The sequence below is a fragment of the Cotesia glomerata genome, linkage group LG1 (genome assembly GCF_020080835.1).
Source record: "Cotesia glomerata isolate CgM1 linkage group LG1, MPM_Cglom_v2.3, whole genome shotgun sequence".
Lineage (NCBI taxonomy): Eukaryota > Metazoa > Arthropoda > Insecta > Hymenoptera > Braconidae > Cotesia > Cotesia glomerata.
In genome coordinates, this window is record NC_058158.1 from 24,945,907 (window position 1) to 25,000,026 (window position 54,120).

A 54,120-nucleotide genomic window follows, 5' to 3' on the forward strand; every position below is an offset into this window, starting at 1 on the left:
AGTATCTTGAGGCAAGAGGTCGCTCATCATCGGCGTAGCGTCGCGGTATGGTATAGGGCTCTCGTGCGTCGGGTCCAGTGTTCGAGTCTCGCGTTCGACATGTAAAATTTTTAATAATTAATAATTATTAATTATAATTATTCTTAAGGCGAGTGTGAGGTAAATTTAAGTGTTGTGTATGACTAATGTATCTAACTCCATCATCTCCTCCCCCCTTGACCCATAAAATCGACCAATCAAAAAAAACTTCTTCATAGTAAGAAAAACCCTAAAAAGCGAAAAAAATGACCGAAAATATAAAAAAAAATAATACTAAATAAAAAAAAAAAAATTTTTTTTGTTTACTTAATATTTAAAAAATTTTGTCCTAAAGTCGATATTTATATTTAAAATTTAAAAAGTAAATTAAAAAAAATAAGCATTAATTATTATTAATTTTTGCTTTATAATAAAAATAGCTAAAAACAAAAAAAGGATTCAATTTGGATTCTTCCGTGCGAATTTAGTTCCTGAATTGCTGCCTAGTTAGGTAGCCAAATTCGGGACGAATGAAGCTTAGATAGTCACCAGCAAGTGTGGTTTCCAAACCACCGCCTAAGTCGGAAGCCAAGTTAGGCCCAAACTCGCGACTGCGTTACTTCCGGGACGTGGGCCAACTTTGGCTTCCTGGTTCGGCGCGAACTTGGAATTCGGCATGCCTAATTCGAAACGAACCACCGCCGAACTTAAATTTCTGGTCGGGTTGATGGTGTGATTGTCGTTGTTCTAATCTCATGACTTCATTGCGTTCAGCTCGTGTATCGTCTGATTGTTCTTGACGCAATTGCGCCATTCTCACACGCGCTCCAGTATTTTCTTCCTGAACTTGTTCTTCGGTTCTTTGGGCTCTTCTATTCCGAATGCTTCTAGATTTATTTGTATCACGGCTCAAATTGGCCCCTTTGCGTTTTGTTGGCATTGTTCACTGTACAATACAAAACACACATGAATAGAACTGATTGAATTATTTAATTATTATATTAATCATTTATTTTATCTTTGATTACATTAAATATACATGTAAAAATTAGATAGTTTCACGAAAGCGAAAAATTTTATGTTTCTTAATTATATCGAAAATACATATTGTTAGAAATAGTGAAAAAAAATTCTGTCGAAGTTAGAGCTCTTATAAGTAAACACAAAAAAAAATTTCCCAATTGTAATAAAAATCTAACTTTCACCGAATTCGTTTTTCACCATTCCCAACAATATTTTCGTTATAAATAAGAAAGAATAATTTTTGATTTTATAATAAACGTAAAAAATAATTTATACTTACAACTCAATAGCCATTGTTTGCGGGAACTCGTGACACGTGTTGAGTATTTTAGAGGTTATATAAGTCACTTAATTAACTGATCGTGCGATTTACACTAAAAATTAATAATTTTATTAGTTATTAATAATTAATCATATTCAATAATATTAGTTATTAATAAATAAATAATAAAGTTACTCGAGAATATATTTGATACGGGAGTTACACTGAGATAGTAAAAATGTTTAACTACTACGCTTGAAGCATAAACACTAATAATAGCCGAAAACTGTAGAGGTAACATCCCTACTCCGTGCTGTTTACAGGGTGAGAAGTGACACCGGTAGACACATGGAGGGGATAAATTACCAAGTGATAATAATTGATGTTATCGAGCGGGATAGAAAATGATAAAATTATGAAAATGACTATTAAAAAGCAAGGGTTGGTTATAAAAAAGTGCAAATTTAGAGTTGTATGTATTTTTTGATGCCACATAATAAAAAAATTAAAAAAAAAAAAAAAATTTATCGAAAAAATAAAAAAAAAATTTTTGGGGTGAACACCCCTTATCACTTAGAGGTTCGAAAAATAGATAGTAGCCGATTCTCAGGCTTACTGAATATGCATAAAAAATTTCATGAGAATCGGTCAAGCTGTTTCGGAGGAGTATGGGAACAAACATTGTGACACGAGAATTTTATATATTAGATATATATAAATATATGTGTGTGTTCTACATTACATAAGTTTGACACTTTTAGAACAAATTCAAACAATAAGATTGCTATGAAAGAATTCATTAACAATAATTTATGAAAAATGTGATGGAATAAACTTATAAAACCAACAAACTATTCAAAACTGCTCCAAAACCTTACAAAAAATACATTATCACCAAAAAATTTATAAAATTGTAAAACGGCACCAAATTTAACTGCGAAAATCCCTTTTAAAATAAATACATACCCATCACAAAATTTTACTTATTCTCTTAATTACATAGATTATTACTGTCAAAAATTCGGTGAGTATTATTTTATTACGTGAAACAAAGATGATAAGTGAACAAACATTGAAATATTTTATATCATCTCCATAATATGAAAAGTTGTAGAGAAAATCTGGGAAGATATGCAAATTGTTTATCAGGGTGTATATTATAGCATGTCTTGAAAACTATTATGTAAATTCCATGAAAATTCTTTAGAACTTATCTCTTAATATACTATTGATTTCCTTACTAGAGGTATGTCAGCTTAAATATTTCTCTTCAACACACGACATAACTTTGGTCGTTATAACTTGTATATGAAGTATACGTATTCTTGGCTTTATGTTAATTGTAAAACGCTTGAAAAGCTTTTTATAGAAGCTTAGTTATACAAAAATTTCTTATTAGTCTAGACAAGCAAAACTAACTGGAACAGATATCTCAATAACAACTATCTTTAACAAATGTGTGATCCTTACTATATATCTTCTCTCATTATTGAGTTTCAAACACATATTTGACTCGTAAATAATAAACTCATTAATTTCATATCTTTTGGTTGTTGTACTTTAGGAAATAAGATTTAATTAGAATCAGTTCTTCTTGAGATTCTGCCATTTCTTTCATAAATAATTTTTCTGGTATAATCTTACAAAAATTAAATCAAGAAAAATTGTTTCTTTGAAATGGGTCTTTAACCACATTATAAAAAGTATTTTCCGAGCGTATTCGTTGAATGCTTTTTTAGAATTTTATCTGGGCAGTATAAAATTTTTCAAGTAAACTGGCTAATTTGAGATCTATGAGCATGGTACCAGAATGGGAATATACATTGGTTGCGATAAGTTACTGTCTATATCAGGTCGCATAATATTGAGCGATACACTAGACCGTGCCAAATAAATCGAAGATTTTTTTTTAAAGTGAAACTTTTATTGCATCGTCTCAAACTTTTTCGTCTGTGTGTTGCATGTCGCGTGACGGTCGGCTGCCGAGTAGGGATAAAGTGAAAGGCGCTCGTCAGAACAGCCAAGGCCAATATGGCGGTGCCTATATTTCGCTGCAGCTGACCGTGTAGTTTATAGACTATTACGCATTTGTGCCAGTGCTCCACACTATTTAGTTTGTTTTTTATTTAAAATATATTTATCTTATAAAATAGTTCATTATTAATTATTTAACCTATTGATAATATCTTTTTAATTAATATTTTTTCAAAAATAATATTAATTACATGAATTAAAAGACTTCCAAATATTGTAGCACAAAACTAGATTTTGTTTTCAATAAAATTCCGAAAAATTATTAAAATGGTCTATAAAATAAATTTAAAAAAATATGGATAGAATTACTAGATTTGATAAACAAAATGATTAAGCCTGTATTAAAAAATTATGAACTCAATAAAAAGATACCTAAATGTAATAGGTAAGGTTAGAGCCCCAGTAGCCGCTCATGTACCAGTACATGCTCACTCCATGTATTTGTATATCTATATTTGTGAATACATGGAGTGAGCATGTACTGGTAAATGAGCAGCTACTTAGGGCTTTTACCTTACTAAAATATTTATATTTTAGTTCACGTATTTTAAATCATGAAATTGTTATTATTTTTAAAAAAATATTAATTAAAAAGAAATTATTACCAAGTTAAATAAAAAGTAAAATATTTAATTGACCATTTTTAGAATTGATTAATAATATGAATAATATATTTCATATTAAATGGTATTTCTATCGAATTTAAAAATAACAACGTTTCGATGGGTACTTTTCGACTACCCTGTATATGAGTTAACTTATAAGTTAACTATAGTTAATAAAAGAAATCTATATTTTTAATCATATTTGATGGCCGACTTTATGTCGCTTTTTTGGGACATCATGCACGCGCAGCTCAAAAATTTCACTCTCATCTAAACGCGCCAAAACAAGTATAACCAATAATATATCTTCAGAAAAATTCAAACAGCTATTATTTCTAAACTTATTGACCTACTTAGCTAATCTTAACTACCTACTTAGCTAATCTTTGAACATTTGAGATAATCGTCTGAGTAACATATGTACTAAATTTCATTTAGATCCGTTAATGACTATAAGCACAATCGCGACAACATCCCCTAGGCTGACCCTTTTCATTTACCAATTATCAAGTTAGGATTAAAAACACAATTTTATCACCCTAAATTGATTAATTTTCTGAAAATTTTTAGTTGAATGTCAACAATTCAAACAAAGTTTCACTTTCATCGTGGTTTCATAAAACCACACAATAATTTTTTTTTTTCGGTCCCATATGAAAATTTCGTTGAGAGTTACGAAAAAAAAATTGTGACAAAATTTGAGCGCTTTATCTTCACTTTTCAGTTAGCGCTCGCAAAAAAACAATTTTCGCCAAAAAAAGTTTTTTGTCACTTTTTTTTTCGGTTATAGAAAATTCAATATACTTCTTAACGAAAAGAACTGACTAATAAAATTTTTCTAGGAATATTTATGATCTAAAAAAATAGTTTTTATGCTTTAATTGATTGTAGTATGTCACTATAGAAGTTAAAAATAATTTTATTAACAAAAATAATGAAGACAAAAAGATTAATTTTTTTGTAATTTTTTATTCATAAGTCTCATTGACTTAAAAATTATTCATGCTTTAAAATTAATAAAATATATCTTTTTCTTTCATTTTTATTCGTCAACGGATTCTTCTATAGCGCCCGTAACTCAAACCAGCAGTTGTAGTCCAGTCAACGAGTGCCTTTTCGGTTAACTTTTTTCAGCAGTCTCCGACAATTATTATTGAGCTGTCATTCGATTCGGAATGGCAGCTAGATAATTTTTGAAAAAAATTAAGTTCCGCTTGTAAAAATTGCAAAAGTTATTGACAATTAACTGAAAAAAAGGGAATTTAGTTTTTTGAAAATATCTCAAAAACTAATGAAGATTTATTAAATTTAAAAAAAGATTCAAGAATAGGAGGAAATTTCCTAACAAAAAATTTCGACTCGGAACTGTAGGACCAATATTTTAAAAAATTATGTTTAAACAGCTTCTGACAACATAAAAACGGATTATTAATAATATTTTGAAGAAAAAATTTTTTTTTGACGATTAATTTAAGTTTTTAATTTTGCAACAACGAAAATTATTAACAAAAAACTGAAAAATGAAAATTTATTCATTTTTTCAACGGGGATCTATTCTGAAAACTTCCAAGAATTGCTTCAAGAGAGGAAAAAAATCTCAAATTTATAGTTAAACAATTATCACACTTGCAATGTTCATGTTCAAGCAGAAAAAAAATTATTAGTTAACTATTGCATAACTAATTGAAAAATTGTGATAAAAAATTTTTCCAGGCAAATTATTGTTTATTCATTTATCCCGTAAGCCCCTGAATATTTTCATTTCTGAAATTTTATATTTAATATGATAAAATAATTTTTATTAGTAAAGTGTCCAAAGTAGGCGTAGCTTACGTAAGCCAGATCACCCGTTTTCGACCGTATTTTTATCCTGATATATTGGTCCTACAGTTCCGGGAGTTGGGACTTTTCTTTAGCACTAGAGATCTATTATCAGAAGAGTAGAGGCATTGATACCAAATTTACCACCGTCTATGATTCGAGTTTACTACCTGACGCCGATGTTATTGCTCTTACTGATGCTGATGATGGGTGTCTAGATCTTGTCTTTTCGAATGTTACCTGTTTGGTGTCAGGATCGTCTCGGCCTCTAGTTGATCTTGACGCTCACCACCCAGCACTCAGTATACAATTAAACACAATTTAACTATCTGAACATATTAGTACGGAATTTACTGAGTTTGAATTTAGATTTAAAAAAATTAATACTGATTTACTAACTAATGAGCTCGTTAAGATTGACTGGGGTGCGATCCTGGTGCGAACTGATCCAAATATTCTTTATAACACGTTTTATGCTACAATATTATCTATATTTGAAAGCTGTATGCCAGATATTAATAATCTTCAGAAATATTTTGTACCTTTTCAGTTTATTTTTTTTTTTTTCTTATGTACTTAAATCTATACTCTAAATCTATTTCGTTTTACTATGTTACACACTATACTGTATGAATTGTTATTTTTGTATGGAACCCTGTTATTGGCAATAGCTGTTGGGTTCACAGTTTGATAAATAAAATAAAAATAAAATAAAATAACTTTTGCAATTTTTACAAGCGGAACTTCATTTTTTTTCAAAAATCATCTAGATGCCATTCCAAATCGAATGACAGCTCAATAATAATTTTCGGAGACTGCTAAAAAAAGTTAACCGAAAAGGCATTCGTTGACTGGACTACAACTGCTGTTTTGAGTTACGAGCGCAACCCTCCGGTTGAAATGTCCGCGGTTGAACTGTTACAGAAGCATTAAAATGAAGCTGTTGATTTTTTAAATTCGACAAAAAATCATCTTTGTAGAGAATATAATTTCCTACAAAACCATACCAAGGGTTTTTTCATATTTGGTATATTGAATTTTCTATAACCAAAAAATAAGTGAAACAAAACCTTTTTTGGCGAAAATTCTTCTTTTTGCGATTGCTAATTGAAAAATGAAGATAAAGCGCTCAAATTTTGGTACAATTTTTTTTTCGTAACTTTCAACGAAATTTTGATATGGGACCGAAAAAAAAAATCTTCGATTTATTTGGCACAGTCTAAAGTACACATAATATAAACTATTCTCTTTATTCATTATTATTATTTTTCAAATCAACGGATTTGTGTTCACCGCCATTAACAAATTTACTTTCAGTTTGATAGTTTTTTTTTTTTGTCTATCTATAGATTTTCCAGGTTAATATTATTATTCAAATAACATTTTTTGAAAATTCATATTTTCAAATAGATAATCATGAGCAGTGATATATTTTTCTTATTTAAATTTAATGTATTACAAGACATCTTGAATACTTTTCATTACGTTCTCTGCATTAGATGGTCTTTAAAATAGTAAATACAATGAAATCCTTTAGGAGAGCGATATGAAAAATGGATAAAAATTATAGCAGTCTATGAAAAGGCTATTGAAACCATTTTGAATGCTATCGTAATGGAATTTTGAATTACTTCCCTTTGATAGCGGAAGAAATAGCAATTATTCATTCAAATTTATGCAAAACAACTTGAATTTTTTTTTTCCAAAGCAATAAAATATTAAATTCAATGGAAGGGAATTAGTTTGTCAGCAAAAAGATATCAGTTGCCTTCTAGCCGCTTATAAAGAGGTTTATAAAGAGGTTTTATTACGCATTTTTATTGCTCTCATATAAAATTTACGAAAAAATTATAATCCATTAAAATGTTCAGTACTCATTACTCGTAAACATTACTTGATGGAGTGGTTAACCGATGATGATTTCCGCTCTTCGTTCAAGTAATTTTTTTTACTAATGCTGCAAATTTAATATAACAGTGATAATCGTTATCCCTATAGTAAAAATACATAAGAGTGTGAAGTTAGTCAATAGCCGAAACTCGCAAAAAAATAAGATCTGATTCCTTATTGGTCAAAATTAAGGCGCGCACGTAGCGCGCTATTTAAATTTTTGGTTTTTTTTTTAAATATTCACTTAACAAAATGAAACAAGATATGATGTGTCTCATTTTACAAAATACTCAATGAATAATCAGAAATACTAAGTAAATAGCGTATAAATAAGTAAGTTGTAAGTCATCACAATAATAAATCTTATCTGATTAAGTATTTTTTGGAATGAAATTTTTCCTTATAAGGAAGAAAAATATAAATATGATTGCAATGCAAGTTAAAACAAATTAATACATAACAAGTGCGAAATAATTCAGTATAATTAATAATCGCTACGGTCAAGAATAAGAAAATTAACTATATTTAAAATGTAAACTGAAATATTGTGTACATGTATCTAAAATTATTAATAAAGAAAGTATGGACGGATTGCAAATTGCTCTCTAAAAGTTGAATTAATTAATTCCTTACAATTTTGAATAGAAAATAGACCAGCGAAAAAAAATAATACCGATCCTGCCAGGATTCGAACCTGGAATCTTCTGATCCGTAGTCAGACGCGTTATCCGTTGCGCCACAGGACCATATATGCTGGTGAAAAAATATTTTACATTTTAAGAAACTAGAATTTATTAATTATTTACATTTGTATGTAATTAAACTAAATTAATCAAAAAACTGTAAAAAGATAAAAATAACTATTTAATTTAGATATGCAAAGGCTTTCTGAACTTGAAATGTACATTTAAAGGTTCACTAAACTTGGAATAGCGGTAGAAAGGACTTTTTCTTTTGCCTTAAATTCTCGTTTTTTTAACTATTATATGTCAAATAACTTCTGTTATAAAGCTGTTAGCTTTTTTGGATCAACTCCTCTAAACTTTACTATGAAAATCTTTTCGTTCTTATAAGAAAAAGGGTATGCTATACGAAACACATAATCACTAACTCAAACGATTGTACTTTATTATGTGTTATTAAAAAACTTTATTATTATATTTTATAGGATTTTTAACTTGACGCTGAAAAAATTGAGGATTTAATAAAAATAAAAAGTCTGTTGATGTTTAAAATTAGCTTTTATTGAATATCAAAAATTCTGATTTCGGATTGTTCAATTCCAAATTACGAGAAATGTTGAATTATTGTTGAATAAAGAATTTTTGAATAATAATTTATTATCAATTATAATGAATATAGTTTTACCGTTTCCAGAGTTATTTTTGTATTCACAATTAATCACAGAAATACATTCGCTATCACAACCACGTTTTTACTAATAAATGAAAATAGAGATGCAATAAAACGCATGGTTACACTAAAGTATTTCATTTTCGTAAACTAGTATCCATTCGTGTTATATCGAAAATATGTTTACTTGTTCGATCGTTAACTACGGTTTATGCGTAAATATTAAATAATATTTCTGTGAGGGTCAAGAGCCGAACTAGAAATAAATCTGATTTTACTGCCGTTGGGATGTCAACGACCAAGGCTAAGGGATATTGAACAACCTCTCGTAAAAATAAATACTCACCAATAAAACGTCGCGAGTATTGGAGAATGACCAGATGAAAACAAAAAAAGAGATACATATAGAAATACGAAAAATACGTGAACTATCGGTAACAAATTCCGGTAAAACTCAATAAAGAAAACAAGTACGAAGTCATATATTCGTATCGATATTTATATTATAATATATGCATAAGATGTACACTGAAAAAAGAGAAGTAAAAAAATTATAGTTTTTAGAGTAACAACAGGTCCCTCGTAAAAAAACTGCAAGTAACACTTTACACTGTAGTAATAGAAACTATATAATCTTTCAATAATACAATGATATGTGAAAATACTAAATACAAAAAAAAAATTAGGAAAACGGTTGACCCTGAAGGCCATCCCTGCAACTTCCCCCCATTCTATACCTAAACGCTTGACGTTGTACTCATGACGTTTTTGAGCTCTCCGAGCTCATAAATACAATTTGTGTATTATTTTGAGCTCTCCGAGCTCAAAAAATAGCTTTTGTATGATTTTGAGCTCTTCGAGCTCAAAAGTTTGATAAAACACTATTTTTTAAATTTTCAAATCGCAATAACTTTTGAATGAATGAACCGATTTTCACGCGGTTGGTGGCACTTGACGCAGTTCTTAAACTTCATTAAGAATCTTCGAGTTTAAATTAATAGAGCGAAAAATTTCGGAGTAATTCCGAAAAAACACTTTTTTCGGTTTTCTTTCGTCAACGATAACTCACGAACGAATCAACCGATTTTAACCGGACTGGCGGTAATCGACGTGGTTTTTTTATGTTAAGAGCTGATTAGTTTTTGGAATTGATCGGTGGAGCCGTTTAAAAGTTATTTCAAAAGAACCACTTTAAAAAACTTTTTTTTTTGTAGTTTTTTTGCGATTTCTCAAAATCGATCGGTCCGAATCGTTCCAAATTATCTTCAAAATCTAAGTCTGGTCAAGCCCTTTCGAATGGCACCAACCGCGATCGAATCAGTCAAGCCGTTCAAAAGTTATAAGAGGTTTACATCCACACACACACACACACACACACACACACACACACACACACACACACACACACACACACACACACACACACACACACACACACACACACACACACACGACACCATCGCGGAAATAGTCAGGGAAGCTTTCTAGGACTTTGAAACGTCGAGATTCAATGAAAACTCGATTTTCGTAAAACGGGGTGGAAACAATAACTTCCCGATTTTCAAAAATCTTCGATTTTCCTAGCGGGAAGTTAAAAATAAAAAAAAATTAGGAAAACGGTTGACCCTAAAGGCCATCCCTGCAACTTCCCGCTAATTCCATACTTAACCGCTCAAAGTTGCACATATCACGTTTTTGAGCTCTTCGAGCTCAAAATAGTATATTCCGATCCAAGGCCAGAAAGTTGGAATTCCTGGCCAAAAAAAAAAAAATAAGTTATTTTAAAGTTTACTAACAAATGCTCTGATTAAGAGATATAACTTGCACAGAACTCGTCACAAATATTTAAACCCGATTTAATAACAGAATTAATTTTTTTAAGTTGATTAAAAATTAGTTTTTAATTAGACGGCTAAGAAAGATTGAAATTAAATTATTAGAAGCTTGTAGAGTACATGGATTGTTTTATAAACATTGCTTTACTAGCTGTCAAAATATAAAAGAAAGCAAATAAAATCTACAAAACTTGTATATTTTATTTTCTAAAATTTGTATATAAATTATTTGTGCAATATTATTATTAAATAGTTCATTAACAATAATCTAGTTATAAATTAATTTTATTTATTTGACATTTTTTTGTTAGTTTATGTGCTGACTTGTTACATACAGACGTTGTTGTGACTGTTATATATATACAGTTGAAACTCACTGTATAGGCCGGTCGCGCTACGAAAATAAGAAAGAAAGCGAGGTTCTGTGCTGCCGGCCAGAAAATATACGTAGCGCGCATGCGTTAGAGCAGGCCATAAAAGTTGCTCTTCCTGGAGTAAAGTGCGTCCCGGAAGAGCGTACTTTTGGCTAGGAGAGCAAGAAAAAGTAATTAAAAAAAACCACATTTAAAAAAATTTTTTTTGGTAGTTTTTTTTAGATTTCTCAAAATCTCCTGGTTTGATTCGGTTCAAATAGTATTCAAAATCGAAATTCGACCAAGCCCTTTTACATAGTGCCAACCATGATGAAATCGGTCAAGCCGTTTAAAAGTTATGAAACGTTTACACACACATACCCACCCCCACCCCTCCCCACACACACACACACACACACACACACACACGCGCGCGCGCGCACACACACATGGACACATACATGGAAACATTCGGGCAAGCTTTCCAGGGCCTCAAAACGTTAATATCCGTTGGAAACTTGATTTTTGAAAAATGGGGTAAACCAATAACTTCCCAACTTCTGAAAATTTTCAATTTTCTTAGCGGTAAGTTATAAACTCAAAAATTGGTTCACAAAAAATGGTAAATGGTTATAATTTGTCATGAAATATGACTATAATATTACTACTTTTTTACAAATCAGAAAAACTCACAGAAATCATTTTTCAAAAGAAAAACATGAAAAAAATAGCACATTAGTGAATTTACGACTCTACAAAATCTTTTCTTACATGCCATTGATGTTACGTTTGTTGCAGTGCAACAGTGATACGAGTGAACATTACTCACACACACACATTTCTTTTCTATACTTAAACCTTTATCAATATCAAGTCGTAAAGATCTATTCGTGCAAACTTTTTAGAGTTGATGTAATATATCGTTGTTGAGACCATTCAACTTTTATAATTTTATTTTATTTTTTCTATTGCAATTACATTGGATGAATACTAGTCTGTTATAGGGGAGCCTGGGGCATGACGGCCCCTTCCCCAAAAAATCGTACAAAATATTTGTTTTTCACTGAAACAATTACCATCAAAATCTAGAGATTCTCCTCCCAGAAAACGTCGTCGAGGGATACCACGATTCTTACGAGTCTTGAGTATCGCCGAGAACTCGAAGAAAAAAATCAAAATGAAGCAAAAAAAACGACCTCAGTTAAACAAAAAAAAAAAAAAGAAAATAAAATCAAAATAAAAAAAATTGAAAAAAAAAAAAACCATTTAAAATGTAAAAATGATGATTGCCATTGTCTTTATTGCAATGGACTTTACTCAGAATTCACAGAGTCATGGATTCAATGTAAAAATTGTAATAAATATGGTCTCATGATTCTTGCGCAGGTATTGGCGAATATTATTCTGACGAATATATCTGTGATCATTGCAAATAATCATATATTCATTTAATTATTTCGATGCGATTTCCTAATTATCAAACATTTATAATAGATAATAATTAATAATATAATTAATTTCTTTTATTGCACTTAGAGGTTTTAAACCTACGTACAAGAAAAAATACAGAGATGTTATTTAGCAAAGAATTGGTTACATTAGTTTACATTGATTGAAATCACATATTGAGTTTTCAGATTGAGCTTTTAAAATACGTAATATCTTGAACCAGACCTTTTTTTTTTTATATTTTTATCAAGTCAAAATTAGAAGTCTGAATTGCGTAGAGTAAGACATCCTCGGAAGAATTCAAATAAAACTTTGAGATTGGGTTTCTGCCTGGTACAGAGGATACCGTGGTCAATAATTAATAATATAATAATGACTGTTTTAATTTAAAAAAAAACTGTGTTTTGAATTTTTTATAAGCTATATAATTCAACTTTTTGTTAAATTTTTCAGTTCCAATAAATTTTTTCTGATTCATTGTACCAAAGATCAATATCATTGACCTAAAATAATGAATTCTTTAAATTTATCACAATTCAAAAAAAAAATAATTTTTTCGTGACAATTTTTTTTTGAGTGGTCCATTATGCCCCACATATCACATATTGGCTCAAAATATCATAAAAACATTTTAGAGGTCATAACTTAACGGAAATTGAAAAAAAAAAATTTTTACCTAATTTTTGAGAGGGGCCGTCGTGCCCCAGGTTCCCCTAATATTATCAGTAAAGTGCCTAAGTTGAACATAAAATGCAATTTCTACTATTTCACGTTTGGTGTACTATAGAAATTATCATTATTAGTTTACTAGTATTTTTTAATCTGTATTTATCACTTTATTATTATCTCAAACGTAAATAAATCACGTACGAATTTTTTGGCGCACCATTTTGACCGATAGGCACTTGCTAAACTACCTGACAGTTGGAGACATGATTTTGTGTGGTTTATATTTGGCGATTACATTAGACAAGATTCCTTGGTTTTGTAAGTAAACCTTTTATCAGAAGAAGCGCGTCAGTACAAACTCTATAACCACATCACATCACTGAAGCATGCAGGAAAAAAACTATTGGATTTGTTGGAACTCTAGACGATCAACGATCATCAAACCTTGGATAAATATACTTTGGGTGAGTTTCGCAGACCAAAAGATTATTGACCGCACTTTTACTAATATCATAATTTAAGCGTATCGTATAATATTGATTTCTTCGGAAAAATTTTATGATACGGTGATATATAGTCTGATATGGCTCTGTGAATATCATAAATGATCATATCAAATTATATATAAAAAAAGAAAATATTTTATTGTATTTTCCCAATTTTTTATTTTTTCTATCTCATTCTCTTGTAAGAAGGCGTCTTAGTGATCATGCACTCTCAATCAGAAATTTTCAATACTATGTTTGGTCAAAAACATATATATAGGCATATCAAGTAATATCGAGACATATCAAGCCGTAGCAAGCCAGATGTGTCCTGATAAGGCTTGATATGTCTATATGTGGCCAATTTTTATATAAAACCATTTATGGGGATCAGGGTATTTGTTATTTATCAAGTTTATTTTTTTTTCCGGCATCCCTGAGAAGGAAATTGAATACTCTACAAAAAAGTTCTTTTATGATTTTCCGATAGATCTATTCATTCATTGAATCGATTCAATCTGCTGAGAGTTATTCTAGGTTAAAGTTAAGCTTATGATGAATTTCGATATCTTTTTATTTGATGGAAAAATTTAAATCGTTTACGTCAAAAAATATCTAATTGTACGTCTCATAAGCGAAGCGGATGAGGTTTTGCTCTACACTCTCCTTAAAAAAATCAAGCGATTTCTTCAACTAAAATTGTCTTTATTTATTTTCTATTGCAATTGTATAACAATATTTACTTATAAATGTAATAAAAAAAAAATGTTTAAAAAAATTATTCCGTGGACGTCCGGCTGTCAAATATATGTATACGGAAAAAAAAATATCACTCTCAGAGCCATACTGCAATGCTACAGTAACTATTTCTACTTAACCAACTGTTTGATTGTTACTGGAGCCATTTAGTAGATCGCTCTGACAGGAATACATTAGTTGGCTAAAATAGCTAAACCGAATCGCTGGAAGAGTCATACGGGATTTCTGTGAGCAGTAAATGCTTCGCTGTAGTTTCAGATTTCGCGCGCAGTCTTGTGTGTTGACATATTTTATAACCTCAAAAATATTTGTTTTTATTATCGTGAATTCACTGATAACTACCCAATAAAATATAATTTATATGATCTTAAAGAAACATTATTTAATTCCAAAATTATAATTTAAATATTTCATAAAAAAATAGTAGAATTAAATTTATCTAGAAAAATTATTCAAATTAAAGTGGAATATTATCAGAACTCAAAACCAATGTTAATTCAAAAACTTATTTTTTTTCACAGAGAAATAAATTAGTTTATTGATTGATACAAATTTATTTATTATATGGAGTAATAAATTAATTTTATAGTAATGAATAAGCAATAAATTAGTAGATAGCTTATTTTTTCTTTAATTTTTAAACAAATTTAAACTTAGTTAAAAAAAAATGTCACAAAAATTGTACTGAAAAAAATTTTTTTTTAAATATTTAGGCGTTTTTTTAATCGTTATTTTCGTATATTATTTATAACTTTTTAAAAATTGTCAAACTTCTGACTCTAATTATATTTAATAGTGATAAATAATATGGAACCATGTTTTTATTTAAATTATAATTTATTATGATAATTATTGACATTTTTTATATCATTTAATTTAATTTTTTTATTTCATTAAAGTACAATAAATAATTTGAAATTTATCAATTAATAAATCTAATTCTTAAAAACATTATTCATAAATATTATAATATTGAAATCATTATTTATAAATATTGTTATTCAGTTAACAGATATTGGTACGTGTGTATGTGATTATGTTAGATGGCGCCGGTGAAAAATGTAGTTAGTGATTCTAGCCAACTAAAGTATTCCTGCCACAGCCATACAGTATTGCTACTGTAGGAAGACGCTTTGCTGTCGTAGCGTTCCACGAGTAGCAATCTAGTATATAGCTCCAGTAGCAATATTTTTTTTTTCCGTTTAGATTTCTTTAGAAATCTATCTGTTGTAACCGGTTTTATGTCGTAATTTTAAGAAAATTTTGTCATACACGTAAATTACATATAATCACAGACATAGTGACAACCTCGCGAGAGTAATCAGGGAAACTTCCTGTGACCTTAATATATAAAACGTCGAGATCTGATGAAAACTCGATTTTTGCAAAACTGGGTAAAACCAATAACTTCCCAATTTTTGAAAATCTTCGATTTTCTTAGCGGGAAGTTAAAAGTATAATCAACTAGGAAAGAAACTATTTTCATGTTTTAATTCTCTATTTGTATAAGTTCTCAAATTTTACGAAAAAAACAATCAATTCTGACAGTTTAAATTTCTATAAACGAGTTGAAATATTGATTATATCAAAATATAAAATTGTTCGAGAAATATGTGTACCGAATTTCATTAGAATCTGTTGAGAATTCTTGATCAAATAGCATACATAAGTAGGTTGTATTACACATTGCCTGAAAATGGTTCAATTGAAGCCTGATATAACCCGTCCATATCAGGCCTGATATAGAAATTGGCCATATCAGACTATATATGCCTTGATATAAGTATATCAGACTATGTACCCGCCCGGGTAAAAAAAATTATATATCATTATATTACATAATTATAAATGAAAAATGGCCCTATATAATTATGTAGATTTATAAAATTATCTATGTATACATGAAATCGCAAAAATGATTCTACGATATATTGTTAAGGTACTTCGTTGCTTTAGAATTTATAATTTCTTTGAAATTAAAAAAATAATCGAGGTAAAATCAGAATTGAAAGCTTAAATTTTGATGGAATTATTTGTTTAGTATATGGAACTATATATATTGCTGGAGGGCCTGGCTAACAATTTTTGAACTTGACAAAACTAATAATTTTTGTGAAATTAAATTTTTTTTTAAGTTCCTATTATTTCATCCGAAAATTACTATATATTAAAAGATTGTTAATCATTGAAGTAACAGACTCTTAGATAGAAAAAGATAATGTTTTATGGTAATCACAAAATACCCACTGGAGTAAAAAAAATTATATAGAATTCTATATGATTCATATATAATTGTATATGAATTATATATACATCCCCGTGAAAAAATATTCTGATCAGGCTTGATATGAGCCGATAAGGCCATATAAAAATTTTTGATGTGTTCATATCTGGCCTGATATGATCTGATATGTCCATATCAAAAATCCATTTTCGAGTTTTGGACTATGACATTATTGCTGTTTCTGAATCAAGTGTTGTTGATGCTCAAGTCAACCTTCCTGAGTTCTACTTATATTTCTTACAAAATATTGTTATTATGAGTGTCTTGAATATAAATATGTTAACTAATACTAACTTGCGCATTTGAATGACTGTTGTAACTTATATAATCTATGCATTGTTCCATTTAGTGATACACATCATACTGCTAGATAAATAACTGTAATTACTAAAATATTAAAATTATGAAATGTTCAAATTCATATTCTTTCTTTTCTTTTGTTTTATGAACTAAAGTCATTAGATAGTAATTTGGATAGACTTTGTTTAGAGACAACGTTATTTTTCTTATTACTTATTTTTACTGTCTTATTATTTTATATCCATTACTGTTTAACTAATTTTATTATTACTATGTATTCATTTCTATATAAGGCCCTTAGGGAGCTAAGGCTTCAGGGTCTAAAAATTTGGTAAATAAATAAATAAATAAATAAATAAATAAATACCATTATTATATATAAACTAGCTGATACCCACCCGCTTCGCTGGGCATACAATAAAATTTTATGTTGTAACCTAGATGAAAAATATAAACAAAATGGTTAATTTCAAAAAGATAATTAATATAAATTTTGAATTAGAGAAAAGTGATTGTTTATGATAACCGGTGTTAGCGAGTATTAAATATATGAGAAAAGTATTTTATTATTAATAATCAATCAATCAATGGGTCAGTTAGTCAGTAAATCTGTCATTAGACAGATTTCCGCATCACCCATGACGTACTGTGTAGTGAGATGCGTTCCCATTATAATAATGTTATCCTAAACATTTAGTCTAGACCGGATAGGTCAAATGGTAGAGTAGCCGACATGTCACCGGAAGGTTCTGGGTTCGAATCCCTGTCCGAGCTATCTGAATTTTTTCTCGCATATTCTGTAAACTCTTATTAAGAAGGTCCTTCCTATTTCTTTCTCAATCTCTTCCTCCTCCAATTATTCTGTTACGTGAATGTTGGAACGATTCACGTAATAATTATCCGTAACTCCTATTCTTTTCCGCTTCATAGTATTATTTAATTTTAAAAATGTCAATAATTTTTTAATTTTAAAAAATGTTAATAATAAAATACTTTTCTCATATATTTCATACTCGCTAACACCGGTCATCACAAACAATCACTTTTCTCTAATTCAAAATTTATATTCATTATCTTTTTGAAATTAACCATTTTGTTTATATTTTTCATCTAGGTTACACCATAAAAATTTATTGTATTCCTATCGAAGCGGGCGGGTATCAGCTAGTTATTAATAAATTCATAACAAATTAAGTGGTATTAAAAAATATATTTATTATTACTCATTTTATTAGAAATTATCTTAAATCGACCGTTTTTATAATAATTTAACGATATCGTTGTAAAATTTTAGAGAAGACGCATCAGACACAATTTACCATTTTAATTTTAATCATTAAAATCAGTATAATCATTTAACAATATCAACTTGATAATATTTATGTTTAATTTATCTGTGTTATGATATAATCGAGTTCATCCTTCATGATTATTCCAATACATATAAGTTATTTCAGTTATTAATGATTTAGCTATTCTTTCTTAAAAACGTATGATTATGAATTCCTACTGTCCCAACAGTCAATCGATAAAATTTAAAATCAATCATTTTGACAGTTATTATAGCAACGGTAACCATGATAACGGTAACCATGGTAACGGCAACCATGGTAACGGTAACCATGGCAACGGTAACCACGGCAACGGTAACCATAGCAACGGTAACCATGGCAACGATAACCATGACAATGGTAACCATGGCAAAGGTTGATTAGCGTGGGTGGTTGTAGGGGGGTTGAGTTCGATAATTTACGGGTGCCACTGATGGTTTCTTAGATTAGAGGGTCAAAATGATATTTCGCTCCCAAAAAAAGAGAGAGATATAGGGAAGGGGAAAGATTATAGGGCACGGGAGGGGAGGAGAAGAATGAGAGGGAGGGGAGGGGAGGGCATATGTGATGGTAGACGAAAAATTCATTTTGGCTAGGAATTGCGTAAAATCCGTTCTTAGTGAGCGTCTACATCACGAATGGAGTAACTATGCTAAATTTCAAGTCAATCGGGCGAATAGTTTCGGAGATCTCGTGATGAGTGAGTGGTATTTCGCTTATATATATATAGATATTGACGGTTAATAATTAATAAATTAGATAAAAAATTTTGTTCACTACGAATCGATCATGTATACGATTTGCATTACTTGTAGTTATAATAAACTCTGTTCTCTAAGTAAGACTCTTAGGTAAACGGGTAGTGAATTAGTCTTTCAAACGGTAGGTCCACGGTTCGATTCCCACTCGCACCGATTTTTTTTTTCCTATGGAAATAATTATATATAATTATACCTAATTATACATAATTATATAAGGCCATTTTTCATTTATAATTATGTAATATAATGATATATAATTTTTTTTACCCGGGCGGGTACATAGTCTGATGTACTTATATCAACGCATATATAGTCTGATATGGCCAATTTCCATATCAGGCTTGATATGGACGGGTTATATCAGGCCTGATATAGTCTGATCAGAAAATTTTTTCACGGGTCTATATAATTATAAATGAATTACATATGCTTCTATATAATTAGATATGAATCATATATAATGATATATAGTTTTTTTTACTCGGGTATGCCTTTATATGAGTACATAAGACTACTTATGTGCTGGTAAGGGTATGAGTATATCAGACTATATGAATCCATATCAAGTTATATCAACCCTGATCACGGATTTTTTTTTCAAGTTTATCAAAGTATATATAACTTTATAAGGTTATATCAAGGCATATCAGGACCTATTAAAAAATAATGTAAAATTAGATATGAGCATATCAAGCTATATCAAGTCTGATATAGACATATCAAATTGATAAGGCTTGATCAGGCCTGATATGGCCAATTTTCATATCAGGCCATATCAGGACATATAAAAAATTAAATATGGACATATCAGATCATATCAGGCCAGATATGAACATATCAAAAATTTTTATATGGCCTTATCAACTCATATCAAGCCTGATCAGAATATTTTTTCACGGGTATATATATATATATATATATATATATATATATATATATATATATATATATATATATATTAGGGTGTGCCAAAATGAAACTTCCGTGAAAAACCTTTTAAAATTGAAATTTTGATTTCTGCTTTTAACAGGGGTTGTGTTTGGGTGTTTCCTGAGATATTTTGGGGTGAGACGATAAATTTGATTTTCATAGAATTTTTGAACAGGAGCTTAGTTTGGCCATTTCCGCTAAAAATTCAAAATTTGACCGGAAGTGCCCAATTGAATCTTCTGTTAAAAATCCTATAAATAATCAAATGAATCCTCTCACCCCGAAATATCTCAGGAAATGCCCAAACACAGCTGCTGTTAAAAGTGGAACTCAAAATTCCAATTTTAAAAGGTTCTCCATGGAAGTTACATTTTGACACACCCTACTATATATATATATATATATATATATATATATAGCAGTATATATATATATATATATATATATATATATATATATATAAACTTTCGAATCAATGCTAATTTTGAGCCTTATTCGATTAAATAAGAGATAAAATGACAAAATTCCATGTGACGGAATAAAATGACAGAATTCCATGTGACGGAATAAAATGACAGAATTCCAAAACAAGAGCCAATGCGATAGATAGATTTCTACGAAATCTACTTCAAACAAGCTTGGTAAATAACGGACACCTTCATGAGAATATTAAGACATGCAAAATTATGTATGAAAATATCAGGCCATATAAGAAAATTATGTCATGGACATACGTTCCCTGGAGAAGGACAAAAATACATAAGTATTGCAAGTTTGTAATAAGATTTTGTATTATTTTTTCAATTCCAAGGCGATGAGAATTCCATCCTAAATCGCTTAGGCAAATGTCTTTAGCTGATTTTTACAGATATGTTGTATATGTAAATGATATCTTTACACTCTCTGAACTGATTTTAGATCTATCCGTCTCGTAAATGTAAACACGCCCGAAGCCGGATCTTGTTTTACATCTACTTTTGCGCACTGTTTGCTTCCATGGCGCGTCTTCAAGAGTGTATTTTCATTACCACGAATCGTTGAATATACAAAGGGCTGAGAAAGCAAGAAGTTATCTACCATGAGATTACTCGCCTTCAATTTTGTGAAAATTAAACTCCAACTTACCTCATTTAACTTTACTTTTTTTTTGTTCGAGTTATTTTTACTTTAAATCTTAACATTTAAGGGAACTGTCGATTATTTTGTAGCATTGACATTCGAAAAGTATTTGATTCTTCGAGGATTCTTGAGAAGATTGTATTCTCTACGGAGAAAAGCAAAACCTCAATAAGACATTCTTTCTATATTTCGCGTTGCTATAAAAGCATGTCAGAGTGAGTCTTGAAGCACTCTTTCAAGTGTACTATAGTATAACAGTTCGCACAATCCATTTTTTTGTCCTTCATTCTTTTTTTCCCATGCCTCATGTTTGCTCTCAAAAGCATCGTTACGAATCAATACTCACTACATTCGGCGTTTATTGAAAGTAAAGAAGAAAGAAAATTCTTTCGAATCCCGAATGGAATCCAAATTTTAACTGAGTTTCATGTTTTTTTTTTATATACTTATAGTAATTGTAATTTCATTGCAAAAAAATTAGAAAAACGGTAGACCCTGAAAGGCCATCCGTGAAACTTCCCGCTAATTCCATACCTAGGTGCATAAAACTGCACTAATGATGTTTTTGAGCTCTCCTAGCTTAAAAATACAATTTATGTGTTATTTTAAGCTCTTCGAGCTCAAAAGTCTGACAGAAGTTTCATAGAACAATATTTTTTTAATTTTCAAACCGCACTAACTTTTGAATGAATCAACCGATTTTCACGCGGTTGGCAGCATTTGACGCAATTTTTTTAGTTTCATGAAGAATCTTCAAGTTTAAATTGATAAAACTAGGAAATTTGGAGTAATTCCAAAAAAACACTTTTTTCGGTTTTCTTTCGTTCATGATATCTCTTGAACGAATTGACCAATTTTGACCGGCTTGACGGCGATCGACATAATTTTTTTATGCTAATTGCTGATTAGTTCTTAAAATTGATCAGTGCATTCGTTTAAAAGTTATTCCAAAAAATGTCGGAGTTATGTCAAAAAAACACTTTTTTCGGTTTTCTTTCGTTCACGATATCTCTCGAACGAATTAACCGATTTTGACCGGATTAGCGACGATTGGCGTGGTTTTTCAAGCTTAAGGGCGGATTAGTTTTTGAAGTTGATCGATAATGCCGTTTAAAAGTTATTCCAAAAAAACCACTTTTAAATAAAATTTTTTTCTCATTTTTTTTGAGATTTTTAAAAATTTCTCAAAATCTATCGGTCCGAATCGGTTCAAATTCACAGGAAATCTAAGTTTGAGGGAACTCTTTAGAACGCCGTTTAGTAGATTCCGATCGGTTTAGTCGTTCAAAAGTTATAAGCGAGTCACATAGTCATACACCTAAACATAGGTCGCTCACACGCACACACACACACACACACACACGCGCGCGCGCGCACACACACACACACACACGCGCACACACACGCATACACACGCGCGTACACACACACACACACACACACACACGCACGCACACGCACACGCGTACGCACACACACACACACACAGACACACACATACAGATATAGTGACAACATCGCGGGGGTGGTCAGGGAAGCTTCCTATGACCTCAAAACGTCGAGATTTGATGAAAACTCGATTTTTGTAAAACGGGGTGAAAACAATCTTCCCGATTTTTGAAAATCTTTGATTTTCTTAGCGGGAAGTTAAAAAAATTCATTCTACTTTTACGATACTTGTTAAACAGCAGTGTATTTTGGTATTTTTTTCCACATGTTAAGTGTCTATTTTTTACGATAAATTTTTTTTATGTAACCTGCATTGAAAATGCGAGTTTCAATGCCTGTTGAGCCAACCGAAACTAGTCAATTTCGGACTAATGCGACTGTTGCCGGGCAGAAAACAATCATTTTCTTCCCGGAGGAGAGAAACTGATAAATTTCTGCCCGCGAGATGAAGTTGCAGCTTTATTTTAAATTTTATCAGAGTATCTTTTGTTTATTTTATACCTTTATAATTATCATTCTAACCGTTAACTGTACTGAAATATTATAATTCTGTTACTAAGTACAAATAAGAATGAAAGTATAACAAATGACAACATCTCTAAGCTCATTGAGGTTTTATGTCAACTTGGCTTACCTTAAGTTTTAGTTACTCTACTGGCTTCATATTTATATGACCGACGCAATAAAGTAATTTTTGGAGGTTGTTACTCCAAAATTTTCTTTTCTACCTCTGGTGTTCCACAGGGCTCTAGCCTTGGCCTATTATTATTTATTATTTTTCTTAACTCTCTTCTAGAATTACTTGGCAACTTTGAATTATCTTGATCGTTTGATGTATTTGCGGATGATATGAAATTGTACCTGGACATAAGTTCTGTGTGTGACTGTAGCAAGTTGCAGAGATTTATAAATTACTTTGTGTACTGATTATGATTTAATTTTGAATATTAACAAATGTAAAATGTCATTCTGTAGAAACAAATCATCGATTTTGTTCAATTATAAAATTAATGGCATTATAGTCTCTAGAGTCAACTTGCACACTGACTTGGGAGTTACCTTTGATACTAAAACGACTTTTCAAGCGCATATAGGCAGGGTTGTTACATCATCTTGGAAGATGTTAGGTTTTGTTACACGCTCCAGTCGTAGATTATTCTCCATCAAAGCAATAAAATCTATTTATTACTCTCTTGTCCGCTCTCGTCTTGAATATGCATCGGTAGTCGGGTCTCCAAGTCCACTCCTCCAAAATTGACAAAATCCAAAATAAATTTCTCAAATTCTTGGTGTGGAAACTTGATGGAGTTTATCCCGGTATGGGAACTGACTATCGAGATTTACGTAATAGATTTCATATTTTATCTCTTCAAGATCGTAGACGCTGTGCTGGTGCCATGCTTATTCGTAGACTAATACTTAATAAAGTTGATTGTATGCGACTAATGGAGTTAATAAATTTTAATGTACCTGTCATTAGAAGTGGTCCACGTTTTCATCTTCCAATGATATGTACTAACTTTGCCACTTCTGCGCCTATATACCGATTAATAGAATAATTAATTTTTTCTATAACTTAAATAATAATCTAAAAACATCTTCTATTGGTAATTTTCACTCTCTCTACAAATTGCTTAGTCAGATGCATGATTGACTCTTACATTCATGTTACTACTTTATATAAAATTATATGAATTATCAATACTTTTACATTTTTTCTTTTTTCTATTGTATACTACATACTATGTACACCTTTACTTGTATGAAACCCTATTATTGGTCATGCTGTTGGGTTCATTGTTTGATAAATGAATAAATAAATAAATAAATAAATAAATAAATAAATAAATGACGATATCAAACAATTTAATTTACGAATAATGTTTAATAAAAAATAAACTATTAGTTTTTTGAATTGTAGTTTTTAATTTCCTTCATAAGTTTAATAGTAAAATTGTATTTTCGCTATTCGTTTGAAATTATCTAGTTCTGGTTGGCTCCAGACGTTGAAACTAGAATTTTTAATGTAACTTATATGAAAAATATAATGTGTGACGCGGGATGAAACACGATTTCGGACCGAGTGATCCCGGCCCTCGCTTCGCTCGGGCAGGCAACTTCGCTTTGGTCTGAAATCGTTTTGTTTCATCCCTACCCGAGTTGAAAAAAGACCATTCGGCAGCCGAAATGGAAGTAGATTTCATTTTATTACTTATCAATCAAAATTAAAATTGAATTTTAACGTATGATTTTTATTGTAATCATTACAATGATAGTGTTCTAATGAAAAAAATTTTATAAAACGAATGCAATAGCAAATTTCATAATTAGCATAGCGGAATAAGATATAATTTTGGGACTACAGAAATGATATGATACTCAAATTAAAGCTTATTTAAAGAGCTTTCAGATGCAATTTACAGAGATTCAATAAGTTATCCCATTCAAAAGTTATTTGAGTAAGAATGTAAAGAAATATAAATTTTTATGATTTTGAAAATTTCGAAATCATGGTATTTCTAAATAATTTCGAGACTACACATATGATATGGTACTCAAATTGAAGCTTATTTAAAGAGCTTTCAGATGCATTTTACAGAGTTTCAATAAGTTATACCATTCAAAAGTTATTCGAGTAAGAAAGTGAAGAAATATGAGTTTTTATAATTTTCAAAATTTTGAAATCCTGGCATTTCTAAATTATTTGACCGATTAAGCTCATCTTCGAACTTGAGTTCGGTATTTATCTGTATAATAAGTATGTTGAGTTTGGTTGAGATCCGTTGTAAATTGGCGACGCTATCGTCGTGACAAGCCGCGTTATATCCGATATATATATATATATATATATATATATATATATATATATATATATATATATATATAAACTTTTGAACCATATACATTTTCTGACTCAGCTCGACGAGTTTAGTCAGAATATAGCAAAATTTTTTAAAAGTTCCGTCATGAGGACTAATGCAATAGTTAGATTTCTATGAAATCTACTAAAAATTAACTTAAATGAACTTAACTGCTATACTAAAACAATTGATGTAAGCTCATGTAAGTTCATTTTTTCGACTTGGGTAGTCACACAATATACTATCAATTATTCCACTCATTATTTTCATCATAAAATGAGAGTTTAAAGCATGCATATTTGAATTACCCAAATTTCCATTAAACCATTTTATCGGAAAAAAAATCAATCAAATGGAATATTCTTGACATTCCATAAACAAGAATATGACTTCCGTCACAAAATTTGAAACTCATTCAAAAAAAAAAATAAAATTAGATTTAGAGTTACAAATATTTGTTTACCAATACACGATTGACAAGAAGATACGAAAATAAAATAAAATTTCACAAAGTGATTCAATATTTTTCTCATTTTTCTCTGCAGACTGAGAGAAGCAAAAAATAAAATAAAAGTAAATAAAAAATCTTGACATCGAAATTCGTTTCTCCGTTGTAAGATTCCCGTGGAGTCTGAATACAAATTTACGTATAGCATGGTCAAGGAAAAGTGGATGTAGAAGTAAAAACGTCGCCCACCAAGTCGATTGCGCATGTAAAGTATTATTGGTAATAAAAACTTTTGTTATTATTTATGACTATGCCGGTTGGAGCCAATCTGGTAAATATTACAAGCATAAAAGCGCCTTCGATATTGTTTGCAAGCCATGGTCTTAATGAAATAAAAATTCCTTCATTCTCATTTTGCTGTCCGCGGTACAAATTATTATTGTGATTATTATTGTGTTTTCATAATTCGTCTTTTTTTCATATCCAACTTATTCAACAGTCAGTTATATTCAATACTGGACATTTTATACGTTAGCTATGACGAACCCTCATGCTCATGCAATTGCAAACGTACGAATGCGAATGCTCTTATATTGTTCACGTTAGCAAAGCATGGTTCAACCTATGCTTCTCTCTTTTTCTCTTTATCTGTATTCTGCTCTTGTAATTCTCTCGTTTACTTGGTTGTTCTCTGAGCTATAAATCATAGCGCGGATGCCATGAGAATTTGTGGTCACACCTTGTCGTCGACTAAGACGGCTAACCGTCCTATGCATAGAAAAGGTAAGAAGATAAAAAAATATGCGGTGCTTTTGACGTGTACTTAGAAAGTGTCCTCGTCATACTTCGGCAATTATTGAGGAACAATAAAGACCAGCATTGTAAAATTGAATATAAAATCTGCATGATCATAAAAAATTTAGTATTAAAGTTTATTATAATCGATTACTCAGTACAAGAGTAATAAATGATTGGTTGATTCGAGTCGTATTGGATTTAACAGGCTGTGTAATAAAATAAATAAATAAATTTTTTTTAAGACAAAAACAGTTTGAAAAATCCAAAAAGAATACGTCTTATAACGTTCACTCAGTTTTTAATAGGAAAAATGAATTGTTTTATGGATTTTTTAATTAAAATTAAAAAAAAAAAACTTTGAAAAATGATACAAAAGATGATTCAATACAGATATTTTAAGCATTTACACACATGAGTGTTATGAAACTGATGACTCGAATTTAATGTTAAATATTTTGTGGAGTTCTTTATTTAGATAAAAAACATAACGCTCATACGCGGTTCAAGATGAAATTAGGAAAATAGTTTGACCTTTACGTTATGGGGCATACAATTCACAATTTGAATTTCCGCAAGTGAAATTACCTTGGATTGCTTTCACGTTGACACTAATTCATCCGGCACCTAATTCATCGTTACCACAGATTGATCAGATAACATGATACTGTCTCCGTACTATTTCGTTGTTTGACATCTACAAATGGCTGAACATATATCCTATCGTCTGTGACGCTTAGCTACACTTACATGAAACAGTAAATTCGAGGATTTTATTCGTTTGATGTCATTTGTCAGTCATATTGGCTACTCGCATGTCCATCAAACGTATTGCTACCACTTTTGCTTACATAATCAGCTAAACAGACTGATTGCAATATTGCTAAAGACCTATAATTTAATTTCTGGTTTCTCCTTGATAAAGGATAACGCTATCACTGCGGTGATTACATAGTTTAACTCGATAGAATCATTTATGCTCATTTTGGTTTACACCAAAACAAATTATCAATTTACATCATATACCATATAAATTTACCCGTTAATTACCATAACAAAAAAAAACAAATGAATAATAGCTATTATAAATTTCTTTAAAAAAATTTATGCATCAGAAGGGGTTATGTATATGATGTAAAATAAGCGTATAACCACGCAGATCGATTCGGTTGCTTTAAATTTATCGACTGTCGATGCTAATAAATTGTTTTGCGGCACGTCGTGGTCTGTAGCAATGGACGTTATTGAGCCATTAAATCGTGATTACTTTTGTATGTTATTGGATGCGTTGACACTTCTTGTATTGGATTCTATTCGTTTAGTATATTCATTACATTCATTATATTTTTCCGTCTTTTTTTCTCCTTATTATTGTTTTATCCACTATACTCACTACTCTTTGAAACCATTCATCATACGTGCATCCAAATAAAAATGCATTGTCAATAGTGTGATTGTAACATCAGGCATGTACCAGCGTGGGTACGTGGGCGAAATCATGTTTACCTTACCCATCATATGTGTTAAAATCGTTTGCATTTGAATATTACTTTAAAAATACTTTTTTCTTTCACAGCTCTTTCTTCTTTATTATGGATAACACACCAGACAAATCTTTTTTCTCATTCAATGTAGGAAGTGCAAATGCGTATTGTTTGCACGGTTGGATTTGTAAATCCGCCTCGGCTTAAAAAAAAGCTCCAACACAAATGAAATAAAATGCAAAGTCATACAATAATCGTCTCAGATAAACTTTAGCAGTCTTTAAAACGATACAATATTCTATAAATTAAAATTACCCCGTTATCCACATGACAATCTGTTTATTGGCGTGGCCGTAATCCTGGGGGTTTTGGTTGTTTTTATACATAAATTCGAACATATTGTATTCTTTTGTTAATATATCGACAAAAATAACCAAAAAAAGTCGGAATATGACCCGTGACAAAATTTTCTGATGACTTGTTCATTATAATTTTTTACTTTTTCTAGTAATGTGTATATCTATTAACATCAATTAATCAAAGATTAGTTTAGTAGTTGATTAAATTAATAACCAATGACAGATAAGTTCCTTAAAAGGATTAAAAGAATAATTTTTATTTTAAGAATTAATACCTCAAAACTGTCTCTTGTAAGGAGACAATTTAATGATCATGCACCTTTTGTCAGAGGTTTTTAATACTACCTTTTGATCGAAAAATTATGTGGGGATATACATGACATACTAGGTCACACATGAGCATATCAAATAATTTTTTACGGGAATTCGGTTATTTTTTTCAAATTAAGTAGATAATACGGTGCGTGTTAAAAGTGTTATGTAAATTTTTTTTTTTAACTTCTCGCTAAGAAAATTGAAAATTAAGTAATGACAAAAAACATTAGTGAAAAATGACTTATTTTGAACAGAAAAATTTTAGAGTAACTCAATTACAGAATTTGAATATTGAGATAAAATGGATAGACAAATTTTAAAACTGCTTTTTTTAAAAAAATTTTCAGATAAAAAAAATTGAATATTAAGAGCGGTTGATAGTTGATTTTCAAACGAGTTTTGCTCATGAATAAGATAAAATTTTGAAAAAAACGCTTCGCTCTTCGATAGATAATTAAATTATCCATCGCAGAGCGAAGCGCTTTTTTGGAAAATTTTCATTTATTTATGCATAAAATCCGTTTTAAGATTCCATAAGTTGTACAAGTATGACAGAGATACTCTCGTTTGTCCAATAGAGAGCGAGAGAGATAAAAAATATAAACCCTTCTTAAATAACAAATGAATTTTACGAATATTAAACAATTTAAAGAATATAACTAGATAATTCCACAATTTAAAATAAACAAATATTAAACAATTGAATTCTAAAAGAATACAACAAAATAATAAAAATTATTATTACTATTTGTGAGTTATATGAAATTGTAAATTATTTAATTATTCTGAACGTGTTATATGAAATTACATTCTTGAACCTCTGATTTTTTTACAATAAAATATTCTCTTGGATATTTTATCTTTGATTTTATAACATATATTCATTAACATTTTACTCATTGTTTAACAACAATACCTATCATCCTAAATAAAATTAATCTCAGGAGTTCTCGGTCTATTAGTGTAACAACTAGGGTCGAATATTCATTTTAAAATAAAAATTATTTCTTACAATTTATAAAAAAAGCAATTAATTGGAAGTATTAAAATTTGCAAAATATATTTGGACAATATATGGAGCATGTATTACAACTAAAGAGATGCGAGGGATTTCATGTATGTATAGCTGTACAGTTATGTTACATATTCAACAATTAAGTGTGATGTACGAGTTTTGAGTGTCGCGGCATATCAAATAGGCGTAATCGTATAGGTCCGACAATAAATTACGTGTAATTAACCAACCATAGAGCGAGCGAGAGAATACCTGTATCGCGTGTACGATTCATATATGCCCAGCATTCCGAGAATGTAAATCGATATGTATAACATACAAGAGTATATATGTCCATAGCACGCCAGTTAGTACAGAGAATGCTGTTCAGGTGTATAATACTGTACAGCATCGAGACTAAACTCACTGTAACCATAGTCACTGCTGTTATTATTATTATATCTGATATTGATACGCTCTGATACAAACAAGATTGCTAAATACGTAAATTAATAGATTTATAAAATAATAATGTCAGATTATATTTAGAGAAGCATATTAGAAGTAACATAAAGCTTCTTTAATTTTTAATTAGCCTATAATTTTGTAACGATGAAAGAGCAGGTTTATTTTTATAAAACAAAAATAGTCGTAAAACTTTTAGATTCATTCTAACTATTTAATATTACATATTCGTTATGTGGTGTATAAACTTTAGATCTAAAGGAAAAGGATGCACGCATTCATTCATGGATCGGTATGAGTTACTGTATCATAACACGCGAATTCTCAAGTGGCCAAGAAACTCACGACCACTTGTGTCCTCATGCGATACCACAAATTTCAAGATAATAAATTTATTCTTCTTCGCTTTGCTAAGTTTCGTTTCGGATAGATTTCATGATACATTGCGATAATACTGACACTGTGAATCTAATTATCTTTGATAATAATAATAGATATTCGATTCGATGATAGTTTTTTTTTGCTGCAAATGAATAATATTGAATCTTTACTGATAATATTTGAGAGTTTATTATTGAATAGCATTTGTAGTGCGGCCACCCAGGTAGTCACCACATTCGACGTTGATTGTTCATCGTTTTCAACCGTATCCGTTTATTTTCTTTCCTACTCCGATGCAACCAACTCTTTTGCCGCCCTTTATGGCTCACTGATTCTTTGTTCTTGTCTGCCGCAGTTGTTACCGCGTAACGGCTGAACGACTCAGTCTTGGTCTCGATTGCAAGACCACGAATTGCAACCCGGAGCCAGAGTTCGTCGTTAATTATCTGATTTTTTAGTTCTTTGACCTTACATTTCTTTTTCAGTATAGTCGCTTTTTAGCAGTGGTGCTTTTAATGATCATTGAATCTATCGATCGACAGTAACATGATCGAAAAAAAACTTTCTTTAGAATTGTACTCTGATCTCAAAATTGGTAGCACTTTAATATCAAGAAATCAATGGGCCGATGAATGATAATACAGTAAAAAGTTTTTCATTCAAAAAAATTTTTTTTTTAAATTTTCATTTTCATGCTAGATAAATATTTATTTGCCCGAATAAAAATATTTTCTTAGACAACTAATCGGTTATATTGGCTTCAGACAATATCATTTTCAAATTATGACCTATTTGATGTACAAAAAGAAAACTAACAAAGAAGAAAACTAAAACTGTCTACCCACATGGCAATATTTACTAATGCGCTATCTGAGACCTAAATGTTTAGAAAATGGTTTAGGTTGATTAAAAAACATATAATTTTGAGTTTTTAAGTTAATTTTGTGATAATTTTTTCCGCAAAAAAATAACATCATGTTGTTATTTATTGCAACCATTGTTTGAATATTCACTTCATGACCTCTTTTTTTTAAACTATTAATTTAGTTGATCTTATGGAATTCTATTCTCTATTCAAGTTATAGAGTTATAAGAGGTGTCAAAGTAGAATTTCTATACTCATAACAAATAATATATATGGCGCTTGATTTTCCAAAAAACTTCGAAAATCCCTTTTTTTGCTGCTTTTTCAAGTTCATGCAATAATTGAAAAAAAATTTTTTTAACTTCCCGCTAAGAAAATTGAAAATTTTCAAAAATCGGGAAGTTATTGGTTTTACCCCGTTTTTCGAAAATCGAGTTTTTAACGGATGTTGACGCTTTGAGGTCCTAGGAAGCCTCCCCGTATGTTTCCGCGGTGATTTGAACGGCTTGACCGATTTCATCGCGGTTGGTGCCATTCGAAAGGGTTTGACCAAACTTAGATTTTGAATACAATTTGGACCGATTCGAACTGGTAGATTTTGACAGATCTCAAAAAAACTACAAAAAAAATTTTTTTCGAATGTGGTCTTTTTGGAATAACTTTTAAGGAGAGGAGGAAGCTGCCCCTCTTTATAGACTATCGCTCACTTACTTCCACTCACGTAAAATATCGTAAGTCGCTAACTTCAAATATTTTTTTATAAAAAAATGAAAACCGCTCGTTTATGTTATTTTTGATAGAAAATACTTGTTATAACTTCAATTAAATGTTCTCAGTTTTTCAAAAAAAATTTTAAGAAAAGTTTGGTTGTTATTCAATAAAATGTTCGCTCTAACTACGGTCAGGAAAGGGAATACATGTTAGATGTACGATTTTTAATTGCTAATATTTCGAAAATTATCACCGCAAGAACTATTAAAAAAAATTTATTCGTATAGAGATCACTTAGAAGTACACGTATTCAAAAATTGAGGAATATTGTAAGAAAAGTGATTTTTCACAATACCTCCTTAAACGGCTTTACTGATTAATTCCAAAAACTAATCAACTCTTAACATCAAAAAACCACGTCGATCGCCGCTTGCCCGATCAAAATCGGTTGATTCGTTCGCGAGTATATCGTTGTCGAAAAAAAAACCGAAAAAAATGTCTTTTCGGAATTACATCGAAATTCCTTTTTTGATCGATTAAAACTTAAAGATTCCTTATGAGGCCTGAAAAACTGCGTCGAATGCAACGAACCGCGTGAAAATCGGTTTATTCACTCAAAAGTTATTGCGGTTTTAAAATTTAAGAAATAGTGTTTTGTTAAACTTTAACCAGATTTTTGAGCTCGGAGAGCTCAAAATGACACGAAAATTATATTTTTGAGCTCGAAGAGCTAAAAAACGTAGTAAGAGTAATTTTGAGCGCTTAAATATGAAATTAGCGGGAAGTTGCAGGGATGGCCTTTAGGGTCAACCGTTTTTCTAATTTTTTTTTTTTTCAAATCAATAGCCAATCCTTGTAGAGAATTTATTCAAATTTTCGATACTCACCTTGAATTATCTATGCAATTATTGGCTGCTGAGATATTGATAATAAAAGACCAAATATATCTCAAAGATATCTCAGCGAGAAATTAGTCTACTGTCCCTAGTACGAAACTTTTCTGGAAGTAATTGCCAGTCTTTTTTTTTTAAATGCAAGAAAATTCAAGGAATTCAATGGTGCAATTTGCACGCAAAATTTTGTGGCCGATTTTTTTTTATTTATAAAATGCTGTTGCAAAAAATGTTTCAGCTGACTTTAATCAATATGTACGGAAATACTTTTTCCGTGGAGTTGTTTAAACGTTATAAATATAAAAAATATAAATGTAAAAAAGTTCAATGTTTTCTGAATCCATTAGTCACAAATTTTTTATGAAAATATTCATTTTTAATAACAAAATAATAAAATTAGATAAAAAAATACTTGCCTAACAGCTGAGCTTGTTACCGACACAGTCTGCGCAGCTCTTGAGTGGGGAAAGTTGCGCGCGTCGCTGGGTCCGTTTTAATTGCCACGGCGTATGACAAATAAAATTTTCAAGAAATTTTTTTATTTAATTATTTAAATAATAGTGTTTTTCAAAAATTATTATATAAATAATAAAAAATAAGGGCGACTGTGTGGCCGAGCGGTTTGTCTTAAACTGCCCGTACAACAGTCGTTCAGGCGTAGGTTCGAGCCCTGGCAGTCGCAATTTTTCTGCGATTTCCAAGGCTTGCTCCCGTGCTGACTGTACCCTGGCCCGGTTTCTGTGGTTTCCTTGGTCACTGTGCTAAGGGTGGGGAACAGGCAAATGCGGGTACAGACTGTAAGTCGGCCACAGCCGCGGAAAAAGGATAAATAGTAGGGCTTGATAGATTGTTATAGAATATATATTCTCACACAATTACTTAAAAAAAAAAAAAAAAAAAAAAAAATAAAAAATATAAATGTATATTATATGGGGGAATCTGGGGCACGAAGGCCCCCCTGGGGCACGACGGCCCCTCTCAAAAATTAAGTAAAAATTTTTTTTTTCATTTTTCCTCAAGTTATGACCTCTATAATGTTTTTATGATATTTTGAGCCAATATGTGATATGTGGGGCATAATGGACCACTCGAAAAAAAAAATTGTAACGAAAAAAAATTTTTTTTTTCAAATTGTGATAAATTCGTGGTAAAATGAATTAGAAAAAATTTAATTGAACTGAAAAATTTTACAAACAATTGAATTATACAGGGGAGAGTGGTACACGACGGTCCCTGGCATAACGGCCCCTCTCATAAATTAGGTAAAATTTTTTTTTTCCATTTTCCGTCATGACCTCTATGATGTTTTTATGATATTTCGGGCCAATATGTGATACGTGGGGCATAATAGATCACTCGAAAAAAAATGATAAATTGAAAGAATTCATTATTTTAGGCTTTTTCAAGTTAATGAATCAGAATTAATTTAATTAAACTGAAAAATTTAATGAAAAGTTGAATTATATAGCTTATAAAAAATTGAAAACAAAGTTTTTTGAAATAAAAACAGTAATAACTATATTATAAATTATTGATCACGGTATCCTCTGCACCAGACAGAAACCTAATCTCAAAAATTTATTTGAATTCCTTCAAGGATGTCTTACTTTGCGCAATTCATATTTCTAATTTTGACTTGATAAAAATATAAAAAAAAAGGTCTGGTTCAAGATATTACGTATTTTAAAAGCTCAATCTGAAAACTCAACCTGTGATTTCAATCAATGTAAACTAATGTAACCAATTCATTGTTAAATAACATCTCTATATTTTTTCTTGTACGTAGATTTAAAACCGCCGAGTGTAATAAAAGAAATTAATTATATTTTATAACTAGTATCTATTTAAAACTAATTAACAGCTAAACAATAAAATTTATAATAATTTTTTAAGACGTTAATAAAAATTAAGCTTTGAATAAAACATGAAATCTAAATGTTCGATGATTAGGAAATCACATTGAGAGATTTTAATGAATATACGATTATTCGTAATGATCACAGACATATTCGTCAGAATAATTTTCGCCAATACCTGTGTAAGAATCATCAGACCATTTATTACAATTTTTACATTGAATCCATGACTCTGAGGACTCTGAGGAAAGTCTATAGCAATAATGATAATGGCAATCATCATTTTTATATTTTAAATGTTTTTTCTTTTCAAATTTTTTGGTTTTGATTTTGTTTTATTTTTTTTTTTTTTTTTTGTTTAACTGAGGTCTTTTTTTTTGCTTCATGTTGATTTTTTTTTTCTGTGAGTTCTCGGCGATACTCAAGACTCGTAAGAATCGTGGTTTTCCCTCGACGACGTTTTTTGGGAGGCGAATCTCTAGATTTTTATGGTAATAGATTTAGTAAAAAAAAAAAAAATTTTTTTATATGATTTTTTGGGGAGGGAGCCGTCGTGCCCCAGAAAAAAAAAATTTTTTTTTTCGATTTTTTGCAAAATTTCGATTGATTTGTTCGAAATAGATGGAAAATAAATGAATTTGATGGTTAAAAGCCACAAAAAGAAAAAATCGGCTTAAGGGGGCCGTCGTGCCCCAGGCTCCCCTAATGTTGACTTTTTTTTTTTTTAATTTCGAAGAATTTCTTTGTTATTATTTTTATTTTACTTTAATTATAAACTTCAATTACCCAAAAAATTATTAGTCAAGGTTAAGAATGGATATGATTATAATATATATTTGTTATTTCATTTTTAAATTAACATATCCGTTTTGCCCGTCCTTCCCCTAGTCAAAAAGCATATTTTATTAATTTTTTCATTATTTAGTAAACAAATACGTAAGCTATTGTAATACTTTTTGCCCATTTTGTGCTTTTATTAAACACCACACAGTAAAAAATTTTTCGTCAAATTTAACACAAAAATTTGTGTTGATGACTTTTTTTTTACACAATCTGTGTTAAATCAACACTCTATTGTGTTGAATCAACATACTAAAATGTTAAATTCTACACACTAAAATGTTAAATTCTACACACTAAAATGTTAAATTCTACACAAACATTTTTACACTTTACACAATGACGAAAAATTTTTTACTGTGCAGGGCGCGCCACTTCCGACTGATGTGCTGCTTCTACAGTTAGTGCTCGGTCACTATACTCGTATCGAAGTCTTTAAAAAAAAAAATTGTAGTTGAATAAACAAGTTATCCGGTCCATATAGAGGTTAAGTCGACAAAATTTTTTCCAAGTCCGTAGACTAAAAAAAAAAACCAAAAAAATTTTGAAATTTTTTTTCTTGGTGGTTTTCTTGAGATTACTCGAAAAAAAAATTTGGAACTCAGGTCTAAAAAACTAAAAAACTAGACACTTGGAGCTACAATTTTTAACTTCTCGCTAAGAAAATCGAAGATTTTCAAAAATCGGGAAGTTATTGTTTTCACCCCGTTTTACGAAAATCGAGTTTTCATCGAATCTCGACGTTTCGAGGTCCTAGGAAGCTTCCCTGACTATTCCCGCGATGGTGTCTGTATGTATGCATGTGTGTGTGTGGATGTATGTAAACCTCTCATAACTTTTGAACGGCTTGACCGATTTGATTGCGGTTGTTGCCATTCGAAAGGGCTTGACCAAACTTAGATTTTAAATATACTTTGGAACGATTCGGACTGGTAGATTTTGAGAAATTTCAAAAAAGTATAAAAACTTTTTCAAATGGGGTTTTTTTTGGAATAACTTTTAAACGGCTTTACCGATCAATTCCAAAAACTAATCAGCTCTTAACATTAAAAAATCACGTTGATCGCCGCCAGTCCGGTCAAAATCGGTTGATTCGTTCGTGAGTTATCGTTGACGAAAGAAAACTGAAAAAAGGGTTTTTTCGGAATTACTCCGAAATTTTTTGTTCTATCAATTTAAACTTGAAGATTCTTTATGGAGCTCAAAAAACTGCGTCGAATGCCATCAACCGCGTGAAAATCGGTTCATTCATTCAAAAGTTATTGCGATTTGAAAACTCAAAAAATAGTATTTTATCAAACTTCTATCAAACTTTTGAGCTCGAAGAGCTCAAAAGCATACAAAAGCAATTTTTTTGATCTCGGAGAGCTCAAAATAACACACAAATTGTATTTATGAGCTCGAAGAGCTCCAAAACGTCATAAGTGCAATTTCAAGCGTTTAGGTATAGAATTGGCGGGAAGTTGCAGGGATGGCCTTCAGGATCAACCGTTTTCCAAATTTTTAACTTCCCGTTAAGAAAATCGAAGATTTTCAAAAATCGGGAAGTTACACAGTAAAAAAATTTTCATAAAATTTAAGATAAAATTTTGTGTAGATGATTTTTTTACATAAAATTTATGTTAATTTTACACTAACTGTTTGTATTGATCAATCCATCCATTTTTTAACACTCTCAAGTGTTAATTCAAAGTAAAACTACACTTTTTTAATGTTACTGGCCAACCAACACAAAATTTATGTTAAAGAATACTCCCAGTCGGTTAGTAGTATAAATAACACTTTTTAAATGTCAATTCAATATAAAGGCTGTGTTGATGTTTTCTATAGTAATACAAATAATATGTTGAATTTACACAAAGATATGTTAAATTATGACGCCACTCCGCTTTATTTTGCGCGGGATCTCGGGAGTACGAGCATAGTCACGTATGCCACACAAGATATTTAGACATGTGAATGTAACAGCCTCAACGTCATTTTAATTTGGTGGATTTTGATTTGTGTCATTACGTGAAATACTTAAATGCAGCGTGAAAAAAAAATTATTTTCCATTAATATATAATTAACGAGTTTATTAATAATTAATAATAAAAAATCAATACATCACTAATCCTATAATCATCTATTGCCACTGACTTGTAGTAAAGTAGCAACTATTGATTAAAATTAATTAATCACTATTTAAAAATTTTGAATACTTTATTGAGTTCTTTAACTTTGTATTTATGGGAAACAATTTATTTCTTATTCATAAATTAAAATCTATTTAAAAATATATTTAAATTATTAATAAAACTCACAAATTTGACAGCTGATCTGAGTAACACAAAGAAAATGTTAAAATCAACACTTTATTTGTGTTATGGATAACATTTAAGTGTGTAGAAATCCGAGAATCAGCCGATGAAAGTTTTAACATATTTTTGTGTTCCTTTTAACACAGAATTATGTTGATTTTATCAATACAAACAGTATGTGTAGAATTAACATAAATTTTGTGTAAAAAAATCATCTACACAAAATTTTATGTTAAATTTTACGAAAATTTTTTTACTGTGTAGTGTAGCTTTCCAACAATGAAAGAATTTTTCAAATCGGTTCAGTAGTTTTGGAGCCTATCCAATGCAAACAAACAAACAAACAATCAAATTTTTCCTCTTTATAATATTAGTATAGATTTAACAAAACTTTTACATGTTCATTACACAACCATAGATTTATATATCTACGTATAGATTGAAAACTCTTAACTAATAATTAGATTACTACAACTAAATCTTAAACTAATTTATCTATGGCTGAATTTCACTATAGAGAAATTGAGGCTGAATGCTATTAACATATACATGCTATAAACAGAGTATAAATTTGTACGCGCGGTCGTTAACAATCTAGGTGATCTAAAGTGACCATAAATGAATAATTAAAAAAAAATAACATTTGTTTACATATAATACATACAATAGTAATATAAAAGAGAGTAACACAAGTCATAGTCGTTTGGGTCATACAAGCAATTATACCTTTGCTTTCTCAGATTCGAAACTATAGAGTATAAATTTACTTTACCTCTCTTTGAAATAGATGAAATACCTATATTGACAGCGCAAAACACCATGGATCGCTGCAATCCGTCACTACAGTGAACTACTATAGGACTCTTATAGCCTTTTAGAGCCTCTGGCGTTACTACCGATTTGTTATAAAGACGCGCCATGAAGATTAGATCTAGCACGTCATATTCTGAGGGCGAGAAATCTTGTCGCTGCCAGTTCTTGAATAAAAAGTAGTTCACATACAACGTAGCTCCATTTTCATGTGTTATAAGTATTCTGAAGATCTCAAAACTTGAATGGTTCTGATAAGCTCTGAATTTCTTGATGCTCAGCTTTCCAAATTGGAGCAATGACTCTTCATCTGAATTCAAAAACAAAGCGGAAAACTGATTTTCGCTATGGTAATCAAGCATGACGATGACTTCGGTTCGGTGCTGCCATATCACCCTCCAAAAATTGTAAGCTGAGGTTTCCGAATTGGGAGTCCTTGTTACGATGTAAGCTTGATCATCCTTAAAGCCGTCGATGTAGCTTGCGTTAGTAGGGATATATAAGCCCATTCCATTGGACAAATTAACGCGGCTGTGTTCGAAGAGCTCTTCTTTTTCTTCACATTGGCTTTCTTGGTAGATTTCAATAGATGCAGAAAGACGTAGAAATCTACTCAGATCCATGCCCATTATTTTTCGGTATTCACCGTAAATAATTGTAGCTGCGATATTCTTCTCAAATAATTTTATTAAGCTTTTACGGCTTAGATTTTTCGAATTAAAACAACCCATTTTAATACAGGATCAATTATTGATTTATGCAAAGTTTGGATTGATTTGCGGACGTTTTGCAGTCGACTGACAAATCGTTTTACATGATTTGGTATTTATAGGATCCTTTTCCTATAAATATTAATCATTGATCAACGCAATTTACCTACATTAGATATTTGTTTCAAATTAAAATATATTTTTAGGGGAAGGACGGGCAAAACGGATATGTTAATTTGAAAATGAAATAACAAATATATATTACAATCATATCCATTCTTAACTTTGGCTAATAATTTTTTGGGTAATTGAAGTTTATAATTAAAGTAAAATAAAAATAATAACAAAGAAATTTTTCTTCGAAATTAAAAAAGTCAACATTATCCGTTTTGCCCTACCAGGGCGGGCAAAATGAATACTCAGGTCGCGTAAAACGAATACTGATTGGAAAATACATTTCAATCAAAACAATCGTCGCAAAAATATCAACCGCGTCCTGAATATGAAGAAAAAAAATCAAATCTGCATCGTCCTTAACAACATTAAACTAAGTACTGTATACTTACGATTAAAAATTTTTTTTTTTTCCTAAATTTCAATATTTATAAAAAAAATTCCCACAAGTATGCAAAACCAATGCTTTATCGATAACGGTATGTGTAGCTACATAATAGATTGATAGATTGCTGTCTAAAATGTTTCTATCGACCGACCAGCGATTTAAAACGATTATTCATTTTACCCGCCCTCTCCGTCTTGCCCGTCCGTCCCCTAGTAAATTACTCATAGTTAGTTGCCATGTTATTATTTCAGAATAACGTTACTGGAAAACCATATATTGATTCGGTTAAAATTAATTTACCTACACGGAAAAAAGTAAACTGTAATAAATAATAGTCGATTTATAATAAATAATGATCAACTACTAAAAATTACCATTTAAAACAGTAAAATCGTGATTTTACTTTTCACTTTATATTATTTACCATTTAAACTTTACAATTTACTCTTTACATAAAAAAAAATACTATTTCAAATAGTAATATTCGCTATGTAAATGTCTAAAATGTTTAAGTATAATAATTAAGAATACAGGCTTTGATATTTATCATTTGGTACCTAAAAAATGATCTTATGATATGTAAAAAATATAAAATAAAGTTAGTAAATTTTTCATACAAGCAACGTCAATATTTACAAAGTAAAATGGTATAAATTTTAAACGCAACGCTAAAAATCAAACTGTAATTATTGGCTTTCTTGGACTTGTAAAATGTATATTTTTACTGTTTCAAATATTAAATTCTCCCAGAGTGAGACCCCCTTCTCCTCATCTAAGTTCCCTTTCTCCTCATAATATGGACTATATATTGAAATGGCAATTTTTACTGTTTGAAACTGTAATTTTTTAAGATGAAAGAGTCGTTATTTACTATGGTGACAGCTACTAATCACTTATTTTGGATATTAAATTATAAATTGTGGCTTTTATACTTTCTGCATTAAGTTCTGTAATATTTATATTTTTGCCACCTGGATGTCCGCTTTACTGTTTGAAACTATAAAAATTAACCGGAATCCGAGTAAATATTACAGTTTACTTTTTTCCGTGTACCGTAATATATTGTTTTTATATATCAACTAGTAGCTACGGTAACCATATCAGTAACATTAGTAGTGCTCAGAATCAGACAACAGAGATGTTCTAGCCTTGCATCTGTGAGCCAGTATACTCTTATACACATGGTCTTTCATTCCCAGTGTTCCCATCCGTCACATAATTATCGTAAACGTCACATAATTTGAAGCATTATACGATCGTACATCCGACTTTGATTATGTGACGAAAAGTTACGATAAAATGAGTCTTGTACGGTAATTGTACGATAATTTTCGATATGTTTGATTTTCATTCTTATCCATGCGGGTTAACTTTCATTTATTACCTGCTCGAAGTATGCAGCACCCCGCGGGTGCCCTATCGCCCTACACAGTTTATTTTGTTATGCTAATGTTTAATAAATTAATATGAATCAATATATAAAATTGATTATTTTTTTATTTGATTTCATTTCATGAAGAAACATTTTTTTTGTAAATATTTTTCAAGAGTAAATTTATGTCCGAATTTTAAATGAAAATATTTTGGCATAAAAAAAATTTAAACTATGTAAATTTAGTCAAGAACTTAAGTTTAAAATTTTTTTTTTGTGCGTACGATAATTTTTCAGAAGATCCGATAATTCGACGGCACTGTGTCGATCAGACAAGCAAAAGTTTCTGGGAACACTGTTCATTCCTTACATTACTTCCTGGATAAATACCATGCGATCAAACTATGCATTATTTGTGAAATTTCGTTCCCACTTTACAGCCAAAGATATGCTTGTATTAAATCATCCAGTGGGAGTTAATGTATCTCAGTAAATTTAATTAATAAAAAAAATTCCAGTCATTTCCAATATGTTGCTTATTTTCAACCTATCTACCATAAATTAGGTATGTGCTCGTTTTGTGATGAGCCATATTATCTGATGGCTGTGTAGAGGAGCAAAAGCCTTCAATAAAATCGGAAACGTGTTAGTATTTGCGTATATGCTATTAATCACGTAGCCCAAGCGACTGTATTAATAATATAATAATAATAATGACTGACGACAAAACCATTATGTTTTAGACCATTAAAATTGACGCCATAGAAGTAATGACGCAAAATAATCCTGTAAAATTCTGAATAGGTAGGTGATGATTTTTTTGAAAAATAATAATAAAAAGTTTCATATTAAATAGATAGCTTTATTAAACACAAGATACATCGTGCGCGGCGCGCGCGCCTTCATTCCTTCAAAAATACTGCCATAATCTTAGTCGATCTTTTTAGAAAAGGATTTAACAAAATTTTCACATGTTTTTTTACAACCACAAAATCTTAGGTCTACTTAAACGCTAAAACTCTTAACCTAGTAATCTTATCTCATATATTACAAATAAGTTAAAAATTAGGCTAATTTATCTATGGCTGAACTTAGACTAGGGAAAAGTTGACACTAAATATTTTTAAGATGCATGTCAACAACCTAGGTGTTTTAAAGTGACCTTAAATAAATAAACTAGAAAAGGAAAAAATGTATGCTTACAAATAAAATGAAACATAGAAGTATAAAACTAAGTAACAATACGTATAGTAATTCACATTTTTGAGACAGCCATATCTATCTCGCCTAAGTTTTAAAACATTAGAATACAAATCAACTTTGCCTGTTTCTATTATTTGTGAAATTGATATATCAATAGCACAAAATACCATTGTACGTTCCAGTCCATCACTACAATGGACTATCATAGGACTCTGGTAGTCTTTAAGAGTCACTGTCGTGTGGTGGTATAATGATACCATCTGTATGAAGCTAAGGAAGTCAGACGTTCTGGGAAAGATATAATCATTTTGCCAATTATTATATGAAAAGTGGCTTACGTGCAAGGAACCTCCATCTTCATGAGTGACGATAAGCTTCGTGAACTTAAAATTTGGATCGTCGAGATAAAGTATCGACGTCGTAATTTTCAATTTTCCGCAATGAAAAGACGATCCTTCTTCTGGGAGCCAGTAAGGAATACTATGAATATTCTGGTCAGTCTTGGGTGTATCGAGCATCACGATGGTTTCGGATTGATGTTCCCACACCACCCTCCAGAAGTTACAGATTGATATGCTTGAGAGAGGTGTCTTCATGGTGATGTAGGCATTTTGACAATCGAAACCATCTATATAGCTCGCGTTGATGTATCTGTGGCAGCCATTTTTTTCTTGGAGAATGACGCAACTGTGATCAAAATACAGTCCTTCATTTTCATGTTGATGGCCATCGAAGTATCTAGCTGCTATCGAAGCACTAATCATTCCGTCTTCTTTCTCATTTATCAAATCTTTGTGTTCTTGGATAATTAATTTAAATACTTTTCTATTTTCAATGAATTTAATTAATCCCTTACGAGTTAAAGATTTTGAATTACCACTACCCATTTTGATGTAGCACCAATTGTTAAATTATGAAAAGTTTGGGTAGATTTGAGGACGTTTCACAGCCAACTGAAGGATCGCTTTACAAAATTTGGTATTTATAGGATCATTTTCCTGTAGATAGGAATCATCGATGAACGCAATTTACCTAAGTTAGATATTTGTTTCAATTTAAAATATATTTTTAATGAGTAACCTTTAGTTATTATATACCTACTATTAAGAAAGCTTTTTAATAAACGACATTGTTATTCCAATTTGAAATATATTTTTAATGAGCCCGACGGGTTATGTGCGTGTTTCAGTTTTATTTCGCGGGTAACGCCAGGATCAATAAAAGTTTTATACATAGGTATCCATATGAATGACAGGAGACCGTATAAATAGCGATATCAAGACTTGCGGCATGAAGCATTAAAAACTAACCGACGGTTACCAAGCCCTATTGTTGTTCATGGAAGCAAAGGCATCGGAAGAACTTCTACATTTTGTGCAGTAGATTGTTGTCTTTATCAACTAGTAGCTGCAAAGACGATATCAGTACCATCAGTAGTGCTGAGAACCAGACAGCAGAGGAATTTTAGCGTTCCTACTGTAAGGCAGTACGTTTTTATACACATGATATTGCACTGCTATCTGAAAAGGAATGAATCAGACCAATTTGTATTTCATAAATTTCTTTCTCACTTTACAGCCCAACCTCGAAAATATTAAATCATACGGTAAAACTACCGTATGATTTAATAACACTGTTTAGTTTATTTTTTAATTGTACCAAAGCTAATGCCAAATAAAATTTAGGTAAAGATATTTAAAGTATTTTTAAGATAGATAATATTTTTGATGTATTGTATAATTGTTATAGATTGCAATAGATTGGATAATATATCTCAGTAAATTTAGTTAATAAAAACAATTCTAGTCATTGCAAATATGTTGCTTATTTTCACCATACCTTCCATAAACTAGATATGTGCTTATCATGTGATGAGCCATTTTATCTAAGTAGAGGATCAAAGGTCTTTACACTGATAGAAGGATTTGTTTATAGTTAAAAATATTTGTTAAAATTTATTATTTAATGATTAACAAATCATTTATTAGAGACCACTTTTTAGTCCTTAACAAATATTTCTTAGTATTTAAAAAGATTTATTAATATTTAATAAATGAATATCTGATTTATTAAATACAAACAAATCATTTTAAATACTAAGAAATATTTGTTTGATACTAAAAAATGGTCTCTAATAAATGATTTGTTCAACTATTAACAAATATTTTTTTAATACAAATAAATGCTTCTATCAGTGATAATAACACGCTAAACGTGCCGGTATTCGCGTACGTTCTATTAATCACATAAGGTAAGTGACTATATTAATTATAACATTCAAAACACCGATGGGGAAAATTTGATTGATAAGCAGACCACAAAATAATACAAATTCCTATCCATTAAAAGTAACATAATGAAATTATAATACAAGTTTACCATCTGATGAGCTATTCTCAATGAATTAAATGAAACATTACCTAAGCCAATTAAGGACTTCATTGATGTTTATTCACAAGCGGTAGTTCTTCCGTATCACGCGGTGCTATTATACACATATGAGTAATCTGATTAGTTAGGCATGTTTCGTACCTAAGGATGTAAATCCGCTAAGTTTGTCAGCACCCAGTATAACAACTACCTTTGATAGACAAACGGAGTCATTATGTAAGAAATAAGAGTTCTGAGTTGATGATTCTCGATTAGTGTTCTATTAAATTCCAAGTTACAACCGCTTTTGCGAATAAAGGTATGATAAAATAATTTAAAAACAAACGAGTTTTTTTCGCGTTTGGAATTCTAATTTTCGACAACGAGTAGGACGCTGGTCGAGGGCAGTACAATAAGTATGAGAAACTCTGTAAAACTAACAGGGATGTACGCGATCTGAAAATTAAACGACTCAGAACCCGTTCTGAAATATTTTTTTTTTTTTTTATTTTAACCCCGCTTTTCAGACTTCTGTCTCGATGGGGGTCCGGCCGAGACCGGAAGGGGACTCCAGGCTGATCGGTACATTAAGTTTGCTGTACAGCCCGGCGTGAGTTACGAGCACCGATGTTCACTGAAAATTAAATTTCAGCTCACACCGGGATTCGAACCCACGCCTCACCAATCTAAAGCAAGCATGACAAGCATTATACCGCTTAGCCATGGGACTGGCTAGAAATATTGTTTTAGGACGGGAAGCGAGAACTTAAGCAAACGTTAGTGACGTCACACCAAATTCAAAACAAAAACCACCCCGAGTCCATAACCTTGACTATACATTCGTTTACGTAACGGGTTGATGATCTCTCCCGTTTGCTATACGGGGAGTACCCCGAAAACTCCCCATAGAGTAGTACACCCCGTGAAACATCAGCTAATAAATTGACTTGGCAATTATTGTGGTGTTTTATTAAGAGTGAATTCAACTATTGAATATATTTCTCACTATGGAGATATTAGTGCAGAATTATCTACGAATAGGCATCATATTCTATAGCTTTTCAAACTTTGAATTAAAATTGTGAACAGATAATCAAGGAATACAGAATACTAAAATATCTAATACATCGTATTTAATTTGACGGAAAATAATTAAATGTAATGTAAGAACAATAGGGGCGTTGTATTTAGAAACAACGCCTACTAGGCGTGGGAATATCCAATCCCAGTTATAGCAATAACATGTTATTTTCCTTGTTTAAAATGATTAACGTAAGTCTTTGAAATATGTATTAAAACCATCCAGACAATGAAAAAATATTACATGTACCTAACACGTGCTCCGCATTAATTATTCTAGAAATAATTTGCAAATATAAAACTATTTATAGTCAAGTATTTATAGTTTATTGATGCCCAAAAAAAATTTGGCTGTTCCAAAGCTATAATAGCAGTTACGAATTCCACATAATACATGTGATTTGTTTAAATCAACACATTAAATCCAAAGATCAAATGTGATTGGCGCATACCGAATGATACCGTTCGATATAGGTATTAACATTAGATAACCTCTTATGTCCAGACGGAATCTTGACAAACGGATAGTTAATAATAGTTCATGGCTGCAAGACAGCCATATATTAATTTATATCACCTCATCGATAGCTGTTGTATAAATTAGCATAAAAAATCCAAAGATGGATTCTGATTGGCGCGCGCCAAATAATTACTTTTGGTAGGTATGAACAGTAGGTATAAAGTTTGACTGTTAACTTACAGCCCTATGATTAAATAGGTAGGAGATTAATAGCGATTTATTTAGGCAACTCACTTGGTACCTAATGTGCTGTGATAGGGTGACGTAGGTTAAGAGCACATCGCGTGCCTAATGCCAAAAGGGCGTATTACAGCAGTTAGATAGGGTTTTATGCCAAAAGGGCGTATAAAAAAATTTTTTTTGCCATTCTTTCTAGGATCGCTCGAAACGTAAAGATCTGCAGAAAAAAAATTTTTGACTTATTAACGCCAAAAGGGCGTATAACTTGAGACATACGCCCTTTTGGCTTTGGAAATTTTATTTTCATTTTTAGGTTTAGAACATGTTTACAAAACGATTGGCACCAAAAAAAAAATTATACGCCCGTTCGTTTTGGTTTTGCAAAGCCAAAAGGACGTATAACTTTTTATACGCCCTTTTGGCATTAGGCACGCGACATGTAAATTGTCACCCCGGAATACTAAATCCGCTAATTTATAACAGGTTACTGCGGTCGCTACTTTATTCCTAATTTAATTGCAAGTACCAAATTTAATTCTAATATTCAGAGCTGCAATTCAATACTTAATAAGTGGGGACATTAATTGAAAAAAAAAAAAAAAAACAGAGTATTAACACAAAATATACTTTACTTTAATTAATTAAGTACAAAATTACTTTAAAGCTAGCTACTTAGAAAAATATTTTGAATGTCGTACAAAAAACTTAAAACTAGATAAATCACAATTATATAATATAAAATCGAGACTAATACTTATCAGCGACTAATTTAACATATTTCAAGACAATTAAGTAGCAGAAAACATAGTATTGCGGTAAAGATAAACAATTATGCCTTTGCTTACGCAGATTACGCACTACCGAAGAAAGGCTAATTATTGCTCTCTCGTCGTATAGAGACAAACTGATATCAATAGCACAAAAAGCTCCAGTACGATTTAAACCGGCGCTGCAGTGAACCACCATAGGAGGAACCTTTCCACCCTTGCTATCCAAATCTGCCATTAATTGAGCCTTTCTGACCGAGAGAACGAAGTCCAGAAACTTTGAAGGATCTTGAGGAAGGCTGTTATGGGGCCAGTCGGTGTAGGCGAAATGCTTGATGTCTAATGAAGCTCCAGTGTTGTCTGTTACTCGTAGTCTGGTCACCACGTAGTACCGGAAAGACTTGACTTTCAGAGTTTTGATTGTGAACTTGCCATGGACCACTTTTCCCCGCTTTTAGGGCTCCAGTACGGGTAACAAGCTTCGCGTCTTTTTTCCACTATTCGGGTCAGCATCACGATTACCCGGACTTGATGGGAGAATATCATCTGCCAAAAATCGTTAGCTGTCTCTTGAAGCGGTGCCTCGGTACACAGGAACCTTCCCTTAACGTTGTGACCGTCGACGTAGCTGGAATTAATGAAGTCACTTCCTCCGTCTTCCGTTGGCAGGATCACCCGATTGCGGTCGAAGATGGATGTGTTCCAGTATCTACATTTTGACAAGTTTTTAAACTTCAATACTTCGTAGCAGGAGTAGGGGACACTTTCTTCCATTATTTGATGGTGTTCTTGTTCCAGTACGTGACCCAGGTTAGATTCTTTAATACGTTGTTCGCAGCTTTTAGCAAAGGAATTTTTTTTAGTGAATTTCGCGCCCATTTTTAAAAAGTTAGGCTTTCAGGATAAAAGTCCTAGTCCTGACTGTAGTTAGGTACTGAATGTGAAATCTTTTATTTAGCTGGACATATTTATAGGTTTATCCTACAGCATAATGAAATGTTAATGATTATCTTTTACGTCATATAACTGAATCGGTATGTAGCAGGATATTTCAGAGTAGGACCTAATCGGATAGTTTCGGTATAATTTTAGGTATTAATTTTTAGCATTGCGCTCCATAATGATGTTAATCAATTAACTCTACATTTAGATTATTATATTACTAATGAGGAAAAAATTATCCTGAATTTTTTGCATTCTGTTTTTAACAATGCCTATGAGGAATTTTAGGCTAATTAAAAACTAATTAAAGGCTAATTAAGTCTTTACGAGTCTAGGCGTAGGTGTATAGAGGTATATAAGACGGTTTCTTATCAGTAAGAAATTTATTTAACTTAAGCCAACAGCTTAGGATTGAACAAGGGTGAAAAAGCCTATTTAGGCAGCCTTGAGACATTGGATGGCAAAACATTGCCGTGACTATATACGAATTGTTTATTAGAATCGGTGATTTATTTATTTGCACTCGAAGGTTAGTCTTGGTGTTTGAATATTAAGAAAGCTTCAATCTTTCTAGATTGTTTTGTCCGTAAAGTTGTGCTATAATGTCAGTGAAGTGAAGTCTTAGTCGATATTTAAGAAAACCAACCTGGACGCGAGAAGCTTTATCGAATTTGTGAGTACCCGGAATTCCTTCACCCAATAAGTGCGAGATGTTTTAAATTACTACACTCATAAAAACGATTTTGTTGAAATAACAAAAGACGGGATAACTGAAAAATATGTTCTGGTAACAAATAAGTGTAGTTATAGTAACAAATCCATTAGTAGCATTAACAAAATGTTTCAAGTTGTACTAACAAACCAGTCTGTTAAATCACCAAATCAATTTGTTATCCTAACGAAATCATTTTATTGCAATAACAAAACTAATTTGTTGCTAAAATATTTTCCAAATCAGATATCGCTGATTATAGCATACTTTTAAATTATGGATTCTTATAAAATTTACTGTAACAAATTTATTTGTCATTTTAATAGAATAATTTTGCTGTTTCAACAAAAAAATTAGTTATATCAACTAAATTATTTTGTCGAATCTACTTAAAGACTTTACTATAATAACCAAATTGTTTTGTTGTTATAACATATCAATAACTTGCTATAACCTAAATTTTGTTATTTTAACATATAGTTTGTTATCCCTATGTTAACAAATGCATTTATTACCAGAACATATCTTAGATTATTTTAACAAAATTTTTTCTGCGTGTATATTTAAGGGAGATAAATAGATTATGTGTTTGTGAAAATATGTATTATTTTCCAAGTGTTTGCATCATACGAAATATATTATTGTTTGCGGTTCATGCACGCATAAAAATGATTTTGTTGAAATAACAAAAGATGGGATAACTGAAAAATATGTTCTGGTTACAAATGAGTTTAGTTATAGTAACAAATCCATTAATCGCATTAATAAAATGTTTCAAGTTGTACTAACAAACCAGTCTGTTAAATCACCAAATCAATTTGTTGTCCTAACGAAATCATTTTATTGCAATAACAAAACTAATTTGTTGCTAAAATATTTTCCAAATCAGATATCACTGATTATAGCATATTTTTAAATTATGGATTCTTATAAAATTTAATGTAAATTTATTTGTTATTTTAATAGAATAATTTTGCTGTTTCAACAAAAAAATTTATTATACCAACTGAATTATTTGGTCGATTCTATAGTGAATTATTTGGTCGATTCTATAGTAACCAAATTGTTTTGTTGTTATAACATATTAATAACTTGCTATAACCTAAATTTTGTTATTTTAACATATAATTTGTTATCCCTATGTTAACAAATGCATTTGTTACTAGAACATATCTTAGGTTATTTTAACAAAATTTTTTCTGCGTGTGGTTTCAGATAACAATGGGAATATTGTTTTCAAATAGAGAACATGATTCAACTTATAATATCCATATATAGACTTTTCCCTAAAATGTTATTGTTGATGTAATTAAATAATCTATACCTAATATGAATTATTTGTTTGAGGTTTCCTTATGACTTATAGGGTTTTTCAAATAAACGATTCATATTATAAACAGGAAAGATTTGATTGTTTGTTTGCATCGAATAGGCTCTGAAACTACTGACCCGATTTGAAAAATTGTTTCACTGTTGGGAAGCTACACTATTGTTTTGTTGTTATAACATATTAATAACTTGCTATAACCTAAATTTTGTTATTTTAACATATAATTTGTTATCCCTATGTTAACAAATGCATTTGTTACTAGAACATATCTTAGGTTATTTTAACAAAATTTTTTCTGCGTGTGGTTTCAGATAACAATGGGAATATTGTTTTCAAATAGAGAACATGATTCAACTTATAATATCCATATATAGACTTTTCCCTAAAATGTTATTGTTGATGTAATTAAATAATCTATACCTAATATGAATTATTTGTTTGAGGTTTCCTTATGACTTATGAGGTTTTTCAAATAAACGATTCATATTATAAACAGGAAAGATTTGATTGTTTGTTTGTTTGTTTGTTTGCATCGAATAGGCTCTGAAACTACTGAACCGATTTGAAAAATTGTTTCACTGTTGGGAAGCTACACTATACCTGGATGACATAGGCTATATTATATTATGATTGATTTTGAAATTTTATTAAATACCCGTGCGAAGCCGGGGCGAACTGCTAGTACAAAATAAAATAACTGAAATAAATACGGTAGAATAAAAGTGCTTACAGATAACGTCTGTTCTTTCAGACAAGGACATATTATGCATGTATGGATGCAAATGTCGTTAGATAATGAGTTTTGTCAATCGAAAATGATTCTTATTCAGTAGCAGGAAAGATAGAGATCATCCCGCACGGAAAAAGTATATATTATGAAATATATTCCAGAATATATCCGAGAATATATTCTGAATATATTACGAATATAACCAGTTTTGCGCAAGGAATATATTTCGGAATATATGGGCATGCACTCATTTGTACTCCGTTTTACTCAAAATTTTTCTCTGGTCTATAGTCTGGTCCATCGTATATATACTGAATCTATTCAGGTATTTAGGGGAGAAGGGGTCAATTGAACCACGGGGCAATTGAACCACTCGACTTAAAAATCGAAAAAATTGAAAAAACGCTTCATGCTCTTAGAATTAGATTCTAATAAGTTAAACTCGGATATGATCAAAATTTGAAATCATTGCGATTAATAAATTTTGAAAAATTAAGATTTTCTTATTTTTAGGCATGTAAACTTTGTTTTCGACTGGTGACAAATTGTTTAATTATATTTCAATTTTTGAATTAATTGATAAAGTTTGAATTGTAGTAGTTGTATATACTAATACTTTATAATACTAAACTTTGTTCATAGAGATATAATAGTTTATTTATTTATTATTTACTATTAATTATTTAAAAATGATATGGGGTCAATTGAACCAGCAGTCCCGGGGACGATTGAACCATACGGAGAAGCATCGGACATGCGTGCGCATCTTGACTACGTGAAAAATACTCAGGGAAATAACCTAATAATTTGATGAAGTGACGCGAAAAATTTATCTTTCATGAGAATAGATACTTTTTATGAAAATCGAATTTATTATTCTGTCACACCATGACCGCAATGACTTTGTTTTGATTATATCAACGTGTTCAATGTCAGGATAGGCATTAGTGATTCAACTGTTTTATTTAATGACGTCTGAAAACAACTATTTTTGCTGAAATGAAGTTTTGAATTGCATTAGCAAATCCTGAATTTAAAAAGGGTTCTTAGTTGTAAATACAATAACAAATTGTTGAGTATATATGGCGTGCGTGATAAAACCATATTTTCATAAAAACACATCATACAAATAACCTATTTCAGTTAATTAGTGCAATTTGATATAGTTTCAGGTATTTGCATTATCGCTCGCTGTGATCATACTTTATGGCCGTTATACACTAATTAATTAATACATACCATCCCTATTGGCATCGATTACGTGATTAAAGCAGTAACCTAATCGCCTCGTGGACTCATCTGTATATTTGGGCCTAATTTAATTCTGAGAAAAACCCACTGATAAACGCCGACCCTTCAACACTGCACGGAAAAAAAAATTTCGTTCTGGTAACGTAACTGTAGAGTTACCACAACTATACACAGTTTACTGTTCGTTGTCTTAGAACGATCCTGTAGAGTTGTGAAAGGTAAATAACGTTTAGCTCTCAGAGCTCAACGATGTAGAGTTGCAGGAGCCAAACGGTATTGTTACTATAAGAATACGTTAACCTACTGGAACTTTTTACAACTAACTAACTACTATAGAGTTCCTATAGAAAAATTTTTTTCTCCGTGTGGCTTTTTTAGTTATTTAATATAACGTTTTCCGGTGTAGCGACGGATGACCTCACTGCTGATAACCGACCATTTTTCATTATCTCTTCGGAATTTCAAAACATGAATTATTTGACCTAAATTCCTGTTAATAACAAATTAATTACTGTAGTCTTATTTTCCTCAACATCAATCTCTAAACTTTAATTTTCACTAATTCATGTTTAAAGAGCAGCAATTAGTGATAAACTTCGAACGCGAACTTGGTATGACTTCTTTTAGATTAGAATGAGGTTTAGTATAATGTTGGAAATATATTAATTATCTATTGTTGCTTCGAATTAGGTTATTTGAATTGAATTAGGCTATTTGAATTACGTTGCCATGACTATAGAAAAAAAGAAAAAAACCTTTCATTCTTTTACTGAAAACTATTATTTGCTAGTTAGCAAAAATGAACCTTATTGTAGAGTCTATATGATTTCACATTGCCTGCTAGTTCGGTATGATTAGAACAGTTTATGCATACCTTTTTTGTCTACATCTTGAATTATTCACCTTAACGGCCTATAAGAGACAAGATATCTTTAAGATGACTATTTCAGCTGAAAGTTCCGCCATAGTCGTCCGCATCAGGATGTATTCCTTGGAAGAGCGTTTAGAGTTAGCGGCCGAAGTCCTGAAGCTCAAAGAGAGAGTTCACAATCTTAAAAACAGGAAACCAAAATCGGACGAGACTTCTGAAGAAATCAACCAAAAGATCAAGATAGCCAAACAAAAATATCAAGATAAGAAGTATGAGCTGCTAATTATATGCTCGAGGGAACGCTTTGTGGAAGATTTAGTGGAAGAGGCTCTCTTATAGGTGAGTCGATCCAGACAGTAAATATCAATATTGTCCTGTCTTGATCAATCACTTCTAAATGTTAATAGAGTTG

The 54,120-nt window shown here is 30.7% G+C and overlaps 1 protein-coding gene, 1 non-coding gene and 1 pseudogene across 2 annotated transcripts; all 3 read right to left on the reverse strand.

Annotated features, from left to right (window-relative positions):
- Positions 1-8,326: 8,326 nt before the first annotated feature.
- Positions 8,327-8,399, reverse strand: Trnar-acg. Its single transcript has one exon. It is a non-coding gene; the product is annotated as a tRNA-Arg (tRNA).
- A 34,194-nt stretch (positions 8,400-42,593) lies between these two features.
- LOC123264456 (receptor-type tyrosine-protein phosphatase S-like) lies at positions 42,594-43,842 on the reverse strand. The gene has a single exon (XM_044727769.1). The coding sequence runs from the start codon at positions 43,840-43,842 to the stop codon at positions 42,952-42,954; it is 891 nt and encodes a 296-aa protein (XP_044583704.1). The 3' UTR covers positions 42,594-42,951.
- Positions 43,843-47,769: 3,927 nt separating this feature from the next.
- On the reverse strand, positions 47,770-48,751 carry LOC123264449 (annotated as a pseudogene).
- Between the last annotated feature and the right edge of the window lie 5,369 nt (positions 48,752-54,120).

What these genes read in the sequence shown, in the direction of transcription:
- LOC123264456 (XM_044727769.1), bottom strand. Translation starts at nt 43,842, where the DNA reads ATGGGTAGTGGTAATTCAAAATCTTTAACTCGTAAGGGATTAATTAAA.